Source organism: Chenopodium album, chromosome 9, assembly GCF_948465745.1.
Source record: "Chenopodium album chromosome 9, dcCheAlbu1.1, whole genome shotgun sequence".
NCBI classification, from domain to species: domain Eukaryota; kingdom Viridiplantae; phylum Streptophyta; class Magnoliopsida; order Caryophyllales; family Amaranthaceae; genus Chenopodium; species Chenopodium album.
The window spans coordinates 64545380-64605417 of NC_137842.1; the positions used below are offsets into that span (position 1 = coordinate 64545380).

The 60038-nt window shown below is 34.2% G+C and overlaps 3 protein-coding genes across 5 annotated transcripts; 1 reads left to right on the plus strand and 2 right to left on the minus strand.

Annotated features, from left to right (window-relative positions):
- Positions 1-256: 256 nt before the first annotated feature.
- On the minus strand, positions 257-11828 carry LOC145560157 (transcription factor NAI1-like). The gene is made up of 3 exons (XM_081621420.1): positions 11507-11828; positions 9897-10286; positions 257-562 (listed from the first exon to the last, which is right to left on the minus strand). The coding sequence occupies exons 1-3, from the start codon at positions 11738-11740 to the stop codon at positions 425-427; spliced, it is 762 nt and encodes a 253-aa protein (XP_081477546.1). The 5' UTR covers positions 11741-11828; the 3' UTR covers positions 257-424.
- Positions 11829-23983: 12155 nt separating this feature from the next.
- LOC145558764 (molybdenum cofactor sulfurase-like) lies at positions 23984-42020 on the plus strand. Of its 3 annotated transcripts, none has more exons than XM_081620098.1 (23): positions 23984-24194; positions 24551-24672; positions 24780-24884; positions 25664-25722; positions 25967-26127; positions 26987-27144; positions 28537-28663; positions 30620-30722; positions 30798-30843; positions 32212-32250; positions 32598-32754; positions 33925-34024; positions 35081-35194; positions 35514-35591; positions 35673-35774; positions 36753-36849; positions 37183-37293; positions 37461-37525; positions 38895-39046; positions 39720-39946; positions 40866-41002; positions 41247-41357; positions 41446-42020. In XM_081620098.1, the coding sequence occupies exons 2-23, from the start codon at positions 24561-24563 to the stop codon at positions 41554-41556; spliced, it is 2472 nt and encodes an 823-aa protein (XP_081476224.1). In that variant the 5' UTR covers positions 23984-24194; positions 24551-24560; the 3' UTR covers positions 41557-42020. The 3 variants fall into 3 exon arrangements, with proteins under 3 accessions (XP_081476224.1, XP_081476227.1, XP_081476225.1); XM_081620101.1 differs by having other exon boundaries at positions 40869-41002; XM_081620099.1 differs by having other exon boundaries at positions 24551-24669.
- Positions 42021-43379: 1359 nt separating this feature from the next.
- LOC145558765 (uncharacterized) lies at positions 43380-49560 on the minus strand. The gene is made up of 12 exons (XM_081620102.1): positions 49118-49560; positions 48795-48924; positions 48473-48575; positions 48163-48286; positions 47993-48058; positions 46591-46629; positions 46127-46207; positions 45957-46004; positions 45689-45739; positions 45395-45463; positions 44559-44798; positions 43380-44249 (listed from the first exon to the last, which is right to left on the minus strand). Exons 1-12 carry the CDS (start codon positions 49262-49264, stop codon positions 44013-44015), a joined length of 1335 nt encoding a protein of 444 aa, XP_081476228.1. The 5' UTR covers positions 49265-49560; the 3' UTR covers positions 43380-44012.
- Positions 49561-60038: the final 10478 nt, after the last annotated feature.

Below are 60038 nucleotides of genomic sequence, written 5' to 3' on the forward strand. Positions count from 1 at the left end.
CTTCTATACAATCAATTGAAACTGATCTAAATCGAAATATGCATGACACTATAGAAAACTTCAATATTAATGTCATCAATTTCGATCTAAACGATGAAGCTCAAATTGAAAGCGACTACGAAGGTATTAGAATTATAAAAATTACTGATAATCTATTTGATTATGATCAAATTGTGCAAATTAAGCGATTATGCAATTGCAATTGTTTGTTTGGAAAATTAAATTAGGCATTTAGGTATTATTTCGTATTATTTGTAATCAATTCTATGTAATTTATGTTGATTGAAAATTAAATAGGGTTACAGTAGTTGGAGACATGCAAAACTAGTTTTAAGTAATACACGGAATAGTTACCTTTAGTAGTAGTATAGCGCCTTTTCAAAAAAAACAAGTAATAAAGCAAACAGATGAGTATTCTGATACCTTATAAACAGAGACCCAAAGCCTCCTTCTCTAAGCTTGTTGGTTTGTGAAATATATATAACTGGTAGCTTGCTCTACACCAAAGGCTACCTTTTGTTGTTAAAGCTTTCTTGTTCACATTCCCTTGTTTCAAGGTTTCCTGTGATCAACAGATAAGAAATCAAGAAAATAAAACGCTCAAATCTTTAAAATACTGATTATTATGATATAGTGTCTTTTATGATTGACATAGTAACTTTAATTTTGAGTTATACGGAGTATAATTTTAGGAATAGTGACTTTTTTTTTTTTTTTTTTATATATAATATAGTGATCTTTATTTCTAAATAGTAATAATCTTTATTTAATAGCCCTGTATTGTCAGTTTCTTACCATTAATTAACATATAGTCCTTAATTTTGACATAGTGGTTTTTTTTTTTTTTTTTTTTTTTTTTTTTGACAACAGACATAGTGGTATTTGTGTAACACTATATAGTGACCCTTTCGTCTCATAAAGTCACCCTTCTTAAAATATAGTAATTGAACTATTTGTTGTACTTACCGTTTTAAAAAGCATAGTCACCCTTAGCTACATTAAATTACCATATGAAAGTTACCCTTTTTAATACCTAGTGACCTTTTTTTTTCCTCCATATAAATACCTTCTTAAATTAGCATACACTTCCTCCAATTTTTTTTTTTTTTTTATAGTTGCAACAGTTTAACTTTTACACTACTTATCTGTCTCACTTTGACTAGATTTAACGATTTATACTTAAGTAAAAATATATTCATATGGGATCTTGTTAGATTCATCTTGACTTATACAATTTTAATATCTAAGGTTTATAATTTTTACATATTATTGGTAACTAAAGATATTAACGATTGAAAATATACATCGGCAAGCGTGAAAAGAAAAGTGTTGCAACTATAAAAAAAAAAAAAAAAAAAAACAGAGGAATGAATGAAGTAATTAAAACTCGTGATAATATTATGCTAGACTACTTTCAAAGTTTCAATCTTCATCTATTCCCTTTGTTCATAGCATATATTGACTCAGCGTGGAGATAACAATTGATAGAATGGATTGTCAATATAATGCTTAAATGTTACCCTTTTTATTATACTACCTTCGATTTTTTTAGTTGCAACTTTGGGGTATTATTTGCGAGATATAAAATATTTCAAAATTGCAACTAATAAAAAACGAAGGTAGTAACTAATGTGTTGTTATGCCTATTAGCTCAAATGGTCGAGCACTGTGTACTTTCACAGTAGGTTCAAATCCTACATAGGCTAGCTATTGGTTGTATTATGTAAAAAGACAATTTTATTAATAAAATTTGAGTATCTTATTATCACCATATGTTATCTTCATTATACTACAATATAGGATAATAATAGCTAAATAGTTATTTATGCACTTTGATGCTAACAAGCTATACAATGACCAAAACACAACTTATCAATGATAGCAACATACAAGCATTGTTGTAGCTTAGGCTATGTGGTACCTGAACCCACACCATGTACAATATTGTACATTGCTCTACCCTTTAAGCTAATAATAGCCTATATTTATACATATATATATGGACAATCCTTCTATCTGTCCCTTGGTTGCTTAAACCAAATATTGAAATAAAAGAACATCTTGTTGACAATAACATAAATAAGAAGAATGACCATGAGTCTGTGACACCCTTAAGTTGTTAGTCATAGACAACATTAATCATTTTATTTCTCATTGCAACTACAAAATCATAAATCGCAAAGTAATTCTCCATAAAACCAAGAATTACAATTTTCAGCCAAATTTATAAAAAAAACAAACACTCAAACTCAAAATAAACAAGTATGAATGTCGAATCTGGTCTTACCTTTTGTTTTTATTTGTCATCTTGAACAATTTTGGATTCAAAATTTCGAATTTCTTAAAATTTTGCTTGAGGTTCGAGGAATTTATATGGGTTTGAAGTTTTGTTTGTAGAGAGAAAGTGAACTTTTAGTAAATAAAAAATGAAATGATTTGTAATTAATGTATGGTAAAAAAAATAATAACAGTTCTATTAATCTATTTCACAAAAATCTCGTGTACATTATAAATGAACACTACTCCCTCCGTCCCTTTTTTACATTCTTGCTTTCCTTTTTGGGTATTTCAAATTTACATTCCTACTTTCCTTTTTTAGTAAGTAAATTTTTTAATAAATATCCCAAATTATCCCTATTTTTCTGTTTTGTAATTAATGCTTTCTCTATTTTCTCACTCTTATTTTCTCACTACTCCTTTATTCATCCTTTAAAAAATTCAAAATCCTTGTGCATCAATTTAGATAAATATGATTGGTCCTTTTTATTTTCAAATGATTGATGACATGTACATCATTAAATATTATTCTATCTTTGTTTTACTCAAAAACATCAATTAATGTCTTGTAATTCCCATTGTAATTTGTTTTATTGTTCTTTGTTTTATTCCAAGTTCCGTAACTCCCGTGTAATTTTACAAATAGAAATGTAAAATAGGGATGGAGGGAGTATGTTCTTTTATATTATTATATATATGTCCATGTATATTATAAATGAACGCTATGTTTTTTTATATGCCCATGTACATTAGAATATACCTGCATGTACATTCCACATTTTTATAGTTTTGGAGCGGATGCACAATGCGGATTTCGTGCATCCACCTACACCAACCACATATTGATGGGACTCATTGCATAAACAAGAAAATTACAGAGTTCCATAATGAGGTCAAATAGTCTTCAAATTACATTTATTTTTCCTGAAAAAAATCAAAGCTTAGTAATAAATATGCATGGGCGAGTACTCGGGAAGAGACTTCAAAACGACAATATGCCATGTGTTTTGGTACGGAGTATTTCTTATTTAAACATTTTGGGATATGATATTTTGGAGAGCACTTCCCAAGTGTTTTGCCAAACCCTCCGAGGTCATGCTAAAATCATCACTCGCCTGAAATTCATGTTAACAAATTGTTAATTTTTAAATAATACTCCGTATCAATACACCTCGACAAAAAGAAAATGATTACGTATAATATGTATAGATTTAAGGGTCGTAATTAATTTAAGCTGAGTTCGATCCCTTTATACGTGCAAATGTGCAATACATGTGTATGTGTGAAACTTCTAAAATATGTAAGACAATGTGTTAAGCTAGGCCCGTATATATATTGTATTTAGTCGGGCTATGTTAAGGCCCTTACTTTAGGTTGTATAAATACCAAGTTTACACATAATGCAAATAAAGGATTCACATTCTTGACATGGTATCAGGCCAAATAAACCCTAAAAACTGAAAAAAAAATTTCCTTTGCTTACTGTCGATTGAATTTCACCATGGCGGACGATGGCAAGCTTGATCCATCATCTCCGTTCTACCTAGGTGCGGGTGATCAACCCGGAAATCTGATTACTCACGTAATCTTGAAGAATGATAATTACCTATCGTGGTCAAGGGCAATCACGTTGTCTTTGAAATCGCGCCGAAAATTTGTCTTTGTTGATGGAACCGTCACAAAGCCAACTGAGAAGAAGAAACTCCTAGATTGGGAGACTGTGAATTCGATGTTGGTTTCATGGCTATTGCGCTCCATGGACCCGAAACTTGCAGCGACCATTCCTTACTTTGATGAGGCGAAAAACTTATGGGATTATTTGGAAAAACGTTTTTGTGTCTCTAGTGGTCCTAGGCTTCAACAATTAAGAGCAAAAATCACCAATTGCAAGCAAACTAAGGGTATGTCTGTTGAAGAATACTATACGCAATTAACAGGGCTGTTTGAGGAGCTCACGCGACTTAAACCCCTTCATGGCTGCGAATGTGGTCAATGTACGTGTGGTGTTGCGGGGAAATATGCGACTGATAGGGCAGAGGAGGTCTTGCACCAATTTTTGATTGGTATTGATGATGATCTATATGCGTTGGTGAGGACTAATTTGCTCTCGCAACAACCCGAGGTTGATTTGGACCGTGCCTATCAAGCTCTCCTCCAGGAGGAAGAGTCTCGTGGAATCGCAAGAGGGAGAGTCGAGGCTGCTCAAGCAAAGGAGGCACATGTGTTTGCCGTTCCTCCTGCACGTTCGAAGGGGAACTTTGATCGTCGAGACAAGACCAAACTCTATTGCTCTCACTGCCGAAAATCTGGTCATGATAATGAGGGATGTTTTGAACTTCACGGCTATCCCGAATGGTGGTTTGAATTGAAGAGAAATTCTGGGAAAGGGACTAGCTCTCGTCAGCCTTCGAAGTCCCCTGCTGCTGCACCATCGAAGCCCCCTGCTGCTGCTGCGTCTTCCCCTGCTGCTGCCGCTTCCCCTGCTGCCCGAGCTCACGCTCTCACTGCAGGTGATGCTCTGTCCGTGGCTGACCTTAAACCCGAGGATGTTCGGGTTTTGTTAAACATGGTTAATAATCATAACCAAGACCGTCTGCAAGGTGAGCCGTTCTCCTCTTGGATAATTGATACGGGAGCGTCTCATCATGTCACCGGGTCCGATTCTTGTTTGGTGGATGTGTGTTCCATTTCTCCATGTCCCGTGGGTCTTCCTAATGGTGAACAAGCAGTGGCCGTGAAAGAGGGCCGTGTTCGTTTGTCCGATGATTTGATTTTGGAGCATGTTTTATTTGTTCCTAAATTACAATGCAATTTAATATCGGTGTCTAAAATGATTGATGATTCTAGTTGTTTTGTTCGTTTCACTAATTCGTTATGTGCTATACAGGACCAACATTCGGGGAGCCTGATTGGAGCCGGTGAACGGAAGGACGGACTCTATTATTTTCGGCGAATTCCTACAGTATGTGCGGTGCAAGTTCCAGAAATGTCAGTGTTCGAGTTATGGCATAGAAGACTTGGGCATCCGTCGGATAGAGTTCTCAAGTTAGTTCCTCCTATTAGTAATAGTACTACTCTGAAACATTTGAATAACGCTTGTGATGTGTGTCCTCAAGCTAAACAATCTAGGGCCAATTTTCCTAATAGTGATAGCAAGGCTAGTAGACTTTTTGAATTAATTCATTGTGATTTGTGGGGGTCGTATAAAACTCCTTCTACTTGTGGTGCACATTATTTTTTGACATTAGTTGATGATTTCTCAAGGGGTGTTTGGGTTTATTTGTTGAATTCCAAAACTGAAGTTTATTCCGCATTTTTATCATTTTTTGCTATGATTGAGCGTCAGTTTGAAAAGACTGTTAAATTGGTGAGAAGTGATAATGGTACTGAATTCAATTGTATGCTTCCGTATTTCAATGAACATGGCATTATTTTTCAAACTTCATGTGTTGGGACACCTCAACAAAATGGCCGTGTTGAGCGAAAACATCAACATATATTGAATGTGGCTCGTGCTTTGATGTTTCAAGGGAATTTACCTATTGGTTTTTGGGGTGAGTGTGTTCTTGGGGCGGTTTATTTGATTAATCGTACACCTTCCCGTTTACTACAAAATAAAACACCATTTGAAATTTTATTTGATAGAGAACCTAGCCTTGATGCGTTGCGTATTTTTGGTTCTCTTTGCTTTGCCCATAACCAAAAATCCAAGGGAGATAAATTTGCACCTAGAAGTCGAAAGTGTGTTTTTCTAGGCTACCCTCACGGTAAAAAGGGGTGGAAATTATACGACCTTGAGACGGGTGAGATTTTTGTGTCTCGTGATGTGATATTTTATGAGAATGAATTCCCTTTTGCTAGCGACAAAAACTTGAATGTTGGCTCCGACAATAATGTGGACATGAATACTTTGAATATGGATAATGTGGGAGTTGATTTTGATTTTTTGGATGACTTGGAGGCGGTTTTGGAGGTGAGTGAAGTGAGCCGTGAGCAGCAGTCCGAGCACACTGCCGAGGGTGCACACGGGACTGCTGCTGCTGCATCTTCTGGCAGTGGTGAACACGACACTGCTGCTGCTGCAATTTCTGGCAGTGGTGTCCGCAGCCACCCTGCGGCAGGTGGCAGTGACCGCAGCCAGCCTGCGGCAGGGGCTGCCTTGGGCAGCAGCAGCACTGCAGCGTCTGCTTTGGACAGCAGCGCTGATGCTGGCAGCTCCCTTGGGCAAGGTGGGGCAGCTGCTAGCGTGGAGGGGGATGGCACCGTCCTTGATCTTGATCGTGGGGGTCGTGTGCGTCGTGCACCGGGTTGGCACAAAGATTATGTGGCACATACTGTACAAGCAACGAGTCCTCCTAGTTCACCTTCTCCATGCTCCTCAGGTACTCTCTATCCTATAGCACATTATGTGAATTGTGAAAATTTTTCCCTGCGACACCGTATATTTCTTGCAGCTGTGATTGCAGGAACTGAACCCCGTAATTTTAAAGAGGCTATGACAGATGCAGGATGGAGAGAAGCAATGCAGAACGAAATTGCAGCATTGGAAGATAATCAAACTTGGGTAATGACTCATTTACCTCCCGGGAAGAAGGCTCTTGGATGCAGATGGGTCTATAAAATCAAGTACAATTCTGATGGTACAGTTGAACGATTAAAGGCTCGTCTGTTCATCTTTGGCAATCATCAGGTTGAGGGCATTGATTATAATGAGACGTTTGCTCCTGTGGCTAAAATGGTTACCGTTCGGACTTTCTTAGCGGTTGCTGCAGCGAAAAATTGGGAATTGCATCAAATGGATGTTCATAACGCCTTTCTTCATGGTGATCTTGATGAGGAGGTATATATGAAGCCACCTCCTGGGTTTCATGGTAGCAAACCAGGAATGGTCTTTCGTCTTCAGAAATCACTTTATGGTCTACGACAGGCACCCCGCTGTTGGTTTGCCAAACTTGCAGGATCTCTCAAATGGTATGGCTTTAAACAGTCATATTCTGATTATTCTCTGTTTACTCTGAATCAAGGGAATGTCCATCTTAGTGTTCTGGTGTATGTTGATGATTTATTGATTTCTGGCAACTCTGCTTCTGTGATTTCTGATTTTAGGGCGTATTTGAGTGATTGCTTTCATATGAAAGATTTGGGTGTGTTGAAATATTTCCTTGGTGTTGAGGTTGCTCGTAGTCCGGAAGGCATATTTTTGTGCCAACGGAAATATACGCTTGATATTATTGCAGAGTGTGGTTTATTAGGGGCACGTCCGGCAGGTACTCCAATTGAGCAAAACCACACATTGGCAAAATCAGATGCACCTCCTATTGCAGATCCCGAGATGTATCGGCGCCTTGTGGGTCGTTTGATCTATTTGTCTTTTACTAGACCAGATTTGGCATACGCAGTTCATATTTTGTCACAATTTATGCATCACCCTCGTCAAGATCACTGGGAGGCAGCTCTTCGTACGGTGCGCTACTTGAAGGGTTGTCCGGGTCAGGGAATTCTTTTGACATCAGATTGTGACTTACATTTGACAGGATGGTGTGACGCGGATTGGGCTAGTTGTCCTCTTACGAGACGATCGATTACAGGCTATTTGATGTTTCTTGGAAATTCTCCTATTTCTTGGAAAACAAAGAAGCAGGATACCGTTGCTAAATCTTCTGCAGAATCCGAGTATCGTACGATGTCTAAGGCCACTGATGAGTTGAAATGGTTGAAGGGTCTTCTTGATAGTTTAGGAGTTTCACATCCGCAAGCGATGAGTTTATTTTGTGATAGTCAGTCAGCGTTGTATATTGCGCAGAATCCGGTCTTTCATGAGCGTACTAAGCATATTGAGGTTGATTGTCATTATGTTCGGGATGCTATTCAGGAGGGGATTATTAGACCGTCATATGTCAAGACAACGGATCAACTAGCGGACATCTTCACTAAGGCATTAAGCAAGCAACAATTTTTGTATTTACTTGGCAAGTTGGGCATTTGTGATTTGCATGCTCCACCTTGAGGGGGGGTGTTAAGCTAGGCCCGTATATATATTGTATTTAGTCGGGCTATGTTAAGGCCCTTACTTTAGGTTGTATAAATACCAAGTTTACACATAATGCAAATAAAGGATTCACATTCTTGACACAATGTAAAACATTAGTACTACGGACTACGGAGTAGAATTTTGGTATTTAGCATAGGAAATTAGGAAGAATTTACGAATGTACTCCATAGATTGGCAATGGCAGTTCAGATGTTCAAAGTTTAGACAACATGAGTTCAAGAGTTATATTGTACCTTAAATTATAGGTATAACAAAGATACTTATGGAGTACATTTTTTTTTTCAAAGTTTTATCACATTTTTTTATACGTGGTTAGCCATACTGTATGACAAGAGTTACTTGTAGGAGGAACTCGTTTGGTCGGAGGTTACTTGTAGGGAGTTACTTGTTCGGTTAGGGGTTACTTGTAGGGGGTTACTCGTTCAGTCAGGGGTTGGTTTGATGGGGGTTACTTATTCTAAGGTTATTTATTTGGTCAGGGATTACGTGTTTTTTAAAGTCAGAGGTAAATTATAGTGATTACTCCGTATTTATTATAAATAGCCATGTTCACAGTTGAAGAGGTCAAAATGTATGCAAGGCTCTTATCTCTTTATTTCATAGATCAAGTTTAATTATTGTTGATACTTTTTTTTTTTTTTTGAGAAAAATTATTGTTGATACTTGATACTTTTTTTTTTTTGAGAAAAGTTGATACTTGATAGTACGTTCTAATCTCTGGAAAATTATGGAACATTATACATTATTCAATATTCATTCATGGATAAGTAGGGTGTTTTAGGAAAAAATTATTTTAAGTTGAAAATTAGGATGAAATAACTGTCCAATGTTTAAGTGCATGTGGTTAATAATTTCGATCCGTAGTTCCCTCCCGTACGTACAATCACTAGATCGAATGCTTCCATTTTAGTCCATTAATCAATGTTTATATATTACTCCGTATATAGGAGTAGAATATTTCCTTTTATGAGTAATTATTTACACGTTGTAAACTTGTAACCTCTTAATAAATAATCTAATTTAATGGCACTCCCACTAACTCCACTTATCTATTTTTTACCCCCCTTTTTTTTTAAATCATTGCTTATTGCGAAATTATTTGGTCCTCCTAACTTGTTCAAGCTATGATGTGTTCATCGAATCTGATTTGATTTGAATTTTTCTAATTTGATTAAACTGAACGTAACATAGCCAAGCTGTACTCAAACCTCATTCAAATAATTCATCATTATTATATAATATGATATATGCGGCTAATGGCCGAATATAAAAACATAAATATAAAAACTAAAGCATATATCAAATATGTAATTAATGATATTTATCAATGCATAGTTCTATCATAAATTTTCTAAATTAATAGGATTAGATCTTAGAAGTATTTTATAACTTTAGTTCAGAATTTGTATGTATCTTTTATAGCTATATACCAAGTATATACCAAGTATATCATAACCATTATAATAATTAATTATTTTATAGCTACATGTATCATAACCATTATAACAATAAATCCATTGAGACAAACATAAGAATGGCGAAATTGATAAAATAAAAATGAACATACCTTAGCAACAATTGTCACAATAATGGCATAGCTTCCAAATGGCATGGTTTGGTAGTTTAATGGGGTCATATTAAGGGTTCCAATTTCCTCAATAATCTTTTGAATAAGGCCTTGAACCTTAAGAGAGTGAACCCTAATAAGGATATTGTTGTTTAAAACCTTGGCTTCAATTTCCAAGTTATCATCAAAATTTATAGTTTTGTTGGAGTATTGATGATCATTTGAATAAGAAGTTGCAGAATTATCATTTAAAGTATGCCTTTGTTTCTTCTTAACAAGACAAACCGACTCCATTGTCCTCTTTGATGTCTGCTCTTCCAAAACTTTGGCTCTTTCTTCAAGTTGTTTTAGGTATTCAGTTGTTTCAGCCAAGATAGATGCCTTGTCCGTCTGCATTGTTTAGCAATACAATACATTATTTATCATTCAAATTGAAGTATTTATTTTTTGAATGGTACGCCGATATAACTGATTTTAATTAAATGAAAATATATCGGTTAACCTTAATTATGGAGATCTAATGAGAAGGGAAGTGTATTTGAGTGAGAAAGACAAGTACATAGAGCCTATTCTCATTGACTGAATTGGGCTGAACTGAACTGAGCTGAAATGAATATTTTATGAGAGAAGGAAATTATGAGTTGAACTGAACTGAACTTATTAGAGCTCAACTGAACTGAAAATAATCTGATGAGAACAGGGCCATAGTCACTTAAATGGTACTTGTATATTATTGTAAGTGAAATATATGCATACAAACATATAAGAGGTTATGGTTGAATTGGAGATGAAGGTTCACTACATAATACATATATATCATATACATATATATCACATATGTATTTCTACCATTAATTACTTATTGCCTACAAAAGGATATACACCGATGAGTCGATAACCGTGTGGTAATTATTATTATTACAAAAATAAGAAACATGGAAAAATGCTGGGGATTAGGGGGGCTATTTGCAGTGTACAGTGTACTATACGTCTATACCCCAATATTTATAAAAACACTACTTAGGGTATGTATAATGACCATGCATATATTACATTTATCCAAGGTCAACTAATGAATTTCTTTTTTTTTTTTTTTTTTTTTTTTTTTTAAAAAAAAAGAAAGACAATTAATGAATGAAATATATACATAAATCCATTGGTTTATTATATGTCATATCTAGCTTTTGTATAATTTTCTTGGAAATTTTCTTTTTTTTTTTTTTTTTTTTTTTTCTTTTTATGAACATGTATTTTTACAAAAGTATAAAATGGGACATTTTCTCTCGTTAGAGTTGCAATAATTAACGAAGTTTATAACATGAGAATAGGTGGTTAGTAAACGAGAAATTAGCCTAAAATGCAACAACTGTAATTCTACAGGCTATAAGAGAAAAAAAATCTAAACATCTTCTAGTTATAAATGATGGGTGTATAATATATAGTTGAAGTGGTGATTAGATTAAACTTACGCTCACCTATATTTACTTAGTCATAATAATTACAGTAGTATAGCTGGCAATACTCTTTTGTCTTTTAATAATTATATGTAATCTGCTTTAATTTAAGCTTATGTCCAAAAAAAAAAAAAAAAACTAGTTTGGTATATGTACCTTCTTGAGACCAGGTATTAGGGCTGAGAGAGCAATAAACCCTTGAGTCATCTTTTCCCTTCGCTTCCTCTCCGCAACTACATGCTCATTCGTAGCTAACCCAGCCTTCTTGCTTCCATTGCTAAGTTTAGGATTAGTAGTTTTAAAGTTCGTCGAGCTCCCAAAACATATGAGTTGTCCAGATGAGCTCCAACTACGATCAATATTCGGTGTGATCTTATTCGTCACCTCCATAACAGACTTAAAATTATTACCTTTAATTAAGGCCGGATTATTAGTGTCAAAGATCACATCCGGCGTTTGAAAAATATCTTCAAATTCAAATGCAACAATAGTGATGCAATTTAAAATTTCTAAGGATAAATGTACAATAATGTTGATGCTTTACCTTGAAAAGGACGCCGGTTTGCCAAATTGAGTTGTTGAATGGAAATGAAGAATTAGTGGATGCTTTACTTTATACGTAGTATTTATAAACTTAAAGCACTCAGATTTGAATTGAATATTAAATTGTAGCGAATAAATAAATAAAACATGTGGGTTACTACTTACTAACGTGTCTGAAGAAAGTCGTCTTTGCATGACCCTTCACAACTGTGATTTTATTTTATATAAATATTGAGTATATTATAGGAAAGGCATGGGGTACAAAGAAATTTTAGTAGTTATTAAAAAAAAAAGGGAAATTTGAATTGATTGTATATTTGTATGCTTCTTTTGATTCTAATCACGTGAAATGTAATTACGGTCCGTTTAGTTCAGTTTATATTAGGTATGTGTGATTTTGTTTGAATATAATGAAAATAAGTTTTAATTTTACTTTTATAATTAAACTCATTTTATTTGAACTTATTTTGTATTATCTAATTTTTTTTTCACTAATATGAACTTAATTTGTCTGAAAAAGCTAGCCAATTCCAAAAAAAAAAAAAAAAAAAAAAAAGAAAAAGCTAGCCAAAATGATACTTTGTATTCTTCTCATTATCAAATGATTAATATCACCCAATCATCACTTCAAAATTTCTCTTGAAGCAACTAAACCCGACGAAAAAAGGATTTTCGATCAGCCAGGTCGAGGTTTAATTTGCGACTCTATCCGCTCTTAAAGATGGTTATGTTTGTTATTTTATACATGCGTTCCCTTTTAATAATTACTTTTCAATTATTTTCTAAATTTATGTTGATTTTTTTATTACGCATTTCCCCTCACACATACCCATTTATAATGCAACTATTCTCATTTACTTGAAATAATTACCTACTACCGCAACTATTAATTACCATCTACATAAATATTTACCTATTTTCAACGTAAATATTCTAATTTTCAACGTTGACTTAATATCTTAATACTTGATCTGATATATTATATATGTGATATTGGATTATTGCCCCTTGTCTAATCTTGACCCCTACAGTTACAACCTATTTTAGTGATGTAAAGGGTGTACAAGTTATTAATGTTGAATTGTACGTACCCGTATGATATAATTTATAGATCTTAAAAAAAAAAAAAAAAAAACATTTTCTATTAAGATATGCAAGATTTCAAGGTACTCAGTATATATATGGTAATTACATATTACTAGATGAAGTCCGTGCGATACACGGTTTGTTTGACATTTTAAAAATAATTCATATATATATATAGGACTTTTACACTATTCACTTAATCTTCTTTGACCGTCATTTGTGATTTATACATTAGGAAAAATATAGTCATGTGAGATCTAGTTAGATTCATATCGAACTCTACTTTTCAAATATCAAATTTTTATAATTTTTACAAAAGTATATTGAAGATATTAATAGCTAAAGTAATGCATTGACAAGCGTGAAATCCTTTATGGTGCAATAAAATTAAAAAAGAACGGAGGAAGTATATATTTAGATAAAATTCCTGACATAAAAAGATAATATTTTATATTTAATTAATTTAAACTGGGAAATCTCATTCGCCAATTTTGCTTACATGTCATTTAAATTATTTAATTCTAAAAGAAATTAATAATCTCGTATTTAATTCGCTACCATTAAAATTTATTATCCTACGTGGCGCGCTGAAAAAATTAAATCCTACATGGCTCTCTAAAAACTCGGGAAAAAACTACGGAGTATATAATATATTAGATTAGATTGATTGTATACTGTATTTTATTGGGAATTGATAGGTAGACATGCATGATTAAATAAATATTACTCGTAACTCTTACTACTTCTAGAAAGGAATCTAGCAATTCACATTTATTTTTAGTAATAATGATACATGTATGTCTAATAACCTCTATTACATGAGACTATATATTAAGATGCGCATTTACTCAATTTAGCTTCGATCAAATTAAAAATAAAAACAATAATGTGGGCTTATTAAAACATTATTTCACAGGGCCGAGTAGATAATCATGCTTTAATCATAGAATGAAGTATACTTGAACAATAATGATGGACAGTCACATACAGGTTGGATGGGTTAATTATTATTTTACAAAAATGTCAATTTGGAAAGTGCTTATCTTCTAACAGACGAATGGGGTATAGAAGATTATGTGAGATCTTCTACGTCCTCTTCAATTTGCTTAGACTTTGATTACTTGCTTACTTCTAATATCTGAAGTAGCAAATATTGACTTCTTCAATTGGGTTTCATAACAAATAATCAATATAATACGTTGTAGTAATTAGTAAATAATTAATTAAAAATTGTGAGAGACACTTTTTTTTAATTATATTCTACTATTACCAACTTGTTGGTTGTATATTATTATAAAAAAAATAGATTGGGGGAAACAGTATATTTTGAAAATCTTTTCATGGATAAGACAATTTTATAACTCGATAAAATGGTCATATGCATTACGCCATGACAAGTCGACTTACTAATTGTGCCAGTTTCAATTATTGAAAAATAAGAATTTGGAATATGAATATATGATGGAGATCGCAATTCACAAAGTCTTATATGTGGCTGGCCACACGGTGTGGCCATTCATTATGAGGGTTACTTCGTTAGTGTTATAGGCGTTACTCGTTTAGTTTTACAGGAGTTACTTCGTCAATATTATAGAGGTTACCTAGGGGTTACTTGGTTAGTATTACAAGGGTTGCCGGATCAGTGTTAGAGGGGTTACTATGTTCAGTGTTCTTTTATAAGTGGTCACATGGTGTGGCCAGCCGCACACAAGGCGCACTGTTATTCAACAAATTGTTCCCAATGAAACTCTATTGTAGTTGAATGGATTTGGGGATGAGAGTTAGGCCCTGTTCACATTTACTTAATTTCAGTTTAGTTCAGTTAAGCTCCAATCAGTTTAGTTCGATTCAGTTCAGCTCCAATCAGTTCAGTTCAGTTCAGTTTAGCTCTGATAAGTTCAGTTCAGTTCAGCTCCTAATTTCACTCGGCCTCTCTCATAAACTATCCATTTCAGCTCAGTTCAGTTCAGTTCCAATCAGTTCAGTTCAGCTCCAATCAGTTCAGCTCAGCTCCAATCAGTTCAGTATTTTTGGCACCTTTTAACCGGTGCCAATAACAAGTATTCCCACCGGTTTTGAACCGGTGGCTTTTCATATGATTATTGGCATCCCTCAAATACGCAACGGTTCAAAACCGGTGGCATTGAGGGGTTTTGAACCGGTGCCAATCTCCTTTTTTCTACTAGTGCCCCTCCCCTTTTTCCACCGCAAGCCGACGCCCCCCAAACTTAAAAATCTTGACCCAAACACTAAATCTTATAGCCTATACCACCCTCGATCCGTTAGGATTTGGATTTCGAGTTCGGTTTAATTTAGGGGTTTTGGGTTCTAGTGGAGGGGAGGGGGGGGGGGGGGGGAAGGAGTTGTGTGGGGAACCGGTACTTCGTTACTAAAGACTTCCAATTGAGAGTCCTGAACGACTCCGTAGTTGGCCAACCAATCCGCCGCTCTGTTTCCTTCTCCGAAAATATGCGCTACTGTAACTTGCCAACGATCATCACAAATTAGTAGTGGGTAGAGGTTAGTTGTCAAAGTAACGGTTGACAGTATGAATGTTTGATAAAAGTAGCGGTTGCAATACCAAAATATATCAAAATTCATATAAACATTGTTTTAAAATTAATAAAAATTTGTCAAACGCTACCCGCGACTTCTAAACGCTACTATTCATAAAGTTTGAGAAAAGTTACTTAAACGCTACATCAAAGGCTCAGGGCGTGTTCGGCACTAGCTTTTGAGTAGCTTTTAGGTAGCTTTTAGTGGTTTGACCAAGTCAAATCACTACTTGACAAAAAATGTGAGTGTTTGGCAAAGTAGTGGTTAGGGTAGCTTTTAGTGGTGGAGGTAGCTTTTAGTGGTGGAGGTAGCTTTTATGAAAAGTTAGAAAGATTAGCTTTTGAAATTAGAGGTAGCTTTTGAGGTAGCTGTTGAAAATTTAATCTATAGTTTTAAAAAATAAAATGTTGATTTGTATATGTAACAGTTAGTCAACCGCTACTTTACCGAACCCTCATATCTAAATTATTCATCTTCACAGCTAACAGCTTGTTGACAGCTAACAGCTACATACACAGCTCACAGCTATCTCCACAGCTACAGCTACCTTCACAGCTATATTTTGCCGAACAAACCCTCAAACGCTGCCACCAAACATGACCTGTCAATTATTTCGAAAGTAGATCCTGTAGGGTTTTAGGTACTCTAAGCGGAATTTCATGAATCTCATTCATACGCACCTAAACATGATCTCATGCATATACAAATAAAGGATCACATAATAGTTTAGAATTAACCTTTGATGCGTGAATTCCCAAGCTTTCTTCTACCTTCTTGCGGAGATTAGAGCCCCAGTTGTTGCTCCTCTAATATTGGTCCACAAGTGTAGATCGAACCTCCACCAATGCTAGTTGGACGGGAGAGATTAATCTCCTCTTCTATGGAGAGTTTCCAACCGGTTGTAGAGAGAGAGGAAGGGAAAAATATTACGTTGTTTCTTAGTGAGAGATGAACGTCTGTTCTATTTTTCCCAAAGCCCTTTATTATATATAATCATATTATCTAATTAGGGCAAGACTTATTCCTATCTTACTCCTTATGGCCAGTCATTCACTAAGCCCAACTTTTGGACTCGGTATTCATGTTCGACCTAACACTGTAACGTGTGACCTCATAGGATCCATTTAGTTGGCATTGGTTTAACTCAATGATCAATATTGGTCTCTAGCAAGACGTAAAGACGACCCAACTAAACGAATTTATTATCTCTATAATACGATCCATATTATATTAGTAATTGCACGAGAGTCGAGGACACATTTCCTACAATCTCCCACTTGTCTGAGACAAGCGTGCAATCTTCAAATTCCTTAAGTCTCTTAGTGTCCAATTTGATAGTATGATTACATCTCTATGTCATCCATACTAGCGTTCAAATTATTTCTTGAAATTCGAGTTCAATTGCTAAACAAATGATTATCTAGTAATCCATTTGAGCACGGACATGCATTTCCAATCCATACTTTTCAAGAGGCCAAGACACCCATCCTATCTAACATAGGAGGACCTATTCAATCTTGTGGCAACCAAAACTCTCACTCAACTTTTAGTATAACCCGAATGTTGCCTTTATAGCCCCCTATTACGGCATGGCGTTTGATAACATCAAAGTTACACTAATCATTGAGCTAAGTAGTGCTCCACTCATGTCTTAGGAATCCACTAACATAATTGCGAAGTTTTTCAAAACTTCTAAGTAGGTCAGTTCGATCTGTATCAACCATACAAATCCATATAATTGACTGGACATCTCTATGTTCCCATAGCCCATGAAACTGCGCTATCAATCAATCTTATATGCTAATCCTTTTTAATAAGTCGTTTATGTCTAGTTTAACGACTTGGATTAGGAACTTAAATATTCCTTGAATTCAGTTTACTTATGGGGTTTCATTCATCAAATCACGCATTTGACAAACCCATTGAAATTCATAAAATATATTGGACATTTTATTTAATACTAAACCATGATTAAATAAGTATGAAACTTTGTTTCACATTGATAAACATAGGGAGAACACAATTGATAGTTTTGCAACTGTGTCCAATACACAATCAAAACTATCTAATATGTTCAATTTCTATTGAACCTAATATGACTTTCATATTTAGGCTTCTGAAATAGTTTAGTTAACATATTTTGAGACATTCTCATCCATATGAACTTTGCGACCTTTTCTTTTATGATAGTTTATCTCCATATACTTAGACGTTGCCTTTTGTTCTTCTCCAAGTACTTCAGGAAACTCTTAATTCTATAATTTCCAATATCACATATCAGAATTCGATTGAAAATTGCATACATGCATCTAATGAGTATAATGCGTAGCCTTTATGACGAATCCTTTGTAATTGCATAAGGAATATCACTCATTCGCTAAATCTCATCAGTCTTTGCTTTGCACTGAGTCTTGATAAGCAATGTGTTATGCCACATGGGAGTGAAACCTCCTTTGGAGTTTTCATGCTTGAACGTAGAGAGAACCTCATCTATATAAGTTTCTCAATCAAGTTCAATCCTCTTCCAAGACCAATCTCAATAAATCTTTATTCCCAAGATGTACTCATTTAAACCTTCAAGCTAAGGTCTTTCATACAATAACAATTCATTAGCCATTACTTGACCTATTCAAGTATGGAAACATCGTAACTTGTAAGAAGTATGTCATCCACATACAAAACCAAGAAGACTACATAGCTCCCACTAAACTTCTTGTATGTACAAGCTTCTTCATTTATAAGACTATCAACCAATTTGATTAACTTAGTAAATCAAAGATTTTGCTCCATGATGCTTATTTCAATCCACTAATGGACTTATGAAACTTACATGCATTTCTAGGACTTCATGGTTCTTCAAAACGTTAATGTGTGTATCACATACTCATTCCCTTTCATGAACAATTTCAGGAAAGTGTTTTGAACTCCATCAACTATATCACATAGAGTTGAAATCACTAGAAGAGTCTGAATAGATATAAGCAATATTAGCAATGAAAGATTTCACCATAGTCAATACTATGAATTCGTTAAATCCTTTAGTGACTAATCAATGCTTGGAAAACATTTTTCCTTCCTTTTCTACTCTTTGCATTCAATGGTTCTCTCCCAATTCATGCAAATCAGCCAAGTGTCTCACACTCAATTTTTCAGACATGGAAACCATTTCATATTTTCATTGTACTAAGCTATTTTGTGACTCGTCAAATCTTACATTCAAAAATCAATATTTTAGAATTTCTTAACCATCAAACTTATTTCTCTGGCTTAGATTTACAAGACTCTGTGGGTTTATGCGCGACAAGTGAAAAATTATTTTCAATGAAGAACAACATAAGAAGGGTATACATGGAATGTGGCCCTTGACACATGGTTACGTATCCCATTACATTAATGAGACCACGTGTTGTTGTCATTAACATGGTGTGAATCATGCTTATTTTTTAGTTCTCTCGAACACCTTTGAGACTTATACTCCCACTTGCCTTATCTCGAACACCTTCGAGACTTATACTCTCACTTGCCTTATGAAAAAGGGCCAATTAGCATAGGGTATGTTGCTCTTCTCGACCTTTTCGAGAATTACTCCCACTTGCCTTTTAGAAATGACACCTTTTTTCAAAAAGGCACCAATTTAGAGCAACAAACAATTTGTCCTCAAAACATTTTGTGGTTGTAGTACCCTTTAGCTTTAGAATTCAACATTGCATTAAACAGTTTAATACAAGTTTCTTATTCTTGAATTTGTAGAAAAACGAGAGAAGAACTTCTCTTATCCATATCTTATATGATGTTTTATCTACATTGTAATTTGACGTAGTTTTAATTAGTGTAAAAAGCTCATTTTAAAAGTGCATCCTTAGAACTATTGTTTGGAAGATAGGTACAATTCATCATGAATTATGCTATATCTTATATAGTTTAATTCCTCCATTTGAAAAACATTTTCTCTTAGTGGAGTAGGTTGTAAACTAATTTTACAATCCTTGGGATGATCATCAAGTTTTGGCTCAAAAGCTCATCACTACGATCACATCGTAAATGCTTTTGAATTCTTGCCAAGTTAACAATTTGACTCAAAAGTAAACTGTTACGATCATATCGCAATTTTGCCAAGTCTTATTTTATTCTTCTTTTGAACCTTATTGAACTCCTTCAAAATTTTCAGATTCATGCTTCATGTAAGCATGTGTGATCATATTCAAAAGAAGTGTCCATGTTCATCTCTAGCCTGGGAACCTTAGGTTTCTTAATTACATCGTTATGTATTCAACCATGGGTTCACGTCACCTTTTCTCCAAAAGATAAACTTTTCAATCATCAAACTACAATAAGATTTGCATGCATCAATGGATTCATAATCTTATGATGTTAGAAGTCCATCCCTTCGGAGCTTCCGTATGCAATTCTATTCGTATTTTGATCAATTTGACATTTCTAGAAGTGATCCATACATAGAATTGGTTCATCTATATATAACATATAGAACTCTTTAACCTATTTACCATTTCAAAACATCCCTTGATTCAACTAAGCACAAAATAACATTTGTTCGATGCTTTGAATCTTTGACATTCAGTGGTAACTGCAATGGAATGATGTTTTGATTATAGCAAGAATATAATAACGATTATTTATGTCGATGCTAAATTATATATAGTTAAGTGAAATGTAAAGTCATACATGTAAAACAACATTTGTTTCTCACATTGTAGATTTACTTTTCCCTTATCCGAGTTTCAACTCTTTAACTCAACCTCATTCTTCAACAAGACAGTTAATCCTGACATCACATGTCAAATAAGTAGATTTTTGCTAAATCAATTTCTATAATTACTTGATGTGGAACATTTCCATTCTTTACCTTCCAACTGTACTTTATGGGGTAGTTTTCAATCTCTTGGAGTCAGTCCTCAATTTAAACATTTGTTATTCATAATAGCACTTGACAATTCAGTAGCCTTGTGATTAAGAATTGAGAACTTATTTGTCTTTTCTTTATCCTTTGGCTTTTATTGTAGTCCCCATCCTTCTTAACCCTTTCTCATTTGAACTATTTAGAACATTTCTTTCAAGCTCAAAATGATACTATGCTCAACTACTTTAAGCATCTTACATAATTTGCCAAAACCATTCAACACAATTCATGTTGGAGTTTAATCTTGTATTTAACACCGCATGCAATAAGTGATGAATGATGTCACTTAAATTAGTCAACATTTGACAGTATGAAAATCCAAGTCATTCACCATGTTCAATTCAATCATATTGATCAAGGAAAAAATATTGGGTTCTTCATGTGAGTCGCACTCATGTTGTCTTTAGAGGTCTTGTACCTCTCCATCGAGTCCAATCACTTGAAACGTTTTCAAAATGAGTCAATGGTGGAGCCATTCAATTATTCAAACCTTTTGAGTTCTTGGAAGCTATCATTAGACATGTGACATTATTAAATAGGTTTTTAACACTCCTTTTAGCTTTTAAAACCCTTTTAGCAAAGCATGGATAATGGTTTACGGATACTCTTTTAGTTTTGAGAACGTTTCTCAATATTTCTTTCAATCGAGGAGATATACATAACACGAAAATTAATCAATAAAGACATAATATTTGCAAATAAATACAAAGTTCAACTATGTTTATCAAAGTAGTTTATGATTCAAACATCCTTTGAAATCATTTTAGCTACTTTACACTATATTCATTTTGTGTCCCTTTATGAATAATGTGATTCCAAGATCCTATCCCTATGTAGCATTAAGCGGACGGAGGCCCTTCCTTAAGGTTACATTTTCAAGGTAAGTAAACTCCTTTACTAATTACAACTTCTTGTAATTCTGGGTTGGATAGATAACATCATATGTTCAACTATCCCCTTGCTTCAAAATCCAAAACGCTTTTGATGATTTTGTTGAGGGTGACCAAATTAAGTGTGTAAAATTCGCAATTTCACCTTACCTCCCAAGATTAATAATAATGCCCTGCGGAGGCATGACCCATTACTATTAATCAAGTGTTTAATAAGTACTTTATATTTGGAAAAGCGAACCTCAATATTTGTGGGACTTAAGTTTATTATGTTGTTATAAATTAGTGAACTCTAGCGCATTTGATAACAACATTCAATAACCTTTTAAACATTTTAAGAATAATAATAAAATGAATAAAATTAAATATGAGCTAGTATGGCCCCTAATCCTAAGAACTAAGCTTGATTAGGCATCTCCTTGAACTCTTCATGGATCTCCATCCATCTTCATCATGGGCCTTCTCATCTTGGGCTCTTCTTTGGATTAATCAAGTATTTAAATAATTAAACTAATTCATAATTAAAATAAATTGCAAAAATACTTAACGATACGCAGATCGTATTTAAATTACAAAAATACACAACGATACGCAGATCGTATTTTCTAATTTATACTTTGGGCCATACTAGTCATTTATAGCAATAATAATATATCATATATAACATACAATTGCCACATAATAAATCACATAGCATACTTTGCCTAAACTAAAATATCAGATATTCTTAATTAAGGCAACATATATTCCAAAATATCACATATTTTAGGACATGATTAGATAATATCTCCATATTATTCATTCCCATAATTAAAATATCATATATTTAAATTAGGAATGAGATGAAATCAAATAAATATATAATCTAAGAAAATAAATCACATTTATATTCTAGGATTATCTTAACCAATTTAAAATTCCATCCTAATCATTAGTTAACCATCTAATTTTAATTTGATTAAAAAATCAAATTATGGATAATCACATAAACCAAGTCAAATAACCACAATTGAAACTGTTCATTTATCTCCTTGAAAACAGATTTTCAAACATTTATCCATAATTAAATTTAAATCCATAATTTAAAATTAATTAAAATACTTTATTTTTATCAATTTTTTTTAAAAATGGAAACAGGGGACTGCCGTGACTGTGCAGGCTGCCCAGCCACGGCACCGCCGCCGCAGCAGCCTGCTGCCGCAGCCAGGCAGGTGCCCAGCCACAGCAGCGCTGGCTGGCGCACCAGGCAGCAGCCCAGCACACCAACCAGCAGGTAGTGCAGTGGTTGGAACTGTGCAACAGTTGCACGTTTCAGCCACTTCCGCCACTGCCCTCCCCTGAAAACGCCGCCCTGCTCCCTTGCGCCCCTAACGACCACCGGAGCAGCCACGGTGGACCACCGGCGGGCGGTTCTGCCACCCAGCCGTGGCTGCTCCCACTCAGCTTCTTAATTCCTCCCCCCCTTTTTTTTTTTTTTTGAGTTAAATTAATTCCACAACTCTTGCAAAATTAATTTGGTGATCTAATTAAATTAAACATAAAATCCTTTATGCATAATTTCAGAAAAAATTAATCAAAATCTCCATTTTAATTAATTTAGGGCTTTTCATAAAATAATTCCCAATTCATATAAAACCAATTTTACATAAATTAATTAATCATATCTAAACAATTTTAAATATGAAAAATAGATTATATTATATGAATTTAACAATTAAAATCGAAAATTAGGGTTCATAACCATCAAATTCGAAATTTTGGGGCTTTAGGGTTCTTTTAAAAAAAAAAATGGTTAGAGGCTATTTGAGCAATTAAATTCACAATTTAATCAATTCCAATCAATTAAAATCATATTTTAATTGGGTTATTCGATCCATAATTCAATTCCTCCCCTTAATCAAATTTAAATTAACATAGAATACATCAAAATAATCATATTATTGTGACCAATAAATTATATGCAAGGGGCCAACTGATACCACTGTAGGGTTTTAGGTACTCTAAGCGGAATTTCATGAATCTCATTCATACGCACCTAAACAGGATCTCATGCATATACAAATAAAGGATCACATAATAGTTTAGAATTAACCTTTGATGCGTGAATTCTCAAGCTTTCTTCTACCTTCTTGCGGAGATTAGAGCCCCAGTTGTTGCTCCTCTAATATTGGTCCACAAGTGTAGATCGAACCTCCACCAATGCTAGTTGGACGGGAGAGATTAATCTCCTCTTCTATGGAGAGTTTCCAACCGGTTGTAGAGAGAGAGGAAGGGAAAAATATTACGTTGTTTCTTAGTGAGAGATGAACGTCTGTTCTATTTTTCCCAAAGCCCTTTATTATATATAATCATATTATCTAATTAGGGCAAGACTTATTCCTATCTTACTCCTTATGGCCAGTCATTCACTAAGCCCAACTTTTGGACTCGGTATTCATGTTCGACCTAACACTGTAACGTGTGACCTCATAGGATCCATTTAGTTGGCATTGGTTTAACCCAATGATCAATATTGGTCTCTAGCAAGACGTAAAGACGACCCAACTAAACGAATTTATTATCTGTATAATACGATCCATATTATATTAGTAATTGCACGAGAGTCGAGGACACATTTCCTACATATCCCATGGCCCATTATTTAAAACGTAGGAAGCAAATTTGTGATCTCCCACGCAATTCAGTTCTACTTCAAACCCCCACCGCGAAATTCATCGGCGACACCGCCTCAAACGCCCTTTCCTCATCTTCTCCACCACATAAATCTTCTTCATTACTTGCAATTTTCAATCAAATTACGCTAATTCACCAGCCTCTTCTTCACTATCTCAATCCTCTTTTGCACTTTCCGGTGAGTTTCACCTATTTGTAGCAAATTTTGATTTCAATTTCAATTTTTTATTTTTTATTTTTTTATTTTTATATTTATATACCTTGTAAGATTATGTTTTAATGTTTTATATCCATTTAATTCTTGATTCATGCAATTTGAAGTTCGTCTCAATAGGATTTAAGTTTCAATTCATTTCATGCTCGAAAGATGTTTCTTTTAGTTTATAGTATATTCTTTGCACTTCAATTATGGAAAATGATATATGCAAAAACTATATGAGTCGAAAAGTCGAAACTTTGAGCAATAATTAAACATTAATGATACCGATCGACCCGGGATTGCAAATAAAATCAGATTTTGATGAGTTTTTGTAGTTGTGAAGTGATGGAAATGGACAAAGAGCAATTCTTGAGTGAATTTGGCAAGGATTACGGGTACCCAGATGGTCCCAAAACTATTGACGAAATTCGGGCTACTGAATTCAAGAGATTAGGTGGTGGTTTCATTTTTCTAAAAATATAGTTTTATTGATTATTTTTTATTAGGAAGTGAACTTTAATTATTGACTAAGATGTGTTATTGTTGTCACTGTGGTTTTTGTAGATACTGATACTGTGTATTTGGATCATGCTGGGGCTACATTGTATTCTGAGCTTCAAATGGAAGCAATTTTCAAGGACCTTACTTCAAATGTTTATGGAAATCCTCGTATCCGATGCTTGTGCTGACTTTTAATTATGTTTACTTATTGATATTTTCGTGTTTGTTTGTACATTGTTGGTGGTGATGTTGTTTGCTTCTTACATTTATGTCGATGATTAACAGCTCAAAAGTTCAGAAGGTCCTGTGGTTCTGAAACTATGCCCTTTGATGAAATTATAGTAGAAATCAACATTGTAAACTTTGGCACTAAATCAATGGGGGGAAAAGGGTACAATTCACTCCTTTTTCTTTGCAAATATATGGCAAGGAACAAACTTTGTATTTCCTCGTACGATCAGTGTTGTATATATATGTTTTTTTTTTCCTTTGTCAATGTAACACTTTTCAATTTTTCATTTTGATAGGCCACTCCTAGCTTTGTTAATACAAAAGGAATAATTGCTAAACAAGACAGCATATGAAGCATGATTAGTTGATATGACATGATTGACATCTTTAAATAATGAGACCTTCGCTCAAAGATACGATATTCTGCATCCTACTTTAGCATTTGAGTTCAATTTAGGCTGCTGGCTTTCTGCTGTTAGCTAAAGTTGCCCGGTATTTCAAGAAGACCTATTTTGTTTGTTTTGACGTTTCATAATATATATCTTCTAAATGGGCCTTAAATTCAGGCTCTTTCTTGTATTTGTAAATCGTCTTTGTGTTCTCTTTGTGATATGTTGTTGTGGTCAAACGTGAAAGATAGGATCAATCAGCTGCAACTCTACTTGCTTTTGAGTTGAAATACCATAAATGTTTTTCTTAATATTGGTTGAATAAAGACAGCCAAAGTGACTCCAGCTTGGCTACTTCTGAAATCATCAGAGAATGTCGTCAGCAGGTAAGATTGACTCATCAATCTACAACTTTAAAACTGAACTCAAGATTTAGGCCAGCCATATATATAGTTTTTTTATTTTATTTTATTTTATTTTATTTTTAATTTTTTATCCTTAATTTATCAACTTCCTCTTCAAAATTGGTGTAGTTTTAGGGACTTTGAGCTAGTAACCTTAGATGTCATTGAGTGATAAATATCCTATGCCTTTTTATCATCCAATTGATCATGATGTATTGCTTGGTAGGTCTTAGATTATTGTAATGCATCTGCAAAAGAATACAAGTGCATTTTCACTTCTGGAGCGACAGCTGCTTTAAAGATGGTTGGAGAGGCCTTTCCTTGGAGCAATCAAAGCCACTTCATGTACACAATGGAGAATCATAATAGCGTCATTGGGATAAGAGAGTATGCACTATCCTCTACCAGCCTAAATTATCAAAGGAATCTGTGCTATTTTTTTAGTTTATTTGTACATGCAATGTGATTCAAATGCTAGATTGGAGTTCTTTTCAGTAGTGCCATATGTAACATGTGGTTCCTACTATCATTAATATCTTTATGTTGAGTGGATATAAGATAGGGTGTAATCAGCCTTTTTGTCTAGTGGAACCTTAACTAGTACAACTGCCTTTTATAAATCTCTCTGGTCTTCCTTCACAGGGGTTTATGGTGTATGGAGAAAGTTATAATTTTGGATTGTCATCATTGCATTTATTATTAAAAGAATGTTCATATAATTTCCATGGTTCTAGTTCTGGTGAACTGCCTACTCTATGTATTTGGGAAGATGAAATGACTTTTTTGTAACTGTATGGAACTATGGATGCTTATAATGAAGTCTTTAAGCTGTAGATCACTTATTCAATCATTTAAAACTTACTTTCACATATTTTATTTGGTTGACTAACTTGACTTACCGTTTTCTAATCAAAATTCAAAACCCTAAAGGTCATAGTATGTGTTTATCAGAAGGTTCTTTGGAAAGAAATATGTGTCAAAAAATTTTCAAGGTTTTCTTTTCAAAATTTTCTGTTTGTTGCCAGTAAGGGTACTAGAAAAACTTTTTAACCTTTATCTGCTGCTACATATTTGACTATGTTTGTTAATTGCAAGCAGTTAATATGACATATTTGTCTTTGTTGTATCTACATGATCAAATTACATGGCTTGGTCTATGCTTGACACCTTTGGTTATTGTTTTTGCCACTGGCTGTTTGTATCCCTTCAATCTATTCTTGCTGACATCTGGGGTTAAAATCAATAGATACGCTCTGAGGCAAGGAGCTATAGCTGTTGCAGTAGATGTGGAGGAATTTGTGGATCAGGACACATCTTCCACTGACCAGAAATCTTTATTTAAAGTGGCACAACATGACATACAGAGGAGGAATGCCAATAGATGCATTAAAGAAGACTCTCCAGGTATTTTTATGCTTTGTGAAACTTTAGGAATCCAAATTTACAATTTTTAAGTTTGATTTGGTTTGGATGTCATTGCTATAGGTAAGCTACCGGCATTGTAAAGAATTAAAGATTACAGTATATGCTTATAAATGCAGGCACTCTGTAGACTACATTGAATAAATTGCATGTTTGTAAAATACTCCGTAGTATTAGATGATGATCAATGGATGAGTCTAGGTTGTCTTCATGGAAATATATCAGGTTAGGACATGTTTACTAGTGAAAGTAGTGATATCAATGATGATATCATTTATGCTTCAAAAAGCACTCCCAACCTGTGTAGGTGCTTGAAAGTTGTAATCTGTGGACAAAATTATATGGCAAGAGATTGAATGGGCCGATTGCTCCTTAAAATAAATGATAATTGGATATTGGCAGGATACAATTGGATATTGGCAGGATACAATGCCCCTCTTTAGAGTTAGGAAAGAGTAATGTAGAAAAATTAACCTTGACACTGTCTACAGCCCGTTCATTGTTGGTGAAATTATATTAGAGAATAGAGAAAAAAGGAAATGACGGTAGAAGTACCTATAGAGAAAGCACTTGACCTCAATCCTATACCATGAGAGACATAGGAGTATCATGAAAGATGCCCTTAGTGTCACTTGTCACCCGATACAAAATCTCCAAAGTATTGAAAAAATTTAATCCTTAGGAATTAGGCAACGTTAAACCAAAAATCTGCAACCCAATGCACTATTACTCTGTTGAAGTGATGTAATGTTCCTTCTCTCCTCTCATGATTGTGAATTGGTGATTCTTTGGATTTGATAAAACATAAGAAAGTATCATTTGCTGCACTGATTTATATTACAAAAAATAGTCTCCATCTACATAGAGCTTGTTTTTGTATAATTCCAATGTTGCTTTAAACCAGATTTTTTAGCAGTGAAATGAGAGTTTTTAGTTCTATGAGACCTCTTCTACATGCTATGCAAAGGCCAAAAAAAGTAGAAAAATTTAACAAAGGAGATCACGTCACACAAAAATTATACAAGTATAAATTTGCTGGAATTCTTAATCTAAATTGCTTAGAAAACTGAACTTCACACAAAGTCATATGCCTAAGTCCTTACTGCCTAACGTATGGCTCTGCCTCAAGGTCTTGTCCAAGTATTTGAAACTCTATCTTAAGTTGTTTCTACCCTGCTTTATAGGCACACCCATGCGCTAGTTCCTCTGCATTTTACTGTTCATCCTTGCGTTGTTTTGGATGTGGGCTTAAACCCTACATATTGCATCTAATTAGTGGGTCTTTCTTCTTGCCATAAGTAGTGGTTTCTTTTGACAAGTTTCTGAATTTTTAGGCTGGCTTTGACATTTTTCTTTTGGCTGCATATTATGCAGGCACTGCACATCATTTGTTTGCATTTCCATCAGAATGCAATTTCTCTGGCATGAGGTTCAACCTTGACTTAATTAGAGCTTTGAAGGAGCAGTCAGAGAACACTTTAAAAGATACAATGCTGATCAAGTATAGCAACTTTTTATCATATTGCATGGTTTTTACCATACTAAATCAGTTACTCTGATTAAATGGTGTGTGGAATTGTGGATTATAGAATTGTCTTACTAATTTTTATATCTTCCATGCTAATTAATCCTGTTTGTGCTCTTATAAACAACTCTATATCATAAAGGATCACTTTGAGGATGCACAGAAGCCTGAAATACGAAAAAGGCTGTCTGTTTTGCTGCTATAGTCTGAGCAATAGAAAAGTTTGACTTAGAATGAACTAACGTAGAAGCCAAATCCCTGTAGCTTGGTTGAGCTACCATGCTCTAGACAAGTTTTCTTTTCTTGTTGCTCACGTTTTTTAAAGTCTTTCTTGACTTTGATTAGGGGTAATCCTAGGAGCACATCTTTTTTGGACCAAGTGGTTGAAATTTGATGGATTAGGGGTAATCCTAGGAGCACATCTTTTTTGGACCAAGTGGTTGAAATTTGATGGGTGGAACCATTGTTAGGGGGCTAATTTCTCTCTGGTGGTCAGATCACCTTTGTCTACTATTATTTGTTTTGGATCTTTCTTTATATTACCTCTACCTTTTCAGAGCTCCAAGGTTTCTCCAAGGATATTTGACAAAACTTATGGGGTGCTTCTGGGGTTGGGAGGAGAAAAGGGGCCCTCTTGCTGGGTGGGACTTAGCCTACACATCTAAAGAGAGGCTTGGCTCTGGGAATTTGGTGTCTTAAAACATCTACTTAATGGGATTATTGTGGCAGTTTACTCTTTCATCTTATTTATTTACGACGCTGAGTGATTTACTGCAGTTATGTACACTCTAGTGTTACAGTTTGGATGCAATTGCAACTTGCAAGCACTCCTGCTATCTCAGAGTATGGAAGTCTAAGGAAATTTATAATGGGAGTTTCTCATGTAAAATGATCTTATGTTATTTACAACTTATGGCATCCTCTATAATTGGGACTTTTGGGTTTTCTGTAGCCTTCTTGGGAAACTAAGGCTTGAAGAAGGAAAGCTATTGCGAATAGCATGTTTGGCCAAGCAGGCATAAGTCTTAACACTGATAAGAATCTTCAAATTCAGTCCTTTAGCAAGTGCATTTATTTGATGTTGGACTGTGTCTATGGAGTTGTGATATAATCAATTAGAGTTCTTGCATTATGAGGTGGTTGGGCATCCTTGGAGTAGATACTTTGAGATTAGAGTGTCCAGAGGATTTCATCATGCTTTAACATTTGGTGCGTATGCTGATTAGTAACATGAGATTTAGTAAGAAGAAGTGGTGTAGGATCCACTGAAGGTCAACATGCCAATCCAATTTTGGGCTATATGATTGTACTATTGTAGGGGAATTGTAGATTTTGAAACTTCTTCATGAAAAATGTCACAGCTTGGATTTAGGATGGAATTTGTATACTTTTTAATAAGTAGTTTTGAGTTATATGTAAAAGACTACTAGGGGACGTCACCTATGTACAAAAAGGTACAAAAAAAGCTCATGATGTCAAACTACCATGAAGCAAGTACTCCACAGCATCAAGGAACATCAAGTATCTCTCAGTACCTAATACTTTATTCTAGCTATTCATAAACCTATATTAAAAGGAAATTAAATCCTTAATTAGGAGGGAGGCTATACCTACAAAGACCTGTTGTTGGTTTCTTTCATTTCAAGTGTACCACCAAGTTTCCAACGAGACTATCTTCCACACTTCAGCCAGCCAACTCTTTTGAATCTTTTCCAATGATTTGTGCTGTATTTTTGCATATATGGGTTCTGCAGAATGTGAAACTTTGTTGGATCCTAAAAAAATTGCTTTGTTTGGTTCCATACTTCCATGACATCCAAGTATAGTAGTCCTCCTCCTTCACACCCCCTTCCCCCAAGTGCTATTATTTTGGATCTCATAGTTTTCATGTAGAATATTTTGATTTGTTGGTTTGGATATTCTTTTGGAAAGGGGTCGCTGGCTTGTCTTGATAGATGCTGCCAAAGGATGTGCAACAGAACCACCTGATTTATCGATATATCCAGCTGATTTTGTTGTTCTATCATTTTATAAGGTAGCCATCATATTTCTCCTAGTGTTGTATGTAGATGACTGCTGATTCATTTCACATTTTTTCTTTTGTCAACAGATATTTGGCTATCCGACTGGGCTTGGTGCTCTCATTGTCCGAAATGGTAAGTGATTGTGTAGAGGTATTGAATTGAGAGTTTTTACCATTAAATTTTCTCAGTTGATGGATTGAAGTGAGAAGAGAATGAACACAAAGGGGATGATAATGTGAGAGAAAGTTCTGGACTTCTGGGCCTTCTGTAAATGACAGAAGGGTTTGTAAGATAGTTCATTGTTTTGCTTTTATTTTGTGTAATTATGATGGAAATACAATTTGAAACTTTTAGTCTGAGACATAAAGATGTATGATATCTTTTGATAACTGGGTTTCTATGCAGTATTTTATCCCAAAAGTTCCATATGCTTTGGGAGCGAAAAAAGAATAAGAAGGAATCATTTATGTTTTTTTTCCCTTTGCATATTTATATGTATAGATCCAATGCAGTTTTGACTGAACTTTAAGAAGAAAAAAAACTATTCCTTATGGCCGAGTTTTGTTATTTGTCATCTCTCTGGGATGGAGTGCATCATAGTTTCTTGACTTAATTATCGTTGGGGCTCTGGACAACGAATGAATTGATTGACCCTTTCATTTACTGAGTTGTGTGACAGTTACAAGTTACAAAGTCTGCGAACAATTGTAAAAATTAATGTGTTTAGAACTTTTCTTTGTTAGATAGTTATTGTGTCACAATAGTATCATTCAATCCAAATTTCTTTCTCCCCTTGATCATAATTGGGTAAGCTCACAGTTGAATAGCCTTATTGTGAAATCGATTCACTTTGCTTATATTTATTATATGCTGTGATTTTTGTCCAAACTATTACTACCTCCGTTTTCCTAAGTCTTACTCACTTTCCGTTTTCATTTGTTTTTTGTAAGTTCTACTCACTTTTAATTTATTCCTATTATGACAACTTTGTATTCATTTTTTTTTATCATCCACAACCCCACTTTGTGGGCCCCAATTTTATTTAATAAATCTCTTACTCTCTAATCTCTATTTCTCTCCTCTTTAATGCAAAAGTGCCCACATCTATGGTCCCCATTTTTACTTTTCTTGGCTTGCGTAGCTACAGTAATCGAGTTAGCAAAGCAGAGAGTATATATTATCCATGTTGAAGGGTATAGTGCATAAGCAGTGTGTGATATTTGGTAGTAAAGAAATATGTAGGAGCTATAATTGGAATATCCCTTAGTCAGAGTATGAAATTTTTATTTAGAATTGGAGATGTGATTGCACACTCATACAAACCTATACTGCTATACATATAGGGACGTAATTGTGATTACACTTTACAGTTTTGTATGGCTTTATCTATTATCTGCAGTTATTCAAAGAATTGTCCATATTCTGCAGTATAAACAGTGCATAAATACTATGGTATCAAAGTAAATGTATGTCTAAGTCATTTTTGTTTCTGGATTTCAGAAGCTGCAAAGTTGCTGAAGAAGACTTACTTTAGTGGGGGTATGTTGTTTAAATTTTTGTATGAATTTTCCTGTATGGCTGACTTTTTGGTTGTCAGCAATTCATCATCTGATCATCCTACCTGGCTTTATTTATCACCCACCTGGCACCATGGCTGTGGGGGTGACTTGTTAGTCCTCATTGGAGGAATGCTAAATCTATAACAGTTTTAGGGAAAGAGTGCCCTATTAAAAGCCAGATATGAGTCTAGAAAGGTCAAGATGTATGCAGTCTTACTCTTGGTGACCAGAGACTGAAAAACTTATTTCAGGAGCTGTATATATATTTTCTGTATAGAACTTTATTAACATATACTCCATATTGTTAAAATCATATTATCATTGCAGGAACTGTAGCGGCATCAATTGCTGATGTGGACTTTGTCAAGCACAGAGATGGAATTGAGGAATCCTTTGAGGACGGAACTGCATCTTTTATAAGCATTGCTTCCATTCGTCATGGCTTCAGAATGTTAAACACCCATACTATTTCTTCAATCTCTCGGTATGGATTATTTTCATTCCAGAAAGATTTTTTTTTTTTTTTTTTTTTTTTTTTTTTTTTTTTTTTTTTTTACAGAATCTAGACCTCTAGTTATGTGTGATTAATATGTTGTTAACTAGGTATTGTTTAAGGATGTTTTTTTTGTTAGTGTATAAAATCTACTTCCTACCCACCTACAATAGGTGGTTAGCAATTTCAAAAAAGAATGACTTATCCCTATCATGCTGGTATAAAATATACTTCCTCCATTCCCTAAATTTTGCAACATGGGGATGGGACATGGATTTTAAGAAGAGGAGAGAGATAGGAATAAGGATAGAGACCATGTGATGAGGAAAGAGAGAGAGAAAAAACATGTGCAAATAAGAAAATGTTGCAATATTTGTGAAACTTCCTAAAATGGTAATTGTTGCAATATTTATGGAACGGATGAAGTATTAACTATTAAGGAAGTTTCTTGAGATTGTTGCAATTTGTAGTTGTTGATGTTTTTTTTTTCTTTTTTAAAAAAAACTTCGTATAAACTTAGAAAAAATTGTGTATTATTTGGGGATATGATTTCATTTTGAACACTACTCAGTTGCAAAGCCAGGAATAGCCAAAATGATCTTTCAAGAGATTAATTTTGTCACGTGTTGAAACTATTCCTGTGAAATTTTCTCTTGTTGATACTTAATTACTTATGCCCCCTGATCCCCTTCTGTCCAAAGAAGTTATGGGAATCAAACAAATTCTTTGGAACCCCAAACAGTATCTGAGTGCCAAAAAGTGTCAGCAAGTTGACCTACACGTCTCTAAACAGTAAAGAAGGGCAAAATCAAGTGTTTATATGCAGTCTGCACCTCTCTCTCTCTCTCTCTCTCTCTCTCTCCCTCCTTTTATTTAATTATTTATTCCTTTGTCTACTCTTTAAATTGTTTAATGGATATTCTTTGCTTTTAGTAAAATCCAATTAATATGCCCACATACTTTTTAATGTGATCGGATACTTTTTCCTAGCTTTCATCAAGACATATGTTATTGGTGCCTTTTTGGAACTTATGTACTGTTGTTTAATAGCTGGTGAGAGTGCTGTATTTTGAACTTTTGTTTTGAGATGTGCAATTAATAATGTACTTTGTATAATGTATTTCTGATAAGATAGTGACATACTGACTGTATTGTTTGAAGGCACACTTCTTCTCTTGCAACGTATTTGAGGAGAGTACTCTTGAGCTTGAAGCATGATAGTGGAGCAGATGCGTGCATAATTTATGGAGATAACAGCATGGTTAGTGTGTAGCAGTATAAGCTAATTTTAAATTATTTATCTGGAGTTTTAGATCTTGTGTTACACATTTGAGGAATTTCATGAACAAGTCTTATATATTAACTAATAAAGAAATTCTCTCACATTGGTTTGGAGGAAAAAAAAAAAAAGAAGTTACTCCTCTATCCTACCTTTTCTGCCCCTTATTGCATTATCTGAAATGTTTGCAAGTTTGACTTCTTAAGTAGACTTTTTTCTGCAAGATGCAATCAAAGCATAAGTTACAACATAGATACATGTGATTCTGCAAACATATTGGTGATGTGACATGCATTTGATGCTTGTCTTCCACTTGTTATATTCACAATCAGCATACGCTGCCCTGAAGAGGCTAGAGTTTCTTTAATGAGCCGGATGAATTGTCAATAATGGAAGCTATGAGCCCAGATTGACCGCAATTTGTTTTATTATTATGAAAATTAAATACTCCGTAATTGATACAAGTCATACAACCATGCAATGTAGTGTACCTTGGTCTTATCTATTCTATGAACATAGTATATAGATGACCAGTACAACAAGCCTGTAAAATCATTAGAGATTCAAAAGAAAGCCCTGGCCTACAGTGATGGACAGGTAGACTGTTGTTACTTGTTAGATATGCCCAAAAAAAAAGAGAGAGAGAAATAAATTATTTTCAGAATTTCAGCATTTTATTTACAAGGATAACTTATTTGATATTTTGATTGAGGCTGGAGCATTAATAGTGAAGTGAAAAGATACTTTTTAAAACCAAAAAAAACTTTGTTATTCTTTCTTAGTGTGTGTGTGTTGGGGGTGGGGGGGGGGGGGGGGTGCTGGAGAAGCTTCAGCCTTTACAACATGAAAATTTGTGGCTGTTAGATAAGTGGATCTATGATTCTATGGTTTGGGTGAGGATTTTGTTGGCATGGCTGATGATTATCATAATCTTAACTTAACTGTTATGTTGAGTCATCTGTGCATTGTTACCTCTGTGTGACTGTGACTGTAAATTAGTGTCTGTTTTTAGTGTATAACTCTGAAGCTGTTATGTAGATATCTGAGAAGAAGGGATCGATAGTTTCATTCAACTTAAAACGGCCAGATGGCTCTTGGTATGGATATCGAGAGGTGGAGAAATTGGCTTCTCTATCTGGAATTCATCTGCGGGTATAATACGTGAAACACTTGTTCTTTTGTTAGGTTCTATGTTCTGTGTTCCTTCTTTTAGGTTTGTTAGTTGTGAAGATAAATACTGGCCAATCTACATGTGTCAAATTTACATGAGTACTTAGTACTTTGATTAGTTTTGTGATGTATGTCAGGAGAGTGGGGAGAAGCAATTCAGTTGATAAAAAGAAACTTAATAAAAAAGTAAAAAAAATCTTGCTTGCGATATATCTTTTTTCTTCTAATCATAATTTTTTCAATTTTTTGAGCTGAGCACTCTATGCAGGGTTGCTCTCTGATGTAATTTTTTCTCCTTTAGACAGGATGTTTTTGTAATCCTGGTGCCTGTGCGAAGTACCTTGGCCTTTCTCACACAGAGCTTCTGTCAAATTTTGAGGTATTACTTTATTGTGCTTTTCATGTGTGGACCATTATGTCGTTTGATCCATTTATAATATCCACCTGGTCTTCTACTCAGGCCGGTCGTATCTGCTGGGATGATTTTGACATTGTAAATGGAAAGCCGACAGGAGCTGTTAGAGTGTCTTTTGGCTACATGTCAACTTTTGAGGAAGCTAAGGTAATAATATGCAGCCTTGCAAGTCAACAAAAAAAATGTTTTATATCTAATTGCATTTTGACTAACAAGTCTCCGATATGTGAAAATGATGATGGATTGGGGAAATGCCAGTTAACAGCAATTAAGGTGACTAAAATGAATTTCCTTCATAAAAAAGGTGACTGCAACGAATAAGTAATTTCTCAGTGGCTGTGATGTCGCTGCGTTCAGCCTAATCTAACATGAGAGAAAGGTTTTATTACATGTGTGGAATGAGAACTTTCTCTAAAACCAGAACTTAGCCCCAATATGGCTAGACGTTATCAGTTCTTAATGATAAGTCGTGTATTTATAATAACCGAAGAGCATGAGCTCACTAAAACTGCAACTGATCAGTGCAGAGTTAAGTTATATAGACAGCTTGTCTTTAATGGTCTCTGAAAGAGCCACTAGGTGAGTAGAAAATAAGGTATAATAGGCAAGGTAGTTCGTCAAGGGGTACGTAATCAGGGGTAGAAGCTTTGTTAATGGGATTAGAATTGATCCAATGTGTCAGAGGCGGAAGGTAATGGGAATTCTCCAATCCGATTCTCTTTAATGGAAATTAATTAATCTCTTATTCCTAATATAGTGTAGGGGATAAAAATACTTTCAGTTATCCCTTTTGAGCTTTAACAGTTTTAAATATGCTTCAAATGTTGTTTGATTTAATGATGGATTGACCACATCTTACTCTTTCAGTAATTTTTCTTGAGCCTTTTCACGTGTTTGCATTCCTCTCTCTTTGAAATAAGTAAATAACTTTACTCACTTTTTCTCCCATCTTCAGTTTTTTCTTTTTTCCCTCTTATTTTGCATTATACTTAAAGGGATATATTTTTCAAATTAGAAGATTCTTTTATGTTCCCTTAAAAAGATGTTGGGCTTGTGATTGATTAAATATCGTTCACTTTTCATGAGCTCCTTATTGCAATACTCACATGTCGTTGTCTTGTGCAGAAACTAGTCGATTTTCTAGTAAGTTCCTTTGTGGTGTTGCCTACTCCAGTGAGATATAATTGCCTTCTACAGGAGTCCGACATTTTCTTGATTCAAGGTTGATCCTTGCAACTTTGCTACCGTTTCTGTGAAATGTTCATAATTAGACAAGCAGTTGCATTGTTGTCATTAATGTGCACTCAATGGTCTCAGTCAGTGATGAATTTGTATGACCAAATGAATGTATGAATGGTCATTTTTTTTGAAAAACTCTTGTTCATTTCTTCATAAAACTGGGAGATTCACACCAGTTATGATTGGATTATATAGTTTAGTTACAATATGTTGCTGTTCATCATCACTATGCAGTATGCACTAGTTTCACAAGTAAATTATTTCTCTCCTACACTGCTGTTATTGTGATCATCATCTCAAATCTTTTTGGATGCAGATTCAGAGAAACTGGAGAAATCCAGGGGTTTGTATCTGAAGTCCATCACTGTTTATCCAATAAAATCTTGTGCAGGATTTTGTGTAGATAGTTGGCCTCTAAGCAAAACAGGTATATATTTCCTTATGTTGTCGAGATCTTTGATTTCTAGGGATGTTTATTTTGGAGGTGATAACATGTCAAAGGCTAACTTTGACATTTGATTCTTTAAATTATATGCAATTGTCATCGCCTTGAGCAATCCTTTATGTTCACTTGTGCTTACCTTCTTATTGTAGGTTTGCTACATGACCGAGAATGGCTTCTGAGAACTCCAAGTGGGGAAATTCTTACTCAGAAAAAGGTGTGCTTTCATTCTAACTGTAATGAACTTCTTTTAAGTTACATTAATTGTATATTGTGATAGGTAAGAAATTGTTCCTCTAGGCACTCTTAATCTTAAAACAATCATGCGTAAACAAGTGATAAGTTTTCCTCAATAATTGAACTCTATGTACTCAAATTGATTTCTTGTGTGTAGTTTGGGTTCAAGTTAGGATAGAATTTGCACAAGTAGCAGTTGCTTCTTTACTACTGTGGTCCACATTCAAGAATTGATCTGGTGCTTTTTTGTTGGGCAGTTGGGCCCTTGGGAGATCACTTGTCAGAGGAATTTCTTGTCTGTTATGAATCTTCCGATCTCGAGAATATTGAACTACAAAGATTAAGAAAATCATTAACAATATTAAGAGTAGCAGAAATGACCTCTGTTGTTACCAACTCCTTTACCTCTCTCTCTCTGAACTATTAAGGAACATGGCTTATAATGATGTGGCTCAAGAAATGGGTAGGTAATGATTGGAGAAATTATCTCTCTCCCTTCTCCACCTCTCTCTAGCATACATGTCACATGAACTAAACCACCTCTTTCTAACTCCGATTTCTTTCAACATTCTACAATCTTAAAAGTTTTGAGTCCAAGAAGTAGATCTTTTGTGAATTTTATTGAACTTGGAAGTGAAATCAAGCAAATGTTGAAGATAATGATCATTTTTGGAATTATAATTGTTTACCTTTTTAAGACTGATCACAAATTACAGTCTTGAGCATGGAGAAAATAAATGGCCATTACTTAACAGAATGGGTGCTTTGCAATGGATTACAGAGATGGCATTCTGCGATAAATCTGTGACCATGTGATACACTTCATACTTGTAGCGTGGCATTGGCTGCTACTTACTGGGTTTGTTCTGCACTAGAACTGTGTTCCTTTGTGCCCCAGCTCTGTCTTTGTTTAAAAGAAAACTGAATTGAGATTTCATCTTGCTTACTTGCTATGATTGCGGCGAGATGGGCATGATTTATACCACATCTCTGGAATCACCCCCCCCCCCTCTTTTTGTCTTGCTACTGATGAGGTTATATACATGAGTCTTCAGTTGATATTCCCTTCCTTCAGATTATTGGAAACCCTATGATTGCGGCGAGATGGGCATGATTTATACCACATCTCTGGAATCACCCCCCCCCCCTCTTTTTGTCTTGCTACTGATGAGGTTATATACATGAGTCTTCAGTTGATATTCTCTTCCTTCAGATTATTGGAAACCCTAGTTCTGGGCAACTGATTTATGTGCTTCCTTCTTGCGCTTTCCCTTTAAAAAGAGTGATGTCCTTTTTAATATCGGGATAAAGTATCATAGTGTTCAATTGTCTTTTGTTGGTGTTTGCAGGCCCCAGAAATGAGTCTTATAAGTACATTTATAGACTTGAGTCAAGGTATCCTATTTGTTGAATCACCACGATGCAAAACAAAACTCCAGATTCTCCTGAAATCAGTGTCATACTGCTTAGGAAGAGAAGAGATGGATATGCACGGCCACAGGTATTTATCTATATTTTTGGTTGAGGTTCTTTGTGTTCTTGTGTTTTATGAAATTGTCACATCTGCTCATGCATTGAGATAATATTAGGTCTTGAAAGTAGAAACAGTAATTGAATAAATAAAATCCTCACAAATGTGGCGTATTGTTCTAACTTCCTATCTTGTACTACACAATCCCTTATATTGTCACCTCACTCCTATGATAGTGCTATACAGCCAATTTTAACAGGTCATAGGCCTTTACATCATCTATCTTCTTTTCCTACATCTCCCATATAATGAAGACTTCATCCATTCTATCCTAAATACTCTTTTATTGATTACTTCCTGTAATGACCTCTTGCAATTTCTTCTCATCTATATGGTGACCTTTCCTGTCCTTCCAGGTTAATTAAATTTATGCTAACTTTTACAAGGCCGTTTAATTTGAGTCCGAGTTCTTTCATACTATTGATCTTTGAAATATATGTTTCATATATTTTCACCAATTGGTGCTTTCTTTCTCCTACTCATTTTGAAATGTTTTGAGTGGCTGTAACCAAGTATATGCAACCAAACAATGATCCTGTCATATTATCTTTTGCTTGATGGGTGAAGTTACAGCATTTGCTTTCTATTGTCTGATTGAAAGACTACATATTAATAAACTAAGAGGTGGAATGACGATTACCAGATATGAAGTGCAGAGTTATGATCAAGAAGTCAACAGCTGGTTTAGTAATGCTATTGCGCGCCCATGCATTCTTTGGAGATCCTCAGCTTCAAATTGTTATATAAACAAACAGGGAAGTGCAGGCATGTGCAGGGATGTGGAGAGTTCATTAAATTTTGTCAACGAAGCCCAATTCTTGCTCATATCTGAAGCAAGTGTTATGGATCTCAATGATAGATTAAAATCAAGTATGTATTTGAACAATTCATTTCTATTCCATCCACCTATCTTCATATGCTGAGCAAATCCTATTCTTTTTTTTTGGTGACTGAATCTGTTGTTTAGTATGGTATGCTGTAAAATCTGTTGTACTTTTCTCAGTAAAAAATAGTATCAGAGGATAGCCTGATTGCAGTTTCCTGAATGAGGCTTGTGCTCATCGTGCACCTATTTGAATACATTCTGATTTTGACTATGTTGTTTCAGATCCTTAATAACTTTATTTCATATCATCTCAGCCCCCACTTGTGCCAGCAATCAAGCTCTGTTTGACTCAACTAAAATTGATGAATTGAACTAACTTAAATCTATTTATCTGACCTTTTCTAGAATCTGAAGACCAATACTAGTATAAATTAACCTGATCTGATTTTTTCTGAATTAAGGATAACCAGACTGAGACTTGCTCCTCCTCTACAGTTTGAAATTATGTAATTAGACACTATTCTCCAATTCTCTTGGTTTTCTGCCTAGCAACCTACTTAACCTCTGCTGGATGTTCAGCCTTCATAGTTTATCAGAAGAAATTTTGAATGTGATGTTTGATTCTGTTTTTTAATCTTCTGTATGGCTGAATCCTTATCCTGGACTTTTCAATTAGTCCAGTAATTGACTTTTGCAATTGGTAATCTATGCTTATACCGTCTGGTTTTGTGCATGCAATGATAATTATGATTTCAATTGCTGTTTTCTTACTATTTACTTTTACTCAGGATGCTGCTCAGGAATAAAGCCATGCTATGACTGTTTTAACTTATCTTTGGCTTTCCTGTGTGGCAAAGCTCTTTCTATTCCATATCCATATTCTCTATCACGACTTCCACAAAAATTATGAAATCCGCTGGCTACATTTAACTGATCATGGTTATTTCTTTTAATTTGCTGTAGAAGCATCTCAAACTCTCCAAGCACCAATTGCTCAGGTTTCCACAATGAGATTTCGCCCCAACCTTCTCATATCCGGGGGAGAGCCATATGATGAAGATCTATGGAGAGGAATTCGAATTGGGAGCAAGTATTTTTCAGTAAGTTTGTGTTATTAATTGAATCTAATAGTAAAAATATGTTTCTGACACACTTCCAATCTTCCCTGCTTGTATGAGTTATAAAATATGAAAATTTTGTTATTAAAAGTTGTGGCATAATAAGCTAGTCTAATTGTCTCATTTGAGAGTTTCACAAATCCAAAGCATCAACTTAATGTCCATTATTCATATAATGTAATGGAGTTACCATGCATTGTTAATTTGTTGTGCTTTCTTCTGATAGTCTTTGGGAGGATGCAACCGATGCCAGATGATCAACTTTGATCACCAATCAGATCATGTGCACAAAACAAGCGAACCTTTGGCAACTTTAGCATCATATAGGCGGGTGAAGGTGGGACATAGCTTCCTACTTGAATATGTACTTAATTCTCATGCTTTACCTTTTTGAATTGAATGGCTGATTGAATTATTTGAAGCAGGGAAGAATATTGTTTGGAATACTGCTTCGAGTTGAGAAGTGCAGTCTGGAAAACGAGGAATTAAATTCATGGTTAGAGGTGGGTGAAGAAGTTTATCCAGATATGAGGTAGAGAAATTTTTTTCCATACATCACCACAGAAATGGTCGGTTGCAAAGACTCGGGGTGCAGCAGTTCTGATGCCCTGGTGTTGCAGCAGTACAAACTCAATGGTCCGGGATTGGACTCTCTGTGTTCCCTTTAAAAACTAAAAACAAACTATTTTTTTGACTCTCCAAAAGCACCCATACTCTCATAGTTATTAATGCTTCAGTCAAACACCATCTTCTCATTTTTCGTGGATGATGGTTCCTTGTGACCATTCATGTTAACCAATCCCATATCATTTTGGGACTAAGACTTTGTTGTTGTAGTGGACTAGTGGTAGTCAAAAACCATCTTCTAGACTTGTTGAAGAGTGATAGATCTTACAATGGAAAAATTTATAGCACCGAGTTGTGCTCAAGTGTGTATAAATATCTGTATGTACAAACCCACAGAATTATCCATGAAAAACATATATAGCGTTTCTTTGTTTCCCCATTTGACCATTTCAATTCTAGGCAATTTACTTCCAGTCTCTTTCTTTCAAACTACTTGTACTGATGTATACACATTACAAAAGCAGCACTTCTATAATACATAGATTGGAATTTTTTTTTTTTTTTTTTTTTTTTTTTTAAATACCGCGTGATTACACAAGTGTTCCCTCCTGCCCCTCTGAATTTGGTACGGTGACCGTAATCTGAATTGACGAATTGTTCTTGACTTCTTGTTAGAGATTTGCTATAGTAGTATTAGCATGTTTATTTCCAAATTATTCACATCTTTTCTATACCTATTCCAATCTTCATTTTAATCAAATGATCTGCATCTTGGTTACACGCCTACATCAATTCAATTGCGGTTTATAGGAGAAAAATTACTTAATCGTCTTATATGTAAGGAATGAATCAAGAGTTGGTGAAATTTGGCTATGCAAGAGGCCTATTTTTGCAACAAGAAATAAAGGGGAAAAGCTGACAGAAAACAAAGAAAACAGAGCCAGCTAACTTATTCCTGGTTATATCATGAAGATACAAATACCTTGGCACTACTACATACTCCCTATTTGCTAACTAATACAATAGCAAGCGCGATAATATTACAAATACGATAGTAAGCTGGGAAGCTTACTTGCCAATCCATGGATAGCTGAGAAAAGTATGATGGAAAGGGAGTGACATTTCACTTTGTACCACAACTCAAAACTTACATTTAAGACACAAAGACGGACCATATATAGAATCCTTACTTGCCGATCTCACTCTCTTAATGTCTTTCGATTGAAAAAGAGATATAACTATGGCAGCTACTCAGCGCGTTGAGGAGGCTACTTGGCTACTTGCTGGAGGCTGTACAAGAGCACCCACCTTTGACAAAAGTTTCTCGCACAATAGTACCTGCAATCTCCTAAAAAGCATTGCCAATGATGGGCAAAAATCTTGTATCTGGCCTACTCACCATTTTGCTAGGGATGTCTGTCAACATTCGGTTTGGTTTGGTTTGATCTAAATCCAATCTGACCTAAATTGGAATTCAACTTTACAAAGTTGAGTCCAACCCAAACCGAATATTCTTAAATCCAATCTCAATTAGATTTCAATAGTTTGAATCCAATCCGTTATCCAATTAAAAATTAAAACAAGCTATGTAGTACCATTTTTTTGGGGCCAATGACCCTTTTTATTTTATTATTTAATGCAATTAAAAAAGATACAAGGTATACAAATTTGCCTACTTTTCTTATTTTCTATGTGAACCCCGACAAATTTCCAACATTGGCCCAAGCTTTGAGTTGTGATTGTAGACAGTTTTCAGAAAAGAATACACAACATAAGACCAAAGAGAAGAAACTAGAAAAAAACATACAGTTATAAATCACAATAATTTTCAAATTTCCCAGGTTGCAAAGCACTGGAAGTCTGGAATACTAAATAGAGCTATACCGAATTGCAAACATGAACGACATAGTTCACCATAAATCTCCTAATCTACAAAGCTATACACGGTCAATCACGTTTTATTTGAAATTTTCGTTTCAAATTTTACAAAGCCTAAGCTCAATAACTTAAACAAGAGGTGCAATAGCAACAATGTAGTTTCACCTACGTTTTTGACGTAGATGACAAATGACAATACCAACAAATCATCCAAGGGACTGCTCATTGGTTGATAGAATACAGTGGTAATACAAAGTATCAGGAAGCTGCTCCCCACATTTAATTAGGTTGCTTAGTTCCTGTGGATCGATTGTATTCTTCCAAACCAATATGCATACCTTCAATTTGCAAGATGAATTCCACTGCATAATTGGTTTAGAAAAAATCCTACCAAAAAGGACTGCATGCTGCCAATGCAAGGGTGATGAAGCAGCAAGTTAGCATTTAACAGATGCTGGATTGGCAAAGGGCATTAGCAACAACTTGGTTCCCGCATTTTTACAATGAACAGCTCAAACCAGACTAGCCTGGCAACGTAAAACTGTGTTTAGGGCTGTTGTCTCGGAGATAGGTACAAGGAATCTCCACAGTTGACTGGTGTATGCATAAGTGGATTCCATCTATCAAATATCATTCTTCCCCCTCGACCAATTCTCCCACGAAATGCATGTGATCTTGCAGAACCAGAAGACTTTGAGGAATCTGAAGGGGGCGCAATTCCAGCAGCTGCCAGCTTCTCTGGAACAAGAGGCTTGGTAAACGCCATAACTGGCTCTAATGGATCCTGCAAAAGACTCCCCAATCAAAAGAAAAAATATAGAAAAAGCGCAATGCACAACAAAAAGATTCTCTTCTATCCTCATTTAGGACATCCGTGTTGACCTTTTGCTCACATTTTCAATGCACTTCTGATGAAAGTGATGATAGCATTCTCATATTTTGAGGCAAAGTCAACAATTTAAATATTAAATAGGGACAAAGGACAAAATACAACCCTTTACGTGGGTAGGTATGCTTAAATGGGTGTAACAATTACTTAGCCAAATTTGAAAATCTAAAAGATAGTAAATTGAAATCACAGGCATGCACTTACCACTCTACGTATCCAATTGCTTGCTACATTTCGCCATCTCAAATCATGCCTCAAGCTTCCAGCCTGAACCATCACAGGCTTAGAATCAACAAACTGAGTTTGTACTCTACCAGGTTGGACAGGAAGCTGGTTGTTCGCAGCATCTTCTGAATCCATAAATTCATCTTCACTTGAGCCAAATTTAGAGAAAGGTTGAAACGACGGAAGGATAAAGCTATCTTCAAGCAGCTCAGTTTCATGCTGCAGAAACAAGACATTATGGAACTTATGCCGTACAGAGGCAGTTGGCACAAAAGGCACATTTCAATCAATTAGAATTGGATTGTGTTCAATCAATGCTTCAATTTAATTACTTTATTTATTTTTGAAAACGGCTTCCTGACATCACTTGTTCACTTCCCTCATGACAGTATGATATTACTTTAAAATCATACAACAGAAAGAGCAGCAAGGGTACTCTTGGTATTAATATCATCCTCAGTTCTTAACTTCTTACAGCATAGCACACTAAACAACAGATTTTATTTATTTTTTATTTTACTTTTTTTTTTTTTTTGGAAAAAAGACTAGGCTTTGCTCACCATTGAAGGACGGTGAATTACAAATGATGATCACTAACATAGGGCAGATAAATAATTATGATGTTAATCTTTCTCGGTGCAAATTGCTCACTAAAAAGCTTCATTGGACGAAAAGGACAATAAATTACAATTGAAGATCACAAACAGAGGCCAGATAAATTATGACACCAAAGACAACAATATATTTGCAATAAAAGCAACTGCAATAATAGGAGCTACTTCAAATAAAGGCATTATATAGAACATTGTAAGTACCTTGTACTTCAACTGTATCCTCTGAAGGCTCACTTCATTCTCCATAACATCTCTCTTTTTCTCTTCTCTCTGCACACAGTCATAAAAGATTAGAGATGAAGGAAAAAAATGATCCATGAAGAGAATAAAATAACAACTAATATAAACAGAATTCTGATAATTAAGAAATAACAACAACAACAATCCAAAATACAGGGATGAAGTAGAAGGGAGCACAAGAAAAAGAGGTTTTTATCAAAATCAAGAAACACAAACAATCCAAGGAAGAAACCTCAAGTAGCATAGGAAATACACCTTTATCAGTGCTTCCAAGATGGTCTTCGCTTGGTCAAGGTTGCGTCTGACCTGAAATGGTATTAAAACTCCAGTCAGATTTTTCTTCTCAGAATATCGCCAGGGAAAAAAGAAGGCAATCAATAGCATAGATATGCTTGCCACCACCACAAAACTCTTCAACAAAAACAATGTTCCTCTTGGTTCTAGGTTGTAGAAAACATCCTCGTCATCTTAGACTAATTCAAATGCTGCAAAACTGACTGAACCACGGATAAGGTTTTCTTACCTGACGAAGCTTTTCAAAAGATTGCACATTGTTTTCCCTCCTTTGCATCTATATGTAAAAGGAATACGATTTGATTATTTTTAGACTACGATAATTTAAAAGTGGTTGTTGAAGATAAATGAACAATCTGATATCCTGAAGAAGAATGCAATAATAGTTCAGGTACGCACCCTTCTTGTATGGAGCCTGTGGGCTTTCTCTCTTGGCCTAAACACATTGTACGGATTTGTATCATTAACAGGAGGTGGTGGCTGTGAGAAGTCACAATCAAATCAATCAGTATAAGAACAAAACTACAGAACCAGCAATGTAAGCCTGACTGCACATTTTCCAACATGAATTGGACTCTTTTCCTGCCCATCACACATGGAAAGTGCCAGTTTCTAGAGAAAGGATACCCAAACTCAGTAAGAGAGTTGTAAACTTGTAATTCATATATATAAAACATTTTTGAAAGGAGTAATTCATATATATGATTCACTTAAATTAGGCTAAGTTTTTGTTCCAGCTCTAAAGAAGAGCTAAGTAGTCAGTGAAATGTTGTCAGAAGCACCTGCAGCAATGTATAAACTAAACATCACAGAAAACACATACAGCTGTATTGTTTCCTGTAAGCAAGGGGTTTCAGACTAACCTGCAAGCGCCTAAGGATAGGCTTCTGCCACCGCTCACGCTGTGAAAGGAAAAATAAATAAAGAAATTTATACATAATGTACTATAGTGCCAGAATTGTACCTCAAATAAGAAAGATATAAAACGGAACATGAACTCAAATAACATGAGCCCTACAGAAGCAGAGACTAAACAAATTATCGTGTGTCAGATTTTTCCAGTTGTGAGCCTATAATGCATCTAATTTTACAAATTTATCATTCTTGATGCAGATGGAATATGGATAACTATTTATAACCATGCTGAATCTGTCACTGCCAAATTCATTTATAAAATGTGTTAAATACATCTGACCAAAGTATAACAATTAACAATGAAAGGAAACCTTATGCCAGCTGTCAAATGTAAGTGCTATCACCATAGTAAGTTGGTGCTACTTATTTTCAAAATTTATGCAACTAAAGTGGTACTCTAGATAAAGTTTGAACGGAAAAATACAATGTGCTGAGTTGACTTCAGCTTCATTAACAGACTACCAAATGACATATACTACAAAGTGCTGAGTTGAAAGGTGGAAGATGGCATGTTAGCAATTTAGTGGCACACTTGGAAAGAAGGAAACCAACAGATTACTTTTGATAGAGCTTCCCTAAGTCAAGGAACTCAAGGTTTTAAGTTCATTTATATAGGCTTCTCTGCTTCTGCATCGCTGGAGTCAAGAAATAGGTTATAAGAATTACCGGACTTTTCTTCATTTTGTGGATAAAATTGCTTCATAATAACTCAAGGGCATGGGAGTTTATTCTCCTCCCATGGCCTCTTTACCCTTTTGGTGTCTCTCCAATGTAATCTCTATTATTATCAAAAAAAAACTTAGGGTTCATTAGGTATCATTGTAGTTTTCAGTTTTTGGATTTTGTTTTTGAAAGTCACATAATATATGTCATATAAAAAATCAAAAATTAGTCAAACTTATTAAAATCATGAATATTTAGAAAAATGACAACAAAAAAGTGAAAAACACCTTTTCTGGTTTTCTATATTTGGAATTTTGTTTACAAAAAAACTAAAAACAGCAAAACAAAAACAATAAGAAAAGCCCTTAGTATAAAGTTTTCCTCAATTGAACAGATATGGTCAATGGCTTCCACAACATATTATAACAGCCCTTGCTGTAAAATAATGGTCTACAATGACAACGTGATTCCATCAATACCATACAAATTTTTTTAAAATCTTACAAAACTGGTCTTAAAAATTTATAAAAAGAAAACACTCGGTACTTTCCACTGCCTCTTCAAACTAGATCATTGTAGTCCATCACACCATTTAAACAATCTGGTATTACACTGGAAGGTCTTACAGGAACATAGGATTTTGAAGATCAAAATACTAAAGTTGCAAAATAGAATTTCATTGCATACCTTCTCCTTCCAGTACCAATAAACAGATTCAAGAACAGCGTACTTAATTGGCTGAGATTGCAGGGCCTACACATTCCATCATGGGAAATTAAACTTAAAAATGCATGGTTAGGATAAGGCCAAAGAAAAGATACAAATGAAAAGTACAACCATCAGTTCACCACCCATACCTCAACTGCAGCATCAATATGTAGAAGAACAGGAATTGCAGAACCAAGAGTTTGCGCTATAACACCTGCCCTTTCTCGTGCTTTATGGTCGAGAACCTCCAACTTAAAGAGAAGATTTTCAAATCTAAAACAATAAGTAGGGCAACATAATTAGACACTAAACATACATCTTGGATGCTAATCAAAAAGAACTTTTATCTCTTCACTACTGTACAACATGTATAAAAATGCAAACTACATGGTGCACCATAAAGATCGAAAATGTACTTATCCCAAATACACATATGTTAAACATTATTGATCACATTACTTTTCAGGTGTTAGAATCTTCTTGTCTTCGTTGAATTCATGAAGCCATTCCTCATCTTCCATGTCCAAGTCATACTCAACAAACTCACCAAGCTCAGCTCGCGCTGCAGATATTCACAAACACTAGCCTACATTATTCGAAATCTTTAAAAATTTGTCATAAATGTATCCAACATGGATACATAAAGCTTTTCAATGACTTCCTTAAACACAACAGCCAAGTAATTTCCATCTAACAGGTTATATACGCGTCAAACACGAGCATTTCAATCAATATATGTGCTTTAATATAAACTGTGAAGTAAATAAGCCACAGCACAAACCTCCTCTTGCACGTATATATGATGTTGGTTGGAAAAATGTGCGAGAGTAATCCCTTTCATATGTATCAACAATTACAAATTCCGGGGTCGGTATTTCGGCTGCAGTCTTCTTACTAGGAACATGTTGAACCTACAATAGAAGTTCACATACATCATAACACAAGCATTCAATGAAGTTCTAGTCTTCTACCAAGCTCAATTAGCAACTTCTTCAATTTCCAATTTCAACAGAACATGAGAAATTCAACAAAATTCCAAAAAATTCAATACCATGAAAAACTAAAGAAATAAACTAACTGGGATTTGAATAAAATGAATAATACCTCATTTTCAGGCTCAGCATAGCGTAAAATTTGGGAATTTCGAGTAGAAGTTGGAGTATCATCATCTTCAAAATCTTTGAAAGATTTAACAATGGGGAGTTTCTTATGAATGTCCAGAGGACGAGGTCGAAACGATAATCTGCTCATGCCCAATTAATTCAATTTGATTGAAACTCGTTGCATCAAAAATCGGATATTGGAAACCCTAACCCGCGAAAATTAGCTCAATTTTGCCAATAACCGGCATTAATAAACCCTAATTTTGTTTTTCCGGTTTCAGATTCGTGGGAGTAATTAACGAATTGAAGGATTAAAGACCGGAAAATTGAACAAAAATTCACAAATTATAACATGAAAACGAAAATTTGACAATTTTTTTGGCGTGTTTTATTTTTTGGGTTCCTCTGTTCAAAATTTTGCTATATTCTCAGGCTGGAGCAACCCGTATTGGTTTTTTTTTTTTTTTTTTTTTTTTAAAACATTTTTTTATTTATTTTAGAAAAAAATCTGGTTTTCGATGCTATGCTCTTATTTTAGAGAAACTTAAATTAGGGGTGAGCATGGGACGGGTACCCGAACCGTTACTGAACCGTTAGTATTAAAGGTTCGGGTACCCGATAACCAATATCACTAAACGTGATATCCATAACCCGAACCGATAAGTTCGGGTACCCGGACTTCGGGTACCCGAATTTTCAGAACGGTTATCGGGTGCCCTATAACCTATAAAGTATCCAATAGTGATAATTAAACTTAAAAAATTAGTTATTATGATATTTTTTAACACTAATTAACAACAATACCACATGATCTTCACCAAATTATTAATAACATTACTAATTATTGATATTTATAGTGACAATGAAGTAATGTAAGAGTTTAAATATTGAAAAGATAGATTTAAGTAGGAAAAAAAAACAAAATAATTGCTTATCGGAACGGAACGGGTACCCGTTAATTTTTAAATGATACCCAAAAACCATACCCGATAACAAATTATCGGAACGGGTACCCGAACCGTTATGGTTATCGGATCAGGTACCCTAATTTTCGGAACGGTAACGGAACGGGTTTTCGGGTTTTCGGGTAGTTTTGCTCAGCCCTAACTTAAATGGCAAACTATTGTCAAGTTAGCTTGTCATGCCACCTAGGATTGCAAAGTTAGTCTACCTTCTAGCTAATTTATCTCACAATGGTTGGCAAGAAGGTTATGCCATCAATTTCAATGCTATGAGTGCAGTTATTGCTGAATCATTAGCTATTAGGGAGGGTCTTCTTACAGCTTGGAAAAGGGAGATAAAGTACTTAGAGCTAGAAAGTGATGCTAATGCTCTTAGCGAGATGTTGAAAGATCCCGACTCTTTTAAGGATCATGATCTAGGAAATATTATAAGAGATGTTGCTTCCCTTTTGGAAATGAATTGGACTGTGATTATTTTCCATGCTAGTAGAACTGTTAATCATATTGCAGACAAGCTTTCTGCATTTGGAAGAACAACGATCAAGAAGGGTGAGAAGGAAACCTACTACTACCCTCCTGCAGTCATCTTTGAGAACTATGCAACAGAGATCCCAGACTTCACCATTGCTACTTAATCTGCATCAAGTTGTGACTCCTGTAAGGGCCTCTTCTCATTGACTGAACTCAGCTGAACTGAACTGAACTGAGCTGAGCTGAACTGAACTGAAATGAATATTTTATAAGAGAAGAAAATTAGGAGCTGAACTGAAATGAACTGAATTTCAACTTAAGAGAACAGGCCCTAAGTCTGTAACACTTTTTGTTGCCTTTGTGTTACCCATGAATTCTCTAGTTAACTATCGGATTGTTTATGCTTCTGTCTTTATTGCTTTTATGTGTAATATTACTAAACTTCGGGATAGCTTGGGGATGCATAATATTGCTCTCACCTATCCTTCTTTTGTTCTAGGTGGTTTATTCAATTCCACTTTGATGTAATATAGTTATATTTCCCTTTTGCGTAAAAAAAAAAAGGTTAAGCTAATTTTCAATAAAAAAATTTATTTGTTCTTTTTTTTTTTTTTTTTTTTTTTTTGATTCCTACAAGTATTATTTATTTATTAATTTATTTTATATAGACTAGCTGATTATTTTTTTTTTTTACGCATTTTTTCTGGGTATGTAATCATTTGGATTTGGTCTAATGAATGCAATTGGGAATAACAATACATATTAGCTAATTTTAGTCTTTCTTTTATATGGAAATAATATTCCAATCTTTTCTCAGAAAAAAAAAATATAATATTCCAATTATTCCTACTACTCCACGAGCATTTTTTTTTTTTGCCTTTCTATCTCGTGGGTTAGCTAATATTGTGCTCACTAGTACGTACTATTCCAATTGCTTCAGTACAATAACATTTCACATGTTAACTTGTGTGTGCAAAATAAGAAATAAGAATAAAAATTTAACTATTCTAATATAATTCATATAAGTAGGGTATCATAAAAATTACTTTGCTAATATCAAAATAATAATTTTGTACAATTAACAACGCATGACATATTTTTTCTTAAAGGCAAAACTACAACAACATTCTAACAATAGCGTAAACAAGATATACAAGACCTTCCATGATAAGAAAACAAAGAAATTGAACATAATAATAAACTATGCTCAATGGCCTCCAAAACAACTCTATATCTATATGTTCCACTAGACCAGCCTTAAATTGATGATGCATTTGTCTATCTGTAATGGTTAGTCGCATCTCTTACAAGAAATGCTTGAAAATCTAAAGGGTTTTCTAGAAGAACATAACATCACCGACAATTGTTGGTGTAAAATCGTCTCGAGGAAGATTTCTAGCATATGTGTGTCTTTCATCTTCAACAATCATGTTATGCAAAATAACACATGCGCCCATTATATCATGTAGTTTGCGTTTATGCCAACGTCGTGCAAGTCCAACTATTGCAAAACGAGATTGAAGTACTCCAAAAGCTCGTTCAACATCTTTCCTTGCACTCTCATGCTTTTGCTTAAATAGCAGCCTAATACACGCTCCGACTATTTTCATCCTCAAAACTATCAAACAACTTGATTTTTACATAAATCAAAATCATCAATTGAACCCTAAAACGAATTTTGTATACGAATCATGAAAGCAGATTCAAAACCCCAGAAATCCCATCTTTATTTGGACGTAATTTTGGTCGGAATCTTGTATGATCTATTCGGAATTTTGGTTGGAGTTCCACATAGATTATACAAGATTTTTTGGGGGTGATTAATTAAGATCATGAATGAAGAACAGTGATGAATTTTTTATTTTCTAAATTTTAATTATAATTTAATTTTTGAAAATGATTTTAAAAAGATAAAAAAAGATTTAAAACTATAATAACGTATTCTTTAAAAAAATATATGTATTTACAATTATACATACATGTATATAGTACATTTAGGCTTTTAAAAATAAATAAAAAAAATTGACCAATCATAACATGACACATCATCATGTTATGGTACCTTTTTTTTAGAAAAATGACATAGCAGACGGAGGAAGTACTAATGGAGTTTTGTTAGACCACTCTCAATCATGGGCTAAAAATAAAAATGCCACTTTCTCTCTACTCACTTTCTCACTCCTCTTTTCCATTTTTTCTTATAGGCTTTTTATTAAGAACTCTTCCCACACTCATGGGCTAAAAAAAAATAATCACACCGCCATCTCTCCTATATTTTCTCTCACAAACACTATCTAATTTTTTGATAAAGAGGTAGGGCCCACAGGTACTGTAGCAATTTATTTTTGCCATTCCTATGGGCATTTAATAATCTCCTCATGAGCATTTTTTTTTTTTTTGCTCATGAGTGGGATAACATTTTTAGCATTTTTACCATTAAATTCTCCCCATGGACAATTTTTTGCCCATGAATGAGAGTGCTCTTATGCATTTGCAAATGCATGACAAATATAAAAATATTAAAAAGTACATGGAAGAGAGAAAAAGAAGAAGAGAAATAGATAAGTGAGACCACTTTTAAATGTACCACTAAAAGCTTATACAATACCATTGTCTATTTAGTGATACTATTTCTACTTATAGTTGGTACCACTGAATGCAAATATAGTAGACGTCCCACCACAAGTTGACACCTCATAAAAAAGTCTTAAATACTCAGTGTTCTACCACTCTGTTCCTTGCCCACCTGAATTAATTAAAAGCTTGACTTATTTTGAGTAGGCCACCTGAAGGCTGGCTTATTCTTGGCAAAGTTTTCTTTTTTTAATTTTTTTGTAATAAGTTTTTCTATTTAATTTTTATTTATTTTTTTTTTACTTATCATGTGCCGACACGTGTCAAGTAATTTGTTATAACATATCAGATGACCGGCTGGAGCTATCTAAAGTGAATCCATATTAAAATTCAGATTAAAAAACGAAAGTTAGGATTATTTTGGGCGAATGAGGCAAACTTCGGATTATTCTGGGCAAAATTTCCTATTTCACCAGCTTTGCACGCTACCACAAAAAAAAAAAAATCACTTATTTTATTATTTATCACCTTATATACTCTCTTTATCTATAATAACTAATACAATTAAACTTTGTACACATGTCAATCCATTAGTTAGTTTGACCTTATTTTTATATAATAAAATATTACTCAATTATACTAAAAAAAGTATAGTATTATGGTTTTTTTAAAAAAAAGTATAGTATTATGAAACTTTATATCAATACCTATCTAAGAACATGATTTTATTTTGTTAAAAATTATAGTCCTATATTGTTAAGCCTATGAACAACCCACATGTGAGCATTCTCTTGTCCCACCTACACTAAAAAGACTAAAGGAAAGTGTAGTGGTAATGTAATCTCACATTGAAAGAATTCAAGAGTTACCACCACTATATAAGCTTAAGGGGCTCATTGCCCTATGGTTTTGAGGTGGAACCTCCTTGATTTTGTAAAGTGGTGGCCTGGGCTTGCACTCTCCCGTGACGGGTGCGGTCCAGACCCGTGTTTAACATATATAGTTAACATGTGAATAGTGAAAGTCAAACTTGTCAGTTAATATGGGATGAAGGAAGAAGCTTCTGCCCATGAGCACACAGTTGCATTAGACAAGGTAAAATGTATATTGCTTCAAATATGAAGTTTTATTGAAGGAAAGGACGATCAACTAAACACACATAAAATCAAGCAAGCTAAGACATTACAAAGCAACCAGACAGTACAGGACTAGCAAGTAAAGACTAAGGTGACAAAGATGCGATCCTTCTATTGCGGCACACATAGACCAAGACCACCTGGAGCACCTGGTATCAAACTACACCTAAATCCTTTGCAGCATACGTGATCTATGTCACAAAACCCGAATTGTGGTGCGCACTCATCGTTCTCTGTATTAGTAGTTACCGCGACTTCACGACTATAAGGATGTCGTATAATCATCTTTTTGTTCCAGTTACTCATCTCTATATGTTTTGGTTGCACTATCACCACTTTCTCTACTACAACATCAAAGTTTCCTGGCATTTCTCCAGGAGTTGTTTTCTTAACTCTTTCAAACATCGGATCAGCTGCGCGCATAAATAGAATAGTTATTGAAAAAAACCGTTTAGTTCAACAACTCAATCAAACAAACAGATATATTAACAAAACAGTACACTAAAATAGAATAATCAAGCTCATTAATTAAAGTCGTAACCTGTTGTAGTACTCATGAGCATGAACAAGCAGATTGCTAAAACAGCAAAATCAACGACTTCGAGTGAGACTCTCTCCATTTCCTTCAGCCTAGCTATATTCACTTTATTACTTTGGCTATTATTGATTGATTATTTGATTAGTTGTTAATGCTTGAATGGCTGTAAAGCCCATTCTATTTATATAAGCATAAAAGTTAATAATAAAAAAATATTTGTAACTGATAACATGTAGTAAATTATGTATTTTCTCTGTTACATAATAATTGACTCACTCAAATTTGACACACATGATGTCAATACACTAGTTTAACCTTCGTTATATATAATTAAATAATATGAAAAGGTAGATTTTATGAAACTTATACTCCGTAATCATATAACTAATATATAAGGAAAATTTGTGAGGAAGGTCCTTTTAAGTGGTCGACCTTATAAGAAAGATCCTTTTATAAAAAAGATGGAACAAAAAGTCCTTATATCATGTTTGGGTTGTGAGGAGGATCCTTTGACCATTTTTCGGCGTTGACTTTTTTATTTTCCGGTCAAAAAAAGTCACATCTAAGTTCTCTTTTTTCTCCCTCCTCTTTTCCCTCATTTTCCCCTTTTTCCCCTATTAAACCCTAATTTGTGAAAACAATTAACACCAAAACTTCAATTGTAATCCCGTAAATTTAAAATTGAAGGCTATTCAAAGTAATTCAAGGCTAATCCTCCCCACAATGAGAGAAAATAGGGAAAAAAGGGAACTTAATAAGTCACGTGCTTTACACGTGGTTTTTTTTGGCTGGAAAATAAAAAAGTCAACGCCGAAAAATGGTCAAAGGACCCTCCTCACAACCCAAACATGATATAAGGACCTTTTATGCCACCTTTTTTTTTTTTTTATAAAAGGGCCTTTCTCACAAGGTCGACCACTTAAAAGGACCTTCCTCGCAAATTTTCCAATATATAAAACTAAACTTTTAGCTAGGTCACGAGGCAACGACACTTGGCGTTCTAACTTTTCGCCTAGTGTCGCGCCACGTTGGATAGATTAAATAAACTTTATAAGATAAAAATTGTCAAAGTGTCGCGCCACCTTGAATAGACTTAGATAGACTTTATAAGATAAAAACGTTAGTTAAAAATTCCATTTTCAATCAAATTAGGATAGAATTTTAGAATAAGATTGTTGTTTAGAGTTTTATTTTCGATAAAATACCAAATAATAAACTTATAATTAGGCCACAAGACAACATTATTTAGCGTTTTAACTTTTCGCCAAGTGTTGTACCATGTTGGATAAATATAGATAGACTTTGTAACAAAAAAAGTTAATTTAGAATTCTATTTTCAATCAAAATTGAATATAAAATAATTTTATCTTAAAAGTCCATAAACAACCCGGGCATCGCACGGGGCATAAAACTAGTATCTATTTAAAAACATATTTCATATCTCTTGTTTGTAACATTGTAAAATTATATAAAGTGGATATTAATAAAATATACATTTAGACGATTTAAACAAGATCCCACCTGATAGGATTTTATCATAACTATAAATCACAAAAGCTAGTCAAATTGTAAAAGTCAAATGTTATCAACTAAAAAAGCAGAGAAAATATATGAATAGTGAAAAAAAGTGTCAATTATCATGAATATAGGGAGTAAATCTTGTCGTTTGACATATGTAATGTACCATGCATGCAATATGCATTCCTTAAAAAAAAAAAAAAAAGGTACCATGCATGCATGCATGCAAGAGTGATTAATTATACTTGCTCCGTTCTATTAATATTGCAACAATAGACTTTTTGCACTATCCATCACTCTTGTTTGACCATATAATATGAGTTATACATTAAGCAAAATATAGTCAAATGGAATCTTGTTGGATTTGTCTCATTTAATACTTTCACAATATCAACTTTTTATAATTTTTACTCTTACACAATTATAGATATTTAGCATATAAAATGTGTTTTGGATGCGTAATTTCTTCCTTGTTGCAATAGTAACAGAATGGGGGAAGTATAAAATATGTATAATTGTCAATAAAAAAATGAAATGTATGTATATTAATTGAAAATTTCTTATACTATTCTACGAATTAAGAGTTACAGTACTTAATACTCCTCCGTTTTATAATGTTAGTCCTATAAACTATTTTGGGTGTTTCAAAAAGATATACTCATATGAAATATGTTTAATTTTTAACTTAATTAATTTTCCTTAAAAAAAATTTATTTATTTTGGGATTAATTGGTTCATTGGTTGTGCATTGATGGCATGATTCTAAATAAGGAAATCTATACCTTGAATTATACAATTATGATTTATATTTTTCCAAAAAAATAAATTAAAAAACTTAAATAAGGTAACTAATTATGAATTATTTTGTACTTTAATGTTAGATTTAAATTTTTTTTATTTTTATTTTATGTGATTGATTTTATATGAGACTAACATTATGAAACGGATAATAATAAATTTATCTTAAATTAATCAAGCAATTGAATAATAAAAATGATAATAATAATAAAAATAACACTCATATCTTCTCTCCTTGAATTGTTCTGTCCGTTACTAATAATTGCCAATGCACTGCACCTCCTTGCAATAAAATTTTGTGCAGCGCTTGATTCTTAATTAACCTACCCAGGCCATGACAATCAGATTAAATACTGTAAAAATTAGGTGTATTATTTTTAAAATTTTTTTTGGCAGTTATGTGCATGTATTGTAACACCAGGTTTATTCCCTTTAAGCCACGTAAGTTATTAAAAAAAAAATCTTTATTTTATTAAAGGGGTTTCAAAGAGAATTCTACTAATAACGTGCAATTAAAAAAGGAAAAAAAACGTGATTACTCAAGTTTCATGGATAAATGCATTAATGGAGGTTGTGGCAAGATCAGAGTTGGTACTTGGTAGTAGTCCCGCGGTCAAGGCGGTTCGTCAACGATTGATCAACCGTACACGTTGAGATTTTCTTGGAGAATGATCATTTAGTTTGAAGTTTATGTTCATATAATCAATCTATCTATGCGAATCTTGCTTGCAGGGACATTAACTAGCAACATAGACGTTTGCGCTATAATATAGTCGTATACTGATTTATTTACACATATTTAAAGAGGATTATACTCGCTTTGTGTTAAATATTTGAACCAAGATATATGAAAAAACAAATAAAATACTTATTGTATTTATGAGGCGCATCAGTTTGGGACTTGGGACTTGGGAGCGCGGGGTTGTGGACTTTGGGTTGGAAATTTGGTGGCCTAGGGGGTATATATCCGGTCAGCAACATTTTCAGTGTAAACATTTGAAGCATTCAAGCTAGCGGTGATTTCGGAATTTCAGCCGAGTATCTTAGGCCCTATTTGGTTTGATGTAAAAGGTTTTCATGGAAAATAAATTTTTCATTTTTTCCCATTTTTCTTTGTTTGGTTTGTTAAGGAGTGGAAAACAATTTTTCAAGGGTGGAAAATTCCATCCTTAATGATGGAAAACATTTTCCTTCCAAAAACAAGGGAAGCCACATTTTCCTCTCTCCTCCTTACCTCTTTTTTTACTTCCCTCTCATTCATCCTTACATTTCCACTCTTATTTTTTATTTTTCTTGGACTTTTCTTGTATGCAACCAAACAAAGGAAAACTAATTTGCAATTGTGTTTTTCCTTGAAAATATATTTTTCATGAAAACTAATTTTCCATTGAAAATGTTTTACATTAAACCAAACGGGGCCTTAATGTACTCACTTCGCATTTATAATATGAGTACTGCTATATGTAGCCATAACCCTAAGGGATACATATAAGCATTAAATACACTTTTATTCATGACAAAAAAAAAATACGCGTAAATTGGTGTAATTAGTGTTTATATTTTTATGATTTTCTAAACTTATAGGATTTTCATGTCATAATAATTGATACAGTTTAACTTTTCTCACTATTCACACACATACGAACTTTGACTATAGCTATTGATTGATGTATGAAAGACAGTTAGTAAGGAGTAACATGCATGCAATAACAAAAACAATTTATTTGAAGATACACCATAAAGGAAAATAGAAATATTTATGAAGACACCCGAAAAGAAATATAAGAAATGTACAGTGAATGTGTTGTCGATTATATTGTTGTACGTGTGTTTTGGAATTAGGTTGAAGCCCTAGCTTCAAGTCTTCAACAATCGATAGATCGATACCGATTGCCGGGCAAGGCTTCAAAGGTGAATTGGATGATCGAAGCATACCAGCAATTTTAAATCCACCAGTCGGGTACGAAGACAAGGGAATTGTCATTCATATGCTTTAGATGTCAATTAATTTAAATTTAGGTGGTTAGAGGACATGGATTAGGAGGTGGCACCCAAGACCTACAATCATTTTCATATCATTTGCCATTTTTTTTTGGGTATTGAGGATTGGGAAGTGACACACAAGACCCACAATTCAATTCCTATCTATACTATATACTAAAGTAATCACCAAAGGGGACACTTGGCATTATTTTGTACAAAATTTTCCCTCTAAAATGCTTTTTTTTTTAATTATATAAAAAAAACTTAAAATTATTATAATAAATACTTTACAGAGTAAAAATGTAAAGGGTAGACAATAATAAATTCAAGTTTTAAAAAAAGTGTTACATAAGTCATTTAATTTCAATTGACTATTATTATTAATAAATCTTACTCCCTCCGTTCCCTAATTTTTTTACGTTTAGAATTATGCACGGTTATTGAGAAATTGTTTAAAGTAGAGGTATATTGGAATATTTTAATGATTGAAAGTACAATTTTATTGAAAAAAAAACAATGTTGTGCATGTGGGGTGAAGAAAGTAGAGGAAAGAGGAGAGAGAAAGTAATAAAAGTTGGCAAAAAGTAGAAGAAAGATGAGAGAGAAAGTAATAATGAGTATTTAAAACCCATTAAAATAGGAAAAATGGAATCTAAAAATCCAACCTTTGGCCGGTCTGACAATAAAAATCCAACCTTTTATTAATCTAAAAAAAATCCAACCTTTGCACCCCACCTTTTTTGACAGATCTATTACCTGTTGATGATCGTTTTTTGTAAGTTATGTGCCACGTGTCAGTCGTTAATTGGTCAATTATTTTTTTAATCATTAAAAAACAAAAAAAAATTAAAAAAAATAAAATAGAAAAAAAAAAAAGAAAAACACCACCAGCCCCCGCACCACCCCAGCCACCTCCCCCACTCCCCGGCAACTTCCCCCCAC

Excerpts from the sequence above, each read along its gene's own strand:
- LOC145558764 (XM_081620098.1), top strand. The coding sequence starts at position 24,561 with ATGGAAATGGACAAAGAGCAATTCTTGAGTGAATTTGGCAAGGATTAC. Across the intron at positions 26,128-26,986 it reads AGCGTCATTGGGATAAGAGA|ATACGCTCTGAGGCAAGGAG; the intron begins GTATGCACTATC and ends TAAAATCAATAG. Across the intron at positions 37,526-38,894 it reads AAATTCTTACTCAGAAAAAG|GCCCCAGAAATGAGTCTTAT; the intron begins GTGTGCTTTCAT and ends TGGTGTTTGCAG.
- LOC145558765 (XM_081620102.1), bottom strand. The coding sequence starts at position 49,264 with ATGAGCAGATTATCGTTTCGACCTCGTCCTCTGGACATTCATAAGAAA. Across the intron at positions 48,925-49,117 it reads ATGCTGAGCCTGAAAATGAG|GTTCAACATGTTCCTAGTAA; the intron begins GTATTATTCATT and ends CTTCTATTGTAG. Across the intron at positions 48,576-48,794 it reads ATATATACGTGCAAGAGGAG|CGCGAGCTGAGCTTGGTGAG; the intron begins GTTTGTGCTGTG and ends GAATATCTGCAG.
- LOC145560157 (XM_081621420.1), bottom strand. The coding sequence starts at position 11,740 with ATGGAGGTGACGAATAAGATCACACCGAATATTGATCGTAGTTGGAGC. Across the intron at positions 10,287-11,506 it reads TAATACCTGGTCTCAAGAAG|ACGGACAAGGCATCTATCTT; the intron begins GTACATATACCA and ends TAAACAATGCAG. Across the intron at positions 563-9,896 it reads TTGTGACAATTGTTGCTAAG|GAAACCTTGAAACAAGGGAA; the intron begins GTATGTTCATTT and ends TGTTGATCACAG.